The sequence below is a fragment of the Bos grunniens genome, chromosome 21 (genome assembly GCF_055505025.1).
Source record: "Bos grunniens cultivar Pamir isolate PY7600 chromosome 21, Bosgru_T2T1.0, whole genome shotgun sequence".
Classification (NCBI taxonomy): domain Eukaryota; kingdom Metazoa; phylum Chordata; class Mammalia; order Artiodactyla; family Bovidae; genus Bos; species Bos grunniens.
Window position 1 is genome coordinate 42618206 of NC_141185.1, and position 72089 is coordinate 42690294.

Consider the following 72089-nt stretch of genomic DNA (forward strand, 5'->3'; position numbering starts at 1 on the left):
AGTTTGGGCTTGGCCAGGGAACCCAGGCTGGCTGGACATCAGTGCCTCACACCATCCCACCCCCACCCCAACACCTCAGCATGGGGCCACAGCATGCAGTGACCACAGGCGACACAAGGTCTCAGGTCCACGTCAAAAGGCGGCTTCTCCCCAAAGCTTCCACAGCCTGGACCCTTCCCTCTGGAGCAACATTTCCTCTAAATCCCTTGGACCTCTCATCACCATGCAACCGCATCTCATGATAAACAGCTAGGGTTGTTTCCAGAGAGGCAGGGTACGGCTTCTGCTGATTTTCCTTGGGAGAACCCATCTGGTGCTCACGTCTTCATCTCACAGCTGGGGTGGGGGGCTTGACAGCAGGCGACACGGTGTCCAAAATGAGCATGGTTGGAGGCCCATGTGGATGTGGGGTCCTGGCATCTTAGAGGAAGATGCTATTCAACCCTTTGTGCCCTCCCCATGGCACAGCAGCCAGGCACACCTCCAAATAAAATGCCAGCCAGGGTTACCTCTGACTTTCACAGCCAACGCAGATAGCCAGGACACATCTCTCATTAAGTAACTCCGGTGAGGGGGTTTCAGTGCCAACCACTGGAATTCCTACCGTTCACCACTGGGTAGGGAGAGGCGAGTGAAATGTGTGAACTGAAATATGCTAATGTGGCAGGGACCCCCGAACCTGTCCTTCATGGAGCCCTGAGAGTAGAACACTATCTGGTAGCACAGGCTGGACACAAAACACCAGGAGCAGGGGCCGCTGTTGAGGGCAAAGGCAAATTACCTGTGCGAAAAATACACTCATTGAATAAATTGGTTCTAATAAATGGCCTTCCCAGGTGGTGTTAGAGGTAAAGAACCCACCTACCAAAGCAAGAGACATAAGAGATGAAAGTTCAGTCCTTGGGTGGGGAAGATCCCCTGGAGGAGGGCATGACAATCCACTCCAGTATTCTTGCTTAGAGAATCCCATGGACAAAGGAGCCTGGGGGGCTACAGTCCATGGGGTCCATGGTGTCGCAAAGTTGGACACAACTGAGCTGACAGACACACACACAGGAGGAAGAAGTAGATGCAGCAGCCAGAGAACCCCAGAAGCACCAGAGACCTGGCTCTGGTGGGGGTGGTCTGGGTCTGAGCCCTTCTGAGGAAGACACTGGGGTGGGTGAGTCTTCAACAGAGCATAACCATTCACAGTCAGAAACCTGAGGCTCCGGGAGTTAAGGGTGGGGATACAGGCCTCCCAGCTGGCACCAAGGGCTACTTTGAGGGAAGCATGAGACCCAAAGTCTAAGTGGGAGGGGTCAGGGGCAGGGCAGGGCAGGGCTGCACCAGAGGTCAAAATGGGCAATGGAGGCAGAACCTGAGGCCATCTGCAAGCGTTCAGGCTGATGGAGAGGAGGACTGACCAAGGAGGGTAAATAGGCAATGCCCCCAACAGCTGATTGTGAAGTCACTCAGTCATGTTCGACTCTTTGCAACTCTGTGGACTGTAGCCTACCAGGCTCCTCGGTCCATGGGATTTTTCAAGCAAAAGTACTGGAATGGGTTGCCATTTCCTTCTCCAGGGGATTTTCCCAACCCAGGGATCGAACCCAGGTCTTCCACATTGTAGGCAGATGCTTTACCATCTGAGCCACTAGGGGAGCCAACAGCAACATCCCCCCAAGCTGACCTGGTGCCCCAGTACTGTCCTGAGCCATAGCCCCTCATCCAAAGTTTAGATCAGGCTCCCTGACCTATCCAGCCTTGCTGCACCCAGCGCAGTGCAAGTGGCCAGCAGAGGGGCAGACTCTGTGGTGCATCAGCACCAAGGACAGCGCACGGCCAGCTCAGTCACCATTCCTGAAGAGGACCATCTGTTCGCTGCTGGAATGAACTGGAGGGACCCGGCAAGCCCAAATCCAAGCATCTGTTCACTCCAGCAGTCTGGGCCTGGGCTTGGTCTCTGGCGGAGAGACAAGCTTTTCTCCTGGGAAGGCTGACAGTGGTCCTGGCAGGGTCTGGAGTCCACCCTCATCTCCTGGGGCACCCTCCTGTGCCATACACCCTTCTCAGCCTTTCTAAACTGTCCGTGGCATGCTCTAATGCAGGGCTGGAAGCTATTCTTGGTTAGCTTCCTATCACCACATGGCTGTGCCTTTCTTAGTAACCAATTAGCACTGACCGTGATCTGAGTGCTTTGGGGTGCAAACCCCGTGACTGCCTCTGTCACGCTGTTCCATCTCCCAATCTCATGCTCAGCAATGTGGTCTTTCTCTCTGAACAGAAGCTGTTGCTACATATTCTCCTATGGAACCCAGAACTTCCTGGGGAATGTTATGTGAATAACCGATCCCCTGGGATGTGTCTCAAGTTCCTGGAATATGTAGGGGATGCTGACGGTGTTCAGGGATGGAAGATGCAGGGGGGCCAGCACCGTGCCCCAGTCCCCCACCCACCTCTCTGTTCCCTGTAATCTGCCCTGGAAACACACTGCTGACACATTGTGCTGTTTGAGTCAAAGCAGTGCAATTCCAGCTCCACACACAGCAGGCGCCCTCTTCCTTGGCACCTGTTCTCATAGACGCTGCCCACTCACCCCCTGGTGCTCCCACTCAGGAGCCTCTGCCCTGGCCATGCACCTGAGATGCTCAGGGCCTTCCCGATGTCCTGCCCCTCAGCCCTCTCAAGGCTCCCAGCCCCCTGATGGCCCAGCTCTGTCCCTCTCTCGTCACCATCCTCAAGCCAGGTCCTTCACTTCCACCTGTTCTCCTGGCCCTGTCACAACCCCAGATCCCGCTGCACACTGAGGACACCCACGACCTCTATGTTCAGCCCGCCTGATTGATGGATTCCCCAAAGCCCCCCTCAAAGTTCCAGGCCTCCCCGTTTATCACCCACAAGGGAACCTGTCCCCAGGAAGCCTGCCTGGGACTCATGGGCTGGGCAGGTGCCTCACTAAGCACCCAGCCCCACCCAGATGGATGGAGAGTCTCTCCCTCTAGAACGAGGTTCTCCATGCAAGCTCAAGTCACTTTCATCTCTGCACCCCAGGGCTTAGCACGTGACAAGGGCAACTTTCTTGGGCCACATGGAGGGCTTGCAGATGCAGCCAGGCCAGGAGATCGGGAGTGGTGTTGGTGGGAGAGTGAACTCTGAAGGAAGGCAAGTTAAGTTCAGAAACTCTGGAGCCACCACCCTCATAGGGAGGGGGGTTGCCCCACACCCGCTAATGCAACAGCAGTTTCTTTACAGCTCAAAGCCCCAGTGTACACAGAACTGCCTTGAATCACAGGAACACCCCGAAAGTGAAGTCAACTTATGCTTAACAATCTTTAAAAAAAAAACAAAAGACATCAAAGGGAACTTCCATAAATCTAACAGTGAGTCAATAGGACTTGCTGCCCAAACACAAGCTCTCACGATCTAAACTTCTCAAATTTATGAACTCTTCTGGGGAAAAAATAATGTTCATGAAGGCTTTAAAAAAGCACATATATGAAATGGAATATTACTCAGCCATAAAAAGTGATGAAATTGGGTCATTTGTAGAGATGTGGATGGACTTACAGTCTGTCATACAGAGTGAAGTCAGAAAGAGAAATAAATATTATGTATTAATGCATATGTATGGAACCTAGAACAATGGTACAGATGAACCTTTTTGCAGGGCAGGAATAGAGACACAGACGTAGAGAACAGACATGTGGGCACAGTGGGAAAGGGAAGGTGGGACAAATTGAGAGAGTAGCATTAAGGTACATATGCTACCCTGTGTAAAACAGATAGCTAGTGGGAAGGTGCTGTATAGCATAGGAAGCTCAGCTCTGTGCTCTGTGAAGACCTAGAGGGGTGGGCTGGAGGGATGGGAGGTTCAAGATTGAGGGGGATACATGTATACGTATAGCAGATTCACTTTGTTGTTCAGCAGAAACTAAGACAACATTGTAAAGCAACTATACCCCAATAAAAAAAATATTAAAGCAGTTCATTCTCATTTGTCCACAGAATTAGTCAAATAGAAGTTCCTTCATATGCATATAATAATCATATCTTCTTTTTATACACATGTAAGTTTTATTTTGAAAAGCAGCTTTTCAAAAGTGTTTTATTACAATACACACTTACTTTGCTATAATTAAGAAAAAAGTAGATTACGCTTAAATCTACTGGCCTTATTAGCATGCATTTCTTCTCCAAGACTGTCAAACTTCCAAATAATTATTTGCAAAATGGTTATTCACAGTGAACTGCCAATCACACCAAGGGCCCCAAGCTTTCAGAGAAGTGTCATCAGATTCAACCGCCCCTGTGAAATGCACTCAGTCGCTGCCCCTCACTGCTGGGCTGCCCCAACCACTGGCTGCTGCTGTCTGCACTTGCCAGCAGTACCAGATGCCTGTGACTGACTGAAACCACCTGGGGAGGGACAACAGTCTCAGGGACCACCCCTACCCGAGCAGATCCAGAGCAAGCAGGGAAAGGACCCAAGCTCTGCTGTGGAGCTGGGTGTCTGCTGGGAGCCCTGGCTGCCAATCAGCCTCAACAAGATTGCCTCAGCATTTACTACAAGCATCCAATGGGTGAACAGGAGTGGCAAGGAAGTCCACATATAACTGAACACGTGGAGAGCTGGCTCGAGTTCTGACCTGCGGGCTGCACAGACACCTTTGCTCTCACCCCCTCCCTCCACTTCCCCAGGGCCAGCCAGAATCTTACCTCCTCTTGGGGCCACTTAGGCCTCTCTTCCTGGGTCCTGGTCTTGAAGCTCCTCTGGGCATCGGCAGGGTGCTTGGCCTCGAGGGAGGTTCAGCAACTTGGGCCTGCCCTTGTGTCTGCTGGGGCCACGGCCAGACTTGGCAAGTGGGCAGACCTCTGGGGAGTCGCTGGCCCTGGCTCTGTCCACTCCTCCACCACCTCCTGGCACTCATCCATCTCCAGATGGCATCTCTAGGTGGGCTAAGTAGCCCTGCCTGTTGCAGTCCATCCCCTGCAGGTAGCTGTTGTCCTTGGGGCAGTAGCGGATGTAATAGGTGATGCCCTCCTCTTCAGGCAGCCCTCGTCATAGTCCTCCTCCTCCGAGGTGTTGTTTACTCTAGTTGGAGCCAAAGTACCCATCAGGGCCGCCCTTCTGGGCAGGCAACGGCCTCTCAGGCCACAGGGCCGCTAGCTCCAGTCCAGTGGGCATGTACTCTTCCAGGGCTAGTTCCTCCACGTCCTTGCTCTTGGGTTCCAGGCCCGGTCTCACCCTGTGGTCCAGCAGGCTGCTTACTGTGCTCTGACGCTTCCAGTGGGCCATGGTGGGGCTCATACGGCCATCGTCACCAGGCGGCAGCCACTGCAGGGAGGAAGGATGACAGGAGAGTCAGAACCTGGCCCGTTCAGATGACAGGACACCCCACCTCAGCTGACTCCAGTGTCAGGACCATTGCATGCCCTGCCAAAGAGACATGAGGGCACCAGGGCTGGAGGAGGAAAAGGGGACCCTGGTGACTCCCCAGGACACATGCTGCTTCCCCTCAACTCCCTGCTCATTCATGACTTCTCTTTTATTTAATTGGCATACAGTTAGCTAACCATGCTGTGTTAGTTTCTGGTATATAGAGAGTGATTCAGTTATATACATATAGGTATATATATATATATATATTCTTTTTCAGATCCTTTTCCATCATATATTATTACAAGATATTGAATATGTTTCCCCATCCTATACCACAGGTCTTTGTTGATTGTCTAGTTTATATATAGTAGTGTGTATCTGTTAATTCCAAACTCCCTATTTATTCCTCTCCCTACCCTTTCACCTTTGGTAATCATAGTTTATTTTCTATGTCTGTGAACCTGTTTCTGTTTTGTAAATATGTTCATTTATGTCATTTTTAGATATGATGATATTATATGATATTTGTCTTTATTTCATTTCATTTACTTAATATGGTCATCTCTAGGTCCATCCATATTGGTGCAAGTGGCATCCTTTCATTTTTTATGGTGGAGTAATATTCCATAGGATATATGTACCACATCATCTTTATTCATTCATCTGCGGATAAACATTGAGGTCATTTCTACATTTGGCTACTGTAAATAGTGCTGTACTGAACAACAGGGTACATGTGTCTTTTTTGGATATAAGCCCAGGAATGGGGTTGCTGGATCATATAATAGCTCTATTTTTAGTATTTTAAGGAATCTCTATACTGTTCTCCATAGTGGCTGCTGCTGCTGCTAAGTCACTTCAGTTGTGTCCGGCTCTGTGCGACCCCATAGACGGCAGCCCACCAGGCTCCCCCGTCCCCGGGATTCCCAAGGCAAGAACACTGGAGTGGGTTGCCATTTCCTTCTCCAATGCATGAAAGTGAAAAGTGAAAGTGAAGTCTCTGAGTCGTGTCCGACTCTTCTCGACCCCATGGACTGCAGCCTACCAGGCTCCTCCATCCATGGGATTTTCCAGGCAAGAGTACTGGAGTGGGGTGCCATTGCCTTCTCCAATAGTGGCTGCACCAATTGACATTCCCAGCATCAGTGTAAGAAGGTTTCCTTTTTGCCACACTCTCTCCAGCATTTATTATTTGTAGACTGTCTAACAATGGGCTCTCTGGCCAGTGTGAGATGGTACCCTACTGTAGTTTTGATTTTCATTTCCCTCATGATCAGTGATGCTGAGCATCTTTTCATGTGCTTGCTGGCCATCTCACTAATGACTTCATGAAGATGGTTCCTAGGTGGAAGAGCCCAGGTGACCGAGGCAATGGTCATAAGATCAGGTTATTTACTCTCAAAAAGAAAAAGAGAAGCCTTCATTCCAAAAACATGAAGCCAGGGAGGAGGTGTCCTGCCCTTCCAAGTCTAATCTGCTGCCCCTGAAGCCCATCTCCAGTCTCCCTACTGCTCCCCTCTGACTCCCAGCACACACAAGCCTCTGCTTCCTCTTTGCTCCAAACAACACCACTGACGGGATTTGCCAGGAACCGTCCAGGCTGAGTGCCACACAGACACTGGATGTGAGCCCCAGCCTCATAGGCTTGATGTGGCAGGGGTCCAGGATGAGGGGACACCAGAGAGAGGACGGCACTATGGGCCACCACAAGAGGGAACCCAGGAGGGTGCAAGGGATGTAGCTGCCACTTCAGGGGTACAGGTCATGGTACTGCAGGGCATTGCAAAGATCCCATGGGCCCAAACCAGGGAGGTCCTGAACCCCACCATCCAGAACCCTACATTTCATCCCACAAACCATAGAATCCCTGGGCAATTCTCAGCAGGCACAAGACTTACAGGATTTCTCTTTCAGCCCCTTGGAGAGACAGTGGAGGATGAGTGCCTGGGGGAAGGGAGGTCAGTGGAAACCCTCTTCCTGTCCTCTAGGGAATGTGAGCAGCTCATGTGTGGTCTTGTCTCTACAGCATCGCTAGATGCTGGCAGATCCACAGTGCTTCCCCAGAGCAGCTCACACACCAGACGCAGTCCCACAGCAGGAAAACTGTCACTGAGATGGACCCTGCAGGGTCTGAACATCCTCCTCAATCACCCCAGCCCCAAACCTGAAACTGATGGGAACATTTCAGAGACCTGCTCCCAGGGAGAGGCAAGGTGTCCAGTGTTTCCTAGAACACAGGTGACCATGAGGATGCACCAAGAGTACAGAGCATCACTTTACAGCAGACTTCCCATGTTCGCTTTGCCGCGCAGCAGAAACTAACACAACATCGTAAAGCAATTACAGTTCAATAAAGAGATGAGAGAGGAGAAAAATGAAAACGGTTATAATTTTTAAAAGGCGTAACCTTTCTGGAAAGTAATTTGCAAATGGAAATTTAAAGCCTTTCAAAAGATGTATGCCCTCTGGTCTGGCAATTCCAAATCTAGGAATGTACACTAGATAAACAATCGTGTATATGCACAAAGATATAGCCTAAAAAGGATGTCCATCTCACCATTACACTGTTTAAAATAAGGAGAAGCAAAATTATTTAATGTCCAATAACACACAATTTGTACATTACAATAAAATAGTTTGATGAGTATTACAGTCATTAAAAAGATTACAACCATTTCATGAAAAATACAATAAGTAAAATACACAGGTTGTAAAATACTATACTCATTTATGAAAATACATATCTATATTAAATAAATGAATTTGTGTAAAAAACAAAACGAATCAAGGTTACAGATGGTGGCCAGACCTACCCACTCCAAGGGTACATGTCCAGTCCCTCTCATGGGGAGTTTGTATTCCTGGAAACTGGGGCAGTGGCACAGCTCACAGGCCAGGAACTTCCGAGTGAACACTTCCTGCCCACCAAGCGGCGTGCAAACATGTCCCCTGAAACAAAGATGTGGCCTAGAACAGCCCACCTCTGTCCACATTTAAAAAATAGAAGCTCTTTCCTTCTTCAGCCTCAACAAAGAAATCCAAGTGGCCAAGTCACTGCAGCCAGTCTGCTGAAAAAATCATCTCACGCCCTACTCCATACTGTCCAACAGTGATGGCATTTTATACACATGACATCAGGTCTTTTCACTCAAGATATGTCTCCCTGTTTATTCAAGCCTTAAATGTCAACAGCACTGTGGATTTCTACATAGCTGTAGACACAGGAAGCTTATTCTAAGACATGTGTTTTTGTAGCCATGGGGAACAGATTTTTCTCTTATATATCTGTTCAGTTCAGTTCAGTTCAGTCACTAAGTCGTGTCCGACTCTTTTCGACCCCATGAATCGCAGCACACCAGGCCTCCCTGTCCATCAACAACTCCCGGAGTTCACTCAGACTCACATCCATCGAGTCAGTGATGCCATCCAGCCATCTCATCCTCTGTCGTCCCCTTCTCCTCCTGCCCCTAATCCCTCCAGCATCAGAGTCTTTTCCAATGAGTCAACTCTTCACATGAGGTGGCCAAAGTACTGCAGTTTCAGCTTTAGCATCATTCCTTCCAAAGAACACCCAGGGCTGATCTCCCTTAGTTACTGGTACATTAAAAAAAAAAAAAAAAACAAAGAAAAACTCTGATCTTGTATCAGTCTTTTTATTTATTTATTTTTGACTGTGCTGCATCTTACTGCGAGGGCTTTTCTCTAGTTACAACGAGTAGGGGCTACTCTCTAGTTGCAGTGCATGGGCTTCTCACTGCATCGCAGTGGCTTCATTTGTTGGGGAGCATGTGCTCTAGGGTTCATGGGCTTCACTAGTTGAGGCATGTGGGCTCATTAGTTTTGATTTCCAGGCTCTAGAGCACAGGCTCAATAATTGAAGAACATGGGCTTAGTTCCTCCACAGCATGTAGGATATTCCTCGATCAGGGAACAAACCCATGTCTCCTGCAATAGCAGGCAGATTCTTTACCACTGGATCACCAGGGAAGCCCTAAAAGCCCATTTTGAAATTCTAATACTTATAGTTGACCATTTCTCTTTTCCAGCATTCTGTCTGGCTGCCCTGGCCTTTCAGTTACATGATGGAGGTACTGAGGCATCCCTGACTTTTTCCCAGTTTTGGGAAAAACTTTTTCCCAGTAATGAAAATGCCTTTACTTTTTAAAAATTTTCATTGTAGTTGCTTCACAGTGTTGTTAGTATCTGCTGTACAGCAAAGTGAATCAGCTACACGTTTACATATACCCCCTCTTTTTGGATTTCCATTTAGGTCACCACAGAGAACAGGACTGTCATGCAGGCTTCCCAGATGGTGCTAGTGGTAAAGAACTAATCTCCCAGTGCAGGAGACATAAGAGATGGGGGTTCGATTCCTGGGTCAGGAAGATCCCTGGACGAAGGCATAGCAACACACTCCAGTATTCTTGCCTGGATAATCCCATGCACAGAAGAGCCTGGCTGGCTGCAGCCCACAGAGTCAGAGAGTCAGACATGATTGAAATGACTGAGCACTCACACAAAGTGAAGTGAGTCAGAAGGAAAAAACAAATATCTGTTAAGGAAAATGCCCTTATTTTTTAACCAGGGCTGGTCCATGGTAAGGTAGGCATGACCCTCACCTCAGGTGCAAGATTTAACAGGGTGTCAAAGGCTCCAGTCCATGGGGTCGCCGAGGGTCGGACACAACTGAGTGTGTCCGACTTTTCACTTTTCACTTTCATGCATTGGAGAAGGAAATGGCAACCCACTTCAGTGTTCTTGCCTGGAGAATCCCAGGGACGGGGGAGCCTGCTGGGCTGCCGTCTATAAGACTGAAGTGACTTAGCAGCAGTAGCAGCAGCAAAAAACTCAGGAATCAAAACAGATACAATTTTAATGCAAGACTTTTTTTAAAAAACTAAAAATTAATGCAAAATCATCCATGATGAACAAGATATTAAAATGTTCAAGACAAGATTGATTATTACTGATTTGTTTCTTTGGGCTTCAGGCTCCAATAGGGCTTGGCTGGCCCCTGTGAATGAAACTTTTTTTTTTTCCTAAGTTTTCCCCATTACAGACTTCCCTGGTGGTTCAGTGGTAAAGAATCCACCTGCACAATGCAGGAGACATAGGTTCGACCCCTGATCTGGGAAGATCCCACCTGCTGTGGAACAACTAAGCCCAGGAACTGCAACTACTGAAGCCTGAATGTCCTAGAGCCTGTGCTCCGCAACAGGAGAAGCACTTGCAAGAAGAAGCCCTCACACCATGCTGGAGAGTAGCTCCTCCTCACTACAACTAGAGAAAAGTCCATGCAGCAATGAAAACCCAACGCAGCCATAAATAAATAACTAAATAAATAAAATTATATACAAAAAAGAACCCACTTTCCAATGTAGGGGACTAAGGTTCAATTCCTGGTTGCTGCTGCTAAGTCGCGTCAGTCGTGTCCGACTCTGTGCGACCCCATAGACGGAAGCCCACCAGGCTCCTCTGTCCCTGGGATTCTCCAGGCAAGAACACTGGAGTAGGTTGCCATTTCCTTCTCCAATGCATGAAAGGGAAAAGTGAAAGTGAACTCACTCGGTCGTGCCCGACTCTTAGCGGCCCCATGGACTGTAGCCTAGCAGGCTCCTCTGCCCATGGGATTTTCCAGGCAAGAGTACTGGAGTGGGGTGCCATTGCCTTCTCCAAATTCCTGGTTGGGGAACTATTAATAAGATCCCATATGCCAAGAGGCAATTAAGCCCGTGCCCCACAACTAGAGAAAACCCACAAGCTGCAACAAAGAACTGTCACGGCCAAAATTAAAAGCAAAGTTTTCCCCCATTAAATACAGTGCTGTTGTCGGCTTTTCCAGTGCTTGATGGTGCAAACCATTCTCTCGTCCGTGAATGCAAATGGAAGGACCCAGGCTGGCTGCCCAGGACGGAGGTCTCATTGTTGAAGGTCTGCAGAATTAACCTATGGCACACTTGTGGTGTAAGAGAAAGTCTATTAAAGATGAAGCCAGGAGGTCCTTGTTTCAATTCAGACTTCCATTTACTGTCAGACCCTGAGCATTATATTTAATGAACAGATGGATGGCCTGCCCATCCTGGGAAACTGGAAATGATGGTCCTGACTGCTGGGCTTGAACAGGAGTGAACAGGAGAGCAACCCACACCGGCCTCAATCCTATGAACGCTTTTTTTCCCTACTATCTACAAGGAGTGGAGAAACATTTTTTTTTTACTCTCTCAGCCGCACCACACGGTATATGGGATCTTAATTCCTTGACCACAGATTGAACTCAGGCCCCCTGCATTGGCAGCGCTGTCTAAACCGCTGGACTGCCAGGGAAGTCCTGAGAAACATTTTAAGTGAAACATGAAGAGAAGGCAGTAGAAACCCTCTATTAAGTATTATTTAATGGCTATATAATGTTTCCTGTCCCAATAAATGTCGTCTGACTCTTCCCCTATTAAATACACGAACTGTGTCTTATTTTTGTGTAATAAATAGTGTCTTGGTGTTTCCGTAAGGATATGCTCCAGGCCTTTCTCTGCCCTCCAGGACTTTAACCAGGACCCTTAAAACACTTTTTTTTTTTTCCAATGCGAGGTCCGGTCCTCAGAAAAGGCCTAGGAGGTATGGGGCCAGCAAAGTGTTCACCACCTCTGTGATGGGGGCTGTAGGCAAACATGTTGAGGGTCTCTGCTTATATATATAATTGAAATATACTTGATTTACAATGTTGTATTAGTTTCTGCTGCACAGAAAAGTGATTTAAGGTCTATATATATATTTTTCATATTCTTTTCCATCATAGTTTATCACAGGATATTGAATACAGTTCCCTGGCCTACACTGTAGGACCTTGTTGTTTATCCATCCTAGATATCATAGTTTACATCTGCTAACCCCAAACTCCCAACCCTCCTCCCCTCACCCTCCTTGGCCCCACAACTCTGTTCTCTGGATCTGTGAGTCCATTTCTGTATTGTAGATAGGTTCATTTGTATCACATTTAAGATTTCACATATAAGTGATATCATATGGTATTTGTCTTTCTGTCTGACTTACTTCACTTAGTATGATAATCTCTAGGTCCATCCATATTGCTATATGCCCATGGGCCCTGCGTGGGCACATTGAGGCAGCTCTGCCTTCCTTATTGTTGTTTTCAGTCACTCAGTCATGTCCAACTCTTTGCAACCCTATGGACTGCAGCATGCCAGGCTTCCCTATCCTTCACTATCTCCCAGAGTTTGCTCAGACTCGTGTCCATTGAGTCAGTGATGCCATCCAACCATCTCAGCCTCTGCCTTCCTTGGGATGCAACTGACACCTCCTCCCTCCCCCTCCCTCCCTTCTGACACTCCCCCTCCCCAGTTTCCTTGCAGGGTGCTCCCTCAAAAACATCCACACATATTTAATCCTGTCTTGGGTCTGCTTCTCAGAGGACCTGACCTAACACAGTTCCTTACAGGAAACAAAACAGAATAAAAGTGACATACACAAAAAAACAAACTCCAATACCCTTTAGAAAGCACAGAACCAAAGACACAAGTATATTTATGGGTAAATTTACAATAAAAGTTCTAAGAAAATATGAGAGGCAGTGACTATTGTCGCAGGAAGGTGAGAAGCTTACATCAGCTGACTGCCCAACCTCAAGACTTTCTGAACATTTTTTTTTTTTGTCAAAATAATCCTCAAGCAAAAAAACAACAGCATAAGGCAAATAGTTTAGCCTACTATGCTACATCACTTCAGTTGTGTCCAACTCTTTTGCGACCCCATAGAACATAGCCCACCAGGCTCCTCTGTCCAGGGGATGGAGTGGGTTGCCATGCCCTTCTCCAAGGTATCTTCCCAACCCAAGGATTGAACTCATGTCTCTTTATGTCTCCTGCACTGGCAGGCAGGTTCTTTACCACTAGCACCACCTAGGTCCTGATACATGACTATTAAACACCCTGGCAACCCCAGCCAGGTAGATAGACCTTGCCAGCCGCCCGAGGCCTCCCTAATGCTGCTCAGACACCAAGACCTCACCCTGTGTGCCCTGACCACCTTGCCTGTGTGGTCATCACTGCCTCACTTCTCCTTAATCATTTTCCACTGAGCACCCAGCCCTCAACATTGATTACGTCACCTTCAACCCATCGGCTTCTATTTCTCTATTTACCCTTGCAATCTATTCACTGCAGACACTGAATCATTTGTCAGGAGGGCATTTCCCTTGATTGAGATTTTGATGACTGTCCCTACAGCTGAGAACATCCCCTGACCTCTGCACTCCAACAGACTGGTGGTGGGAAATGGAGGCTGAGTCGGGTTCAGATTAGAATCCGGAGGCAAACGACTTTCCTGGCAACGTGGTGCCCTTCCTCAAGAGGCAGGAGCTCTGGACACCACTCTCTGCTACATCTCTGGCATCAGCACCACCACCCAAGGTGTCCATTCATGCATCCACATGCTGGACCCCTTCTTAACACAGAAACCCCCTCACCTGCTGCAGGGCTGCCCAGTGCTGCAGCTCGTACAGGGAAGCAAGACAAACAATTCAGTCTTTTCTGTTATTTACCAAAGTTCAAAAAATCATTCTCCAAAGGTGACCAAATAGGTTTTTTTTTTTTCCTCAATATCATTCAGAAGTTACAGAAAACTCTAATTTGAAAAGATACATGCACCCCAGTGCTCACTGTAGCACTAGTTACAAAAGCCAGAACAAAGAAGCAACGTAAATGTCCATCAACAGAGAAATGGGTGAAAAAGATGTAGCACCTATACACAATGGAATATTACTCAGCCATAAAGAGAATGAACTAATGCTACTTGCAGCCACGTGGATGGACTTAGAGATGATCGTACTAAGTGAAGTTAAGTCAGAGAAAGACAAATACCGTATGATATCACTTATACAGGGCTTCCCAGGTAGCGCTAGCGGTAAATAACCTGCCTGCCAATGTAGGAGACATAAGAGACAAGGGTTTGATCCGAGTCAGGAAGATTCTCTGGACGAGGAAATAGCAGCCCACTCCAATCCATCTGTAATGCGGAAGACCTGGGTTCAATCCCTGGGTTGGGAAGATTCCCTGGAGAAGGGAACGGCTACCCACTCCAGTATTCTGGCCTGGAGAATTCCATGGACAGAGGAGCTTGGCAGGCTACAGTCTATGGGGATGCAAAGAGTCAAACACAACTGAGCAACTTTCACTTTTCACATTTTTCTAATATTCTTGCCTGGAGAATCTCATAAACACAGGAGCCTGGTGGGCAACTGTCCGTAGGATTACAGAGAGTCAGACACGACTGAAGCAACGTAGCATGCACGAACACATAACTTATATGTGGAATCTAAAAAAAGTTACAAATTTATTTACAAAACAGAAACAGACTCACATACATAGAAAACAAGCTTATGCTTACTAAAGGAGAAAGGGAAGAGGGATAAATTAGGAGTTTGGAATTACCATATACACACTACTATATATAAAATGGATAATCAGCAAGGGCCTCCTGTATAGCACAGGGAACTCTACTCAATATTGTTAATAACCTACAATGGAAAAGAATCTGAAACAAAATAGATAACATGTATAAGTGAAGCACAGTGCTGTACACCTGAAACTAACACAACATTGTAAATGATCTATACTTCAATTTTTAAAAAAAAATAACTCCAGATTTAAACTTCCTAGATGCATTTCAATCTGCTGCAGTTTTTCCTCTTGCTGATGTCCAAAGTGTCCCATCTTTGGTCTCTTCAAGTCCCAGATCCTTTTAATACCATTCCAGTGGGTCTGAAGGTTCCTCTGCTCTGACAAAATATTCCAGGTACAACTTGTACAGTTCCTATTCTTGACCCAGAATCTGCCATTTTTCCGAGGAGTCCTAGTTTCCTTTAGCAGAAAACTGAATTTCAAACCCACCATCAAGGGGCCTGGGTATCTTTCTGCTGTTGGTGAGGCCACCATTTCCAGGCCTCTCTGGGTAATAGAGCTGATCAGAGGAGATAATATTTAATGGGGAGAAAGTCTCAGTTTCACAAGATTAAAGAGTTCTGAACATGGATGGTGGTGATGGCTGCAAACAACATGAATGTACTTAATGCCACAGAACTGAACGCTTAAAAACAGTGAAAAGAGTCAATTTCATGTTGTATTTTACCACAGTTTTTTAAAAAAAAGCACTGAATACATGTGATTTATACAGTTTTCACACAAACAGTAGGATACAAATTTTATTCCAGTTCTCACAGGCTATAAACTAGGAACACTGGAACATATCCAGGGACATATGACAAAGTGCAAAAAAAATTATATGTTGAATTGGTTCATAGTGCTTTTCAGGTATATTATATACTTCTGCTCTGTATGTTTATTCTATTAATTATTGAGAGTTTGATATTGAAACTCCAGCCAAAAATCTTAATTTAGCTACTTAAAAATTGTAATATACAGTGGAACTATATATAACTTTGTTCTGTATTTTCCAAGTCTCCTGTAAATGTGTTATCATACTTTCAAAATTTTTTAAATAAAAGAGAAATATATAAATACAAAGCATTGAAAATTTTTTCCAATAAGCGAGTCCCACACAAAAGTTAACACTGACCAGGAAATGAGGGTGGTACCCAAACACTTCTAACAAGACTCTCCTTCACTAGTGAGCAACTGTGGGTGAGGATGAACTAAATTTGTTTCAATGTTACTTTGCAATCAGCTTCAAAGTTTTTAGGACAAATACTAAATCATTCAGCCTAACTATTTAATAAGCAGAGCTGTTAGGTATTTCTTTTGTCCTGGAGACTATGTGAAATTAAGGCAAAATGATGGGTGCTGTGATCTGAGAAAGTTTAGGATCCTAAGGAAGGTTCTGGTTTCACCTTAACTAACTCCATTGCCATATGATCCAGCAACCCCACTCCTGGACATATACCTGGTTATAATAGCACTATTCTCAATAACCAAGACCTGTATAGCACAGGGAACTACATTCAACATCCTGTGATAAACCATAATGGAAAAGAACATGAAGAGAATGTATACATGTGTATAATTGAGTTACTCTGCTGTATAGCAGAAATTAACACAGCATTTGTAAGTCAATTACACATCAATAAAATGGAAAAAAAAAATCAATTCCATATCCTATGTGGCTTCAGAAGAGCAGCTCAGTTCTACTGAGATTTATGTGCAGGACCCAAGACGGTGTAGCTCCAGGACTTAGTGCAGTGCCCTCTGGGAAGCAGCCCTCCCAGGGCCCCCACACTCCATCCAGCCAGCCAGCAGTGGGCAGAGCCAGGCAACAAACCCACTGTGTGATGTGTGAGTCCAGCCATGGCGGTCACCTGGAGGGGCTGCCATCCTGCGGAGGCCAGTGCACCTGGGCTTGACCCTCTGGACGCAGCCTCAGGCCCCAGCCCACGCAGCTGGGGAAGGAGACAGAATGTGCCAGCAGACAGATCCCAGCCCAGGTCCCCCGCATTGACCACACCACTTCTGACACCCCTGCAGGCAGGACCCAGCTGTCCCCTTGGCTGGGCACACTGGGCACAGGCTCAGATGGCCTCGAGGCCAGTGCCCGGCACACACAGGTGTGTCCTGTGTGCACCGGAGCCTGCTCTCCTGCAGGCACAGCCAGGAGGAGCTGAACAGCACTTGACCATTGATCAACTTCTTCCTCTTTCTGCATAAATATCCCTGTCTGTCAGATGCACACTGCCATCATGCCCATTTCAGACAGGAAGGAGGTGAGACTGAGGCTCAGAAAGGTGGGGGCTTCCATGGGGCGCCAGAATGAGCGGGAAGACAAGTCAGGATCTGTCTCTGCCTCGGGCCCCCCTTGTCCTTGCTCTGTCACCAGCCCTCAACCCTTGCTGCTACCTGCCCTTGCTCATCATCACCAGATCCCCAACCTGCCCCCGTCCAGGTCCTTCTCTGCTTCCCTTTCACTCCCCTTGGCATCCACCAGCCCACCTGCCCAAGGGCTCTGTGAACACTGACCACTCCCACCCTCTCTTTGCGTCCTGACTCTCATCCCCGGGGGCTGAGCTGTGAAGAGGAACTCACGGGTACCTGACGTGCTGGGCCATGGGCGTGATTACCTTGTGCCAGGAGCTGCCTGGGACACCAAGGGATGAGGTGGCCTGTGTGCTAACCCGGCCACCGACCACGTCCACAGTCTCAGGACCAGCCAGGGTGCTCTGCTCCATGCATGTGTGCATGCAAAGACACTTCAGTCAGGTACTACTCTTTGTGACCCCATGGACTGTAGCCTACCAGGTCCCTCTGTCTGCAGGTTTCTCCAGGCAAGAATACTGAAGTGGGTTGCCACTCCCTCCTCCAAGAGATCCTCCTGATCCAAGGATCAAACCTGAGTCTCTTGCATCTCCTGCATTGGCAGGCGGATTCTTAACCTAAACAAGTCATCTAGAAACCATTCACTTAAATATGGACGTATATGTGGTTTTTTCAGGTTCTTTTCACATTTAGTTTATTACAGAGGGCTGCACAAGATCCCTTGTGCTGTACAGTGGGTGCTTTTTTATTATGTTTTTATAAATAGTAGAGTGTATATGTTAATCAGAACCAGCTAATTTCTCCCTGCTCCCCCATCGTTTTTCCTGTTAGGAAAGCCTGTTTCTGTTTCTGTGAGCATGTTTCTATTTAGTAAAGTTCATTTATATCTATTTTTAGATTCTGTCTAGAGGTGACATCACGATACTTGCCTCTGCCTCTCTTACTTCAACTTAGTATCATCTCTTTAATACTTTCCTGTGGCTGGAAATGGCATTCTTTCATCTTATTCATGGCTGAGTAATACTGTATCGTGTATAGGTACCCATTTTCTTTATCCACTCATCAGTCCTTCTTCTCTTAGGCTGCTTCCGTATCTTAGCTAGTGTACACAGTGCTGCCATGATCATTGGGGTGCAGGTGTTTTAAAATTTTGGTTTTCTCTGAATCTATGCCCAGATGTGAGATTGCTGGGTCACATGGTACTTCATGTTTAGTTTTTCAAAGAACCTTGGCTGGCATTGTTCTCCCTAGTGGATGTAAATTCCCAACAACAGTGTAGGATTCACTTCTCTTCACACCATTTCCAGCATTCATTGCTGTAGATTTTTTGAGATGTATGCTGTAGATTTTTTGAGATGGCCATTCTGACAGGTGTGAGGTGACACTTCATTGTACTTTGACTTATCTCTCTTAAGAATTAGTGTTGCTGAGTATCTTTTCATGTTTTATGGCCTTTTATGCCTTCTTCGGAGAAATCTGACTCATTTTTTAAACTGGGTTATTTAAAGAAAAAAATATATTGACCTGCACTAGCTGTTCGTGTGTTCTGGAGATGAATTCCCTGTGGGTATCTTTGTTTGCAAATGTTTTTTTCCCATTAGGAGGGTTGTCTTTCTCTTTCATTTATGATCTTTCTGTGCCAACGGTTTTAAGGTTAATTGGGTCCCAAGTTTATTGCATTCAGAATTTGCTATTTTTATCAAAGCATGTTCTGCTTGTTTTCAAGTTTCATGGCATCCATTTTTCCATTTAGATCTTTAATCTATTTGGAGTATATTTTTGTGTATGGTGTTATGAAGTATTCTAATTTTATTCTCATTTTCCTCCTAGAACCTGCACACTATCCTCCACAGTGAGTTGAAAGTCACTCAGTCGTGTCCAACTCTTTGCAACCCTATGGATTATAGTCCATGGAATTCTCCAGGCAGAATACTAGAGTGTGTAGCCTTTCCCTTCTCCAGAGGATCGTCCCAACCCAGGGATCGAACCCAGGTCTCCCACATTGCAGGCAGATTCTTTACCAACTGAGTTATCAGGTAAGTCCTCCACAGTGGCTGTTCCCAATTTCTATTCCCAGCATCAGTGTAGGAGGGTTCCCTTTTCTTCTTCTCTTCTCCAACATTTGTTTGTAGTTTTTCAGTGGCCATTCTGACCCATGTGAAGTGATACCTTGTTGCAATCTTGAGTTGCATTTCTCTAATATTTAATAACATTGACATCTTTTCATGTGATGTTTTTTAAAATGTGAGCTAAATCTACCGCTTGACATTGACTCCTTGACCATCTGCCTTGTTTTGAACTCTCTTCCGCTGACCCCCGCTAGGATATTTCCGGCGCAGGTGTTTTTTTACCACAGCCCCAAAGGCCTTGTAAGTATTAAGTGCCCATCAGCACAGGCTTAAGTTGTTTTGCAAAGTGCCCACAAGGTGGCAGCATTTCTTCATGCCCCTTTTTTCTTCTTGTCATTTGTTATTTTATACTGGAGTCGAGTCGATTTCTGATGTTGTGTCAGTTTTAGGTGTACAGAAACTTGATTCAGTAATCTATAAACATCTATTCTTGTTCGGGTTTTTTCCCCCCATATAGGTGATTTCAGTGTGTTCAGTAGAATTCACAGGGCTATTCTTTAGGCCCTTTTTGATCATCTATTTGATATGAATTAGTGTGTATATATGTCAATTTCAAACTCTAAATTGATGCCTCCCCACTAACATTTTCTTATAAATTGGTTTCCTACATTTGAGCCTATTTTGTAAGTTAGTTCATCCGTATGAATATACAGCTTCCACCTGTAAGTAATACAATATTTGTCTTTTTCTGACTGACCTCCTTCCGTTGCTGGCCAACATCTTGGCCTTCTCTGCCCACCGAAGCCGAATGAAAACCAGAGAGGCAGAATTTGGAAGAAACAGAATAGTGGCTTTTATTCTCAGGTAGTGGAGAGGGGAACACAGCATGCTCCTGCCTCAACAACTGTGTCCCTAAGGCAGGTGCTCACAGTCAGGAGGAGTCAGGAGCCGGTGATGAGGAAACAAAGGTGACAGGACCATGATTTCTTCCTCTTGCATCATTTCAAAGGCAGTCATAAACTGGCATCAGTAACCCGTAACTGCATTGGGCAGTCTGGTGGCTCTGAGGCCTTCTTTCTGACATGTAACTACAAGGGGAAGGCTGTTGTAAACATCAGATAGAGGATGTATTTAGCACAGAGTCAAGTGAAGTGTGGCTCCTGCAGAGTTAGGGTGCAGAAAAGCAAACTTAGTTACAGACATTCAGAACCAGGAGCAGTTAAAGTAAAACAAACTAGGAATGTTCAGGCCTGCTCACTGTTCTTTATCTTCTTTGCTCTCAGAGCAGTGAAAAACAAAAACTCATTCCTCTTTTTTCCTTTTCACTGCACAATTCCCCCATCAGTTTATTCCCTCCTAACAATGGAGGAAGGGAAATACGTCATTCTTGTCTGGCTGAGGACAAACTTCAGTTTTGCTCCGTTTGAAAATCACCAGCTGTTCAGCCCAGGAACCATCTATCTCCTACTTCAAATCTTCCTTGAGACGTGAACCCCAAGAAACCTTTATTGGGGTGATAAGGGACAGACGGCAGTCTTCTCTAACTTCTTTAATGCTGACATGGGACTCATAGACCCTACCTAGTTGGGGTCATGGAGCTCTCACCCTGTTCTATTAAGTGGCCCCAAGGTGACTTTTGTGGTTATTCCTGCTGGATCTGTCTGGAGGAGTGGCTGTAATCTCTTTGGGGGCATGGGTTTTCTTTGCACATCATCTTTATCTTGATGTGAATCTGTGTCATCTGGAGAGACAAAATGAAACAGATATTTAGAAAAAAAAAAACAGAGGCATAGATGAGTAAAACTGTTACTGCAGCTAGGGATCAAAGCCAAGAGTAAGAACCAAGTCTTGTTTGATGACAATTTTGATTGTGTTCCAGACATAGTCAGTGCTTGGGTCATCCTGTCCAAAGGGATGGAGCCATTTGGACTCAGTAGTAGTTGGAGGAATGACAATCTCAACATTAACAGACAAAATAGAAAAAATTAAGCTTGAATCCTAATTTAGATTTAACACTTCAAGGAGACTTGTAGCCAGGTAGCCAGTTGTCTAGGTTTATTTAAGTAGGTCTTAACCTTTAAAGTGGCTATTGATCATTACACATGCATTTTTTTTCTGTGCAACATACAGTCCAGAGCAATTTCTCTTTCTACACATGTAAGAGTTATAAGAAGAGACCTTTAAAAAGTGGAGTGCTTTCCTGGTGGCTCAGACGGTAAAAGCGTCTGCCTGCAATGCAGGAGACTCGGGTTCAATACCTGGGTCAGGAAGCTCCCCTGGAGAAGGAAATGGCAATCCACTCCAGTACTCTTGCCTGGAAAATTCCATGGACGGAGGAGCCTGGTGGGCTGCAGCCCATGGGGTCACAAAGAGTCGGACATGACTGAGCGACTTCACTTTCTTTTTCTTTCTTTAAAAAGTAAGGCTGTAGTTATCTGCTGCTTTTATTTTTCGAATGGCTGACAGTATCCTAAGTCTAACACAGGTCAGAAAACTCAAGTTGTTAACAATACAAGGACTTGTCTGAAATCACACCATAGTGTCACCTAATCAGTTTTTTAACTACTCTATGTTGATTTTAACCATAATTTTTCCTTAAATAGCCAAAGCGACTGTCACTGTCAATGATGTTAATGTTTCTCTAGGTACAAGAGAAGATGCAAGACTCAGGGCTTACAAAAAATCTCCTCCTGAAAGTGTTTAACTATCTGAAGGCGTCTTCTGCCAATTTTTCCAGAGCATAGAGTGCCTCATTCCTAATTTCCACCCTGAATTCCTTTCAGGGGTTATTGAAGGTCAGCAGCTTCAGTGGCCATGATTTAATTTCTGTAGAGATAGATGGCAAGTGCCAATTGGCTGAGCCCCTTCAGGTTCATGAAGCTGACTATGGTTTGAGGGCATGACATGACCATTTTGTCCCATGGTGCTAAGAATGCTCATTCCCAAGTCTTATGAAGATTTTGTTGATAGGCCACTAAATGTGCTGTCACTGGACAAGGCCATAAAACAGTATTCAAAATTCTCTGGACTACCTGTGCTTCTGAATCTCTTGTGGTCCAGGAAAATATTTATTCCCTTTTGTTCTTTTTTCCCATATCTAGAGTTACACTGTTGCAATTACTGACCTTATATGGGACTGTATACTATCATTTTATCAGTGACTCGGTCAAATAGTTGGTAACGTAAGGGACCACACTATGAAACAGGCAATATACAAAACAATATGAAACAAAATAGCTAGCAGTTAATAGTAAGGCCATAAATAAGAACTTAAGAACTTCCATTAGGTGTAGCCCAGTATATACCAAAGTCATCTGACTTAGCTTGTTCTGTACCAATCCTTATTTCTTAGGGAAACTATATATATTGACATTGTCCATAAGGCACCCAGCCTGTTTTCTAGTATTACTAGACTGATTATCCTTAGTATGATTTAACTGTTCCAAGCATAGAGGAGGCTTTAAAATGTAAATTACCACAGCCTAATGTTAATAGCCTCATGGCTTCATTTAAATGCTTAGTTATGAACCAGGTATTTATATTACAATATGTACTTGCTAGTTTATAAGCAGTTGGTATGCATCAAGGTTTCTTGTTCAGATGACCAAGGCCTGCTATGTGTAAGTCTGGCTGACAAACCTTTACAGCATTTAGATTTAAGAGCCTCATACAGCCTTCTGTGTCCAAGCTAGCTATGCTCACTGCATGACAGGCCAATGGATTTGAGAGATGAGGTGTTGAGGCAAGGAAGAGAATTAAATTGGGGAGCCAGCTAAGAAGATAACAGGCTAGCACCTCAAAATAACCACCTTCTCAGAGCCTGGTTGCTAGGTTTTTTTATTGGGTGGGGGGAGGTAAGGAAACATAGTAAAGTAAAAAAGACTATTCAATGCTTGCAACTGTCCCCTAGAATGGGAAGGCAGGGGAATGAGTTAAGTTTTACTTCTTTACAGTCCTTCACAGGTGGGTGGCTCAGGCTGCAGGCCATACGTAATGCTTACAATAACAAAAAGGGTTAAAGTCACAGAAGCAGACCCAGTATAAATTTAAAACTAACCCTTCCAGGTTACAACTCCCCCTCTCAATGTCCATCTCACCATCTTGTGAGAGAAGGGGGTCCATTTTGCCTGTCTTCCTGGGAGTGCCTGCCATTAGTGCTGGTGTTTTTAAATGTCAAGACTAGTCTTCCTCTGTTCCTCTTGGAAGAGAAGTTTACCCCTGCAAATTTAGAAATACTGAACTTCAAACATAAAAGGCAGCATCTCAAGCTAAGAAATTTAGCATCTTTCTACGCATGGGAAGATGCAAGATTCTGGGCTCATTAAATCATAGGTAACTGGGGCCTGTAATCCTGCATTCTCAGTTTCATCTAGGTTCACCATAGGGAGTAGTTGGAGTGGCTGTAGTTGAATGAAGGCCAGGGGGCAGGCATTCCCCTTTCTCAGGGCCCGCTGACTCACACTGAAAGGCTGCAATCGCTCATTCCATGCCTCAGGTCTTTCCTTCTTGGTCATGAATAACCATTATCTGGAAAACATTTCATGATTAACTTTAGTCCCAAGGCGCTGGAAAGTTCATCCCAATAGAGTCAAAAAATTTTTGATGTCACACCAGGTGTTAAGTTTTGGACCAGGCCCAATCAATAACTAAAAATTTCTGGATTCTAACTGTAATCCAGGAGACATTATCCCTTGTTGTTTCTTCCCATACCTAGAACCACACTATTACAATTATTTTCTCAAAATGTTTAGTCATATTAGTTTTGTTGGAGGCCTGATTTACACACTGGTTACTGTTAAGAGATAACAATCTAAATTAAACAGGATATAAGTCATACAGACAATGACATAGTACAGCATAGACACACAAAGCACAATCTGAAAACAAAGAGCAAATTCACTAATGATTGGTGTAACTAGTTATAATCCAGTTATAATTGTTGAGTGACCAAAGGAGCCATAACTGATTTAATGAGCTATCTGCAATTTCACTGTACTGGCCATGCACACTTATGCACGACTTAATCTCTGAGACAAGCATATGTTACTAGCACGATCAACCAGGTACAGAGAAAAAGACAGATGTTCCAAAAGGTATAATCTACCAAACTACTGCAAGTCATAATTAATTGAAGGAGTTTTACATACACCTGGAAAACACAGATTTAAATCAATAATTCTTTAAGATAGAAACCATATTCAACCGTATTTAGCAGTTTACTCAGTTCTATGTAACTAATCCTTTTTGTTAACAGCTTTAGGAAATCATCAGTTTTCTCAATAGAATTCTTCAATTATTTTTACTCAGTTCATTAGAATGTTCTAAAAGTCAGAAACTTGTAAAGTCCTGTTTATATGAAGAGGAAACATTTTGCAAAGACATTAGAGTAAAACCATAACTGTGTATATTAACAAAAGACTTAAGGAAGCAAGTTTATATCTGATTACTGCTGTGCCATACAACACCTTCATAACAAAAATTATGACTAATAATATTTTATCAGGACATATCAGATTCTTAGGAACTCCAAACAATCTCTAGAATATCTGTACCATTTACTATAAAACTTATTTATTGGAAAACACTTCCTTTATAGTTTAACACACCAAATGAACTTGATTAGTTTAGTATCTCCCTTTGGGGTCCCTCAGGGGCCCTTTGAAGCACTCCAAATTTAGTTAGAGGTCAAAGGAACTTTATTATAATTTGATCTTGGAAGCCCTGTCAAAGGAACACCCAAACATTTTAAAATACAGCAGGGGCATAGGTCACTGTGAAACTTAGCCAAAGTGACAATAACAGAGGCAAATACAGATTATTTAAAAGGTAAATAAATTTGAAATCTGTTATGAAAGACAGTTTAGCATCTTCAGAAAACTTGTCTGTTTTAACAGAGAAAAACCGAATTTCCGTTTTACACCAGCTTAAAGGTTCATTTACTGAATTAATAACTTATTTTAGGCTTAGTCAATCCTGACTGATCACCTACAAAACCCTTACTGGGGTCCATTTTCTACAAACCTTTCATCACTTATTTCAGCACAACTTTAAGTTTTAAGTTTTAGAATATCTGGAAGGATCCTAAAATATATTTCTAAGAGTTTTTTTTACATTTAAATTGGGCCTCCACCCACTTGTGGGTGTATCACTTAGCTTGCTGATGTGTTACAAAGAGTGTATTGAGGCTCAAGGTCTATTGGAAACTGTCTAGTCCACCATCCTGAACCTATTCGATTATATTCAGCCTGTGTAATGCCCTTGGATTATGTCATTCTTTAAAAGATTGTGCCCTGCCCCTTTTCTTCTGTTTCATTTCCCCCCTCAGATTTTATTCTCATATTCTCATGGGAAGCAGAGGGCTGAAGGGCTACCTTCTGTAATTGCTTTAAAGCTGACTGACCCTCAGAACTCTTCTCTAATAGGGGGCCCGCCCTCGTGTCCATGGCAACGGCCTGTAAGACCTGTTGCTGCTGCTGCTGCTGCTGCTAAATTGCTTCAGTCGTGTCCGACTCTGTGCGACCCCATAGACGGCAGCCCACCAGGCTCCCCTGTCCCTGGGATTCTCCAGGCAAGAACACTGGAGTGGGTTGCCATTTCCTTCTCCAATGCAAGAAAGTGAAAAGTGAAAGTGAAGTCGCTCAGTAAGACCTGTTAAGACCAGTGAATCAGAGGAAGAGGATGGTGAAGAGGCTTCCCAGGAGGAATGTATTGAAGGGGAAGGTACCATCCCTTCCAACCCTTCTAAGGAGGCACTCTCAAAGGCTGGCTATAATGCATTTAGGAATGGAGTTCCTTTATCCATCGTACCCAAGAAAATCCCAAAGAAAATCATAACCCCAGCTGAGCCAGATGATTCAGAAGGTGGGAGAAAAAAGAGAGGGCCAAAACACAGGTAAACGTCCCCTTGACCCCCTCACTTGCCCATCTCCAGAGGGTAACCCTCTGCCCTTCTGCAGCTGGGCTGGGATTCGAAGTCTTCCCTTTAGCCGGGGAAAGAGGACAGGAAACAGAGATCGTTTGGGCTGGCTTGGTTTAGTATTTCAGCACATTTATATTATCCTGGTCTTTCCCAGGTGGTGCCAGTGGTAAAGAACCAGCCTGCCAATGCACGAAACACAGGTTAGATCCCTAGGTCGGGAAGATCCAGCGGAGGAGAGCATGGCAACCCACTCTAGTATTCTTGCCTGCAGAATCCCATGGACAGAGATGAGCATGGCAGTCTATAGGGTTGCAAAGAAACAACTGAAGCCACTTAGCACGCAAGGTCTTTCCTTTCAGTGGCTTCCAGAGAACATAAATTGCACTGTTCATCTGTGCATGATCTCTTCATCTGGGTGCCTGGCACCCCAGGGTCCTTTTCTCCCTCTGCCTGATTTCTGTTCTTTCTCCATTCCACATAGCTGGCCATGAACCTGAATAACTGCAAGTATGAAAGTGGTAAGCATCTAGCTCATCACTCACACCACTGGGCATCAGAGGATATTTTGGGCTGCAGCTTTCACTCAGAAGATGTCCCCACAATTTGCACCCAGCCCCTAGATCTCGTTAGGCTGACTTATGACCTGGACTGAGCCTCCTGGCCCAGCTACCAACAGCTGAAACATCACTGTTTCAATTACTCTCAGCACTAGAGTGGGAACCTCCAGTTAGCTGACAAGGAAAAATAACAAAATCACCATCACTCCCACCCCCTTCATAGAATTTATCAGCGATGCCAACGAGACCAGGTTAAAACCGTGTTTTCAAGGCAGGTTTTGTGGGGGCTTCAGCAATTAAAAAAAAGAAGAAAAATCACCAGCTAGTTTAGTCATGTCCTCCTCTGTTTATCTCCAATGGCATCTGCGCAAGGAGTCCCCAAAGTACTAGGCTGCCAGTGTGACTCCTTCCAAATGTCAGCTCCCCAGGCCAGAAACCCTCCTACTTGAGAGAACTAACAGAATAGAGAGCCAGGCTCTAGTTTTCAGAACAGATTTTGGAAGGGCCCCAACAGCCTCACGAACTTGGAATTGTCACAGTGGTAACTAAACTGCAGAAATGAGGTAAGAACTGCCTGCCCTGTTCATCCTGCTCTCCAGTCAGGTCTGTTCCTTCCCTAAGCCAGCTACAGTCCCATGGCTTGCTGTCAGGCTGGCTCCACTCTTCATAGTTTGTTGGGCAGTCCAAATGTGCGGTCTCAAGGAGGTGGGGAAGGATGAAGGGTGGCCTGTGTACTAAATAGACTGCTCTGTCTCAGTGGAATGATTCAGGGACATGAGGAGGTTTCAGGTACAACCTCCCTAATCAGTACTTTGAATCTGACCTTTTGGAGCAGGAGATGTGAAAGTAGACAGCAAAGGGAACCTACCACAAAGGTCAGGGACAGGACAGAGGCAGAGAGGGCAAGATCCTTGTGGATGACAGGGGACTCATCTGTGGAGATCCGGCATCATCTTTTATGTACCTTGTAGCTGCTACCAGTACACCTGGATCCTATGGAGTTGAAAGAAACTGAGGAAGAGGAGGAGCTGGAGCACAGGAAGGCCCTGCTTCAAAGGGAAACTCTCATCTGAAGTCTGGGGAATGTAGAGCAGCTAGCCTGCATGCTGCACCTCAGGCAACAGGGCCAGAAAAAACCACCGACTGTCAGGTGAGGGTCCCTGCGCAGGGTCTCACAGGACAAGGGAACAAGGGCTGTAGCGGAACATGGTGGTGGCCACAGCCGAGGAAGCTAATGGGATGGTCTGGCTGCGGAGTCCGGGAAAAGCCGTGTATCCTGGACCTTGGGAAAGGGTCTCTTGGCTCTTTTTGCATCTGTTCCAAAGCACGCTTGTTTCTAGTAATGACATCCAGCTACTAAGGGCTGTCTCACTTACAAGACACGAGCTCTCTATATTCCTATCTTGCAACAACCCCAAACTCATGACTGACAACTAGTATGTTCAAACTACCGCACAATTGCACTACTTCACACACTAGCAATGTAATGCTCAAAATTCCACATCACTCCAGGTGCCATCTGCAGAATGTCAGCTGGCTAAGAGATCCAGCAGCCATCGACCCCTGCTCACTGTCAGTGAAGACATCTGGACATCTGAAAGCCAAAGTCAGGCTCTGAGCCTTATATGCCAAACTAGCCTTGGTCACTCTGACCTGGGTTAAGTCCCACTAGTTAACATTACAGCTGGGGTGCTCCCCAAATACTCTATGATACTGCCAACAGCATGGGAACAGGGGAGGGAGTGGAACCATTTATTTACCTCCTTCTATGTACTAGACCTGGAGAAGGCAATGGCACCCCACTCCAGTACTCTTGCCTGGAGAATCCCAGGGACGGGGGAGCCTGGTAGGCTGCCGTCCATGGGGTCACACAGGGTCGACACAACTGAAGTGACTTAGCAGCAGCAGCAGCATGTACTAGACCGGAGAAGGCAATGGCACCCCACTCCAGTACTCTTGCCTGGAGAATCCCAGGGACGGGGGAGCCTGGTAGGCTGCAGTCCATGGGGTTGCTGAGGGTCGGACACGACTGAGTGACTTCACTTTCACTTTTCACTTTCATGCATTGGAGAAGGAAATGGCAACCCACTCCAGTGTTCTTGCCTGGAGAATCCCAGGGACGGCGGAGCCTGGTGGGCTGCCGTCTATAGGGTTGCACAGAGTCGGACACGACTGAAGCGACTTAGCATGCATGCAATGCTGTTTATGTCTTCCCATAATTCCATCTGTTATAATTAGATGTAGAATATTCATGAGCCCTTAATGCTTAAGGTTACTTGGAGAGTCCCACTTCTATCCACTATGTGCTTAGGGAGCCTGTGCAAGAGTTGAAAAGACCCTGTGGTTATTTTGCAGCATATCTGTGAGCTCTCCTGGGTGTGTCTGGGATGGAGTTTAGAGATGGGTTTGCATCCCTTTCAGCCAGGCCTCTCCTTGATGCTTCTACCTAACTTCCTACCTAAGAGTTCTCTCCCCAGTGCCCTGAAACAACAGAAAAAAGCCATCCAGTTCCAGAAAATTCAGAGACAAATGGAGGTGCCAGGTGCCCTGTGCAGGACCCAGTCGTGGGAAGCCATGGAGCAGCTCCAAGACAGACTAAGTTTTTTGTTTTGAATACATAATACATTACATATGGCTCAAAATTGAAACAGTATAACAGGGCATATGCTTTGAGAAGTGTTAACCCTCCTCAGATCAGATCAGTTGCTCAGTCGTGTCCGACTCTTTGCGACCCCATGAATTGCAGCACACCAGGCCTCCCTGTCCGTCAACTCCTGGAGTTCACTCAGACTCACATCCATTGAGTCAGTGATGCCATCCAGCCATCTCATCCTCTGTCGTCCCCTTCTCCTCTTGCCCCCAATCCCTCCCAGCATCAGAGTCTTTTCCAATGAGTCAACTCTTCGCATGAGGTGGCCAAAGTACTGCAGTTTCAGCTTTAGCATCATTCCTTCCAAAGAAATCCCAGGGCTGATCTCCTTCAGAATGGACTGGTTGGATCTCCTTGCAGTCCAAGGGACTCTCAAGAGTTTTCTCCAATACCACAGTTCAAAAGCATCAATTCTTCGGTGCTCAGCCTTCTTCACAGTCCAACTCTCACATCCATACATGACCACAGGAAAAACCATAGCCTTGACTAGACGAACCTTTGTTGGCAAAGTAATGTCTCTGCTTTTGAATATGCTATCTAGGTTGGTCATAACTTTCCTTCCAAGGAGTAAGCGTCTTTTAATTTCATGGCTGCAGTCACCATCTGTAGTGATTTTGGAGCCCAGAAAAATAAAGTCTGACACTGTTTCCATTGTTAACCCTCCTAGTGTCCTATGGATCCTCTTTTTAATAATTTTTTGTGTGTGTCACTTTCTAGGTTTCCTTCTGCAAATACAAGCAAGCTCATAATATAGAATGTTTCCACTTTCATAGTGAAAACAGAATCTATAAATACTTTTCTATACTGTGCTTTATTCACTCAATACATACCATTCCACTTCTCAAAAGAGCACTCCTCATTCTGTTTTGTAGATGCTTAACAAACTGTAGTTTATTTTACTGGTCTTTTATGGTGGGCACTTGAATTGTTTCCACTCACTCGCTATAACAAATAGTGCTCTAGTACATAAATTTGTGTGCACATCAATCTACGTATCTGCCAGAAGTATCTGTTATTCACATTCCCAGAAGTAGGGTTGCTGAAGCCAAAGCTAAATGGATTTGCATTTTGATAAATATTGCTAAATAGTCCTCTTTAGGTCATGTTCCACTTTTCATTCTCATCAGAGTAACTTTGGGGTTGAGATTTAGAATGAAGGGTGTTTTATGATTTTATGAGCCTATAACACCTCTCTTCTGTCAGCTTCCTCTTGTGTATTGAATACCAGCCTTTTCAACTCTTCCAAATTCTTACCTGTCAACTCCCCTTTGGGGATCAGTAAATAACTTTTTCTTTCAGAGAAAAGTCAGGCCATTAAGTAAAGAGCTATTAAAGCCTCTTGGCCTCCTCCTTACCTTCCACACTCTCAATCTTGTACTCTATTCACATCACTGGGGAAGTGGCCGTCCTTCACTTATCTAGGACCTGTCCTCTGGGTGCTCTAGGTCAAATTACTACCTCACAGACCTCCATCTGTCAACTTAATGTTGTCGGTGTTGTGGGTCGGGCTCAGTCTATCAATAACCAGTGCTGTGGCTGGACCAGCCCTTGTGGGTCTTAAGATTACAAGATTCCCTTCAATAATCATCAACAAACTATGGCAGTGGGAAGGGGAAGTTTAACACTTACTGGACCTGGAAATTACATGGCAAACCTGAGGCCACACCACACGGTCATGGGTAGAGAGAACAAGGGCCTGGATTTCTATTTTTATTGGGGTCAATCGCTGGGGCCTAGAGGTTTTTATTTTCGGGGGTTGCAAAGAGTTGGACACGACTGAGCGACTGACCTGAACTGAACTGAAACACCCAGTACTGGAGAAGGCAATGGCACCCCACTCCAGTACTCTTTCCTGGAAAATCCCATGGATGGAGGAGCCTGGTCGGGTGCAGTCCATGGGGTCGCTAAGAGTCGGACATGACTGAGCGACTTCACTTTCATGCACTGAAGAAGGAAATGGCAACCCACTCCAGTGTTCTTGCCTGGAGAATCCCAGGGACGGTGGAGCCTGGTGGGCTGCCATCTATGGGGTGGCACAGGGTTGGACACGACTAAAGTGACTTAGCAGCAGCAAACACCCAGTATAAAGCTGATCCTCTTTTAATTGCTGGGGCTCTGAAAAAGATTAGGGTGTGGGGGTCTGTCCAAACACAAAAAATACAGGGCATGCACAGGCTTTACAGGCTCTCAGCATAATCTCCTGCCACTTCCAAAAGCTTAAGCAGAATCTTATTTTACAGTTTTTTATCAGATTTTTACAAGGCTCTTGTGATCTAGGCAGAAGAGATAATAGATTACTTTTACAAATTCAGTCTCAAGGGTTTTTGGATATACCCACGGCCATGCAACTGTGAGTACATGACAGCACTGAGACTTGAACCCAGGTCTTACTTTTTTTTAAGGCTTCTAAAATTCCAGGAATCCTGGCATAATTTCTGTTAATTACACTGTTTCTTTTAGAAATATTTAATGAATATAATCACCAGAAAGTGACTTATCAAAAGACAAATAGAGACATATTCAGGCAACATAAGAGTCCAATGACAGTTCTCAACAATGTCTCATTTTAACAATTTACCAGCAAAATGGGATAGTCAGAATTTAATATATATGCATTAAATATATACAAAATGCTTTTCTAGTGAAAACACTGGTATCCCAACCCTGTCATTGATAGTCTGTTCATGTATCTTGTTGCTACTTCAAATGTCATTAATAGCAATTATAGTATCACTGACTGTTGTTAACTGGAGCATTTGCTCAGTATAAGTGGGCAAGGCCCTGTAACATGCCAGTCAAAGGAATTCAGATTCTGGTAACAGAGCAGAGCAGTAGCCACACATGGCCTTTGTTCTCACCACTCTGTCACTTTCATGTAACTTACAATAAAAACAATGGTATTTTTATGATGTTAGAACCTAATCTGCCATTAGAACCTTAGAGCAGCAAGATGCTATTCGACTGCTTAAATAGGCATTTCTAATTCCTGCACATGATTTGACTTGCCCTTTCCTGCTGCTGCTACTGCTGCTAAGTCGCTTCAGTCGTGTCCGACTCTGTGCGACCCCATAAAGGGCAGCCCACCAGGCTTCCCATCCCTGGGATTCTCCAGGCAATAACACGGGAGTGGGTTGCCATTTCCTTCTCCAATGCATGAAAGTGAAAAGTGAAAGTGAAGTCGCTCAGTCGTGTCCGACTCTAGCGACCCCATGGACTGCAGCCTACCAGGCTCCTCCGTCCATGGGATTTTCTAGGCAAAAGTACTGGAGTGGGGTGCCATTGCCTTCTCCGTGCCCTTTCCTAGGGGACTACAAAAAAACAGAAGCATTTACTACTACCTTGGATGTTTTCCATTTACCTCATCCCCTACCATCCTAACGCTCACTAGCTTAAATCTTTTGTTCTCCAGCTTCCCTGGTGGCTTAGAGGGTAAAGCGTCCGCCTGCAATGTGGGAGGATCCAGGTTCAATCCCTGAGTCGGGAAGATCCCCTGGAGAAGGAAATGGCAACCCACTCCAGTACTCTTGCCTGGAAAATCCCATGGACAGAGGAGCCTGGGAGCCTGCAGTCCATGGGGTCACAAAGAGTCGGACACGACTGATCGACTTCACTTTCACTTTGTTATAAATGCTAATCTCAGGCTTTTGCACTTACTAGTTTGTTGTCCCCAAATTTTCACTTGGCTGGGTCCTTACCACTCAGGTCTCAGATCAAATGTTCATAGGCCTTCCTTAATCACCCTAGTCTAAGCTCCCTTCATGGTCTTAACTATAACCACACCCAGATTAGTTTTTCCCAGTGTTTGAAATATATTAGTAATGCATAATTCATTATCACCTTCCCATTAGAAAGTAGATCCCAAAAGGGCAGGAGACCTGTTTCATTGCTGTAGTTCCAACCCCAACATAGTTGTGTTTGTTTTTTTATCCCCCGCATCTTTAAGAAATTTTTTTTTTTTTTTTTTTTGGTGAGTGGCAAGTGGGATCTTACTTCCCTGACCAGGGATTGAACCCATGTCCCCTGCAATGGAAGCATGGAGTCCTAACCACTGGACCTCCAGGGAATTCCCCCAACATAGATTTCAATATTGGTTGAGTGAATGAAAAAATGGCTGGGAAACCTGATGTGTGTGCTCGGTCACTTCAGTCGTGTCCTATTCTTTGCGACACTATGGACTGTAGCCCACCAGGCTCCTCTGTCCATGACGATTCTCCAAGCAAGAATACTGGAGTGAGTTGCAATACCCTCCTCCAGCGATCTTTCCAATGCAGGGATCCATCCCATGTCTCTTATGTCTCCTGCACTGGCAGGCGGGTTCTTTTCCACTAACTATACCTGGGAAGACCAACCCACCAGCCAATCCACAATGGCAGAAAGCCCTGCCTTTTACCTTTGCCAGTTAAGGTGGTCTACACTTCCTGCAGGTTGACCCATCCCTACTCTATACGGTCAGAGTCTCAGATCCTAATCTACTGGCACTGAGGTGTTGGGGATACTGTCATTCTCTCCTCCCTGGTCCCCCACTGCCCCAGCCCAAGCTGGGAGGCTGGACAGGGGAATAGAGATTCATTGGGCAGGGGTCAGAGGACTCCATGGTGCCCTATCTCCAGTCAGTCCTAGTTCCTAACACCATGAAGGACTTTCACATCATACTGGATGAGGGTGAGCTGCATTAGAGGGCACAGGTGTGGCATCTGCTGGAGGAGGCAACAGGTGACAAGATCACCGAAGCTGGAGTGAAAGTTACTCTGGACGGAATGGGCAACTCACAGCAACCTTGGGGCCAGACTCAAGAGGCTAGCAAACTTAGTACAGAAGGCACTCAAGTCCCTGTGATCTGGTGGATGTATGTGTCACTCATCTGCAAATCGCAGCTTCTTCCTTTCTGTGCAGCTGAGATTTGATCTAACTAAAGGGGAGGGAGTGAGGGAAAGCTCAGTAAAAAATACTCGGTGAGCAAAGAAGGTTTGTTGTTTTGTTTTTGGTTAACCTATTATAGAAGTTTTCAAACAATCAAAAGCAGACTATTGGAATGCAATGAATCCCTGTGTAGCCATCACCCAGCTTCAATATTTAACAAACGGCCAATCTTTCTTTGTTAACATGAATCCCAATCAACTCCCATATTTCCCAAAGGTGACTCAGGGCTTTCTGGAGACATACCATAGACTCCTTGGCCAGGACCTCACTAAAAAGCAAAAGAGAAGCCAGCTACAGAAGCCACTGTCTCCAGTCTAAAAGCAGTATTTACAGAAACCAAAACTAGTTTCTCAGTGGGGTCAAGCCTAAAGAAATTGGTAACAGCATTCAATTTAACTCATCTTTAACACTCCCCTATCCTTCCCCCTCCAACAAAACAACCCTGGCAAAGCAAAGTATCATGTTATATTGTGGAAATTCAATATTTTGAATAACACTCAGAATCTGGACTTCAGTGATTCTACCTATAGCAGTATAATATGGAATTTCAAATGCTTTTATTAAAGAAAACACTGACAAAAATGTCAGCACCTATAAAACAGCTGGGAGTTTATTATGAATTTGTTATTCATTTTTTTCCCTTCCAGTTTTATTACACTATAATTGATATACAGCACTGTGTAAGTTTAAGGTATACAGCACAATGATTTGATTTACACACATCATGAAGTGTATCACATGTTTAGTAAACATCCATCATCTCATATAGGTGAAAAAATATTAAAGAAATAAAAAATTACTTTTCTTATGAGAACTCACAATCTCTTAACAACTTTCATAAATAACATACAGTCATGCTATGTTTATCATGTTGTATGTTATATTCTTATTACTTATTTATCTTAAAACTAATTAATCTGGACTTCCCTGGTGGTCCAGTGGTTAAGAATCTGACTGCCAATACAGAGGACATGGGGTCAGTCCCTGCTCTGGGAGGACTGCACATGCCATGGGGCAACCAAGTCTGTGCACCACAACTACTGAGCCCACGCACCCCAGAGTCCGTGCTTTGCCAGAGCCCATGCTTTTCAAGAGAAGCCACTGCAGTGAGAAGTCCGTACCCTGCAACTAGAGAGTAGCTCCCACCCACTGCAACTAGACAAAGCCCACAAAGCAACGAAGACCCAGGGCAGCCAAAAATAAATTAAGAATTAAATTTAAAAACTTTCAAAACTGACTTAAAACCTTTTGACTGCCCTCATCCAATTCTCCTTTCTCCCCACCCCCAGACTCTGGTAAGCTAAAACCCTAATCTGTTTTTCTATGAGTTTGTTTTTGAAATATAATTGACTCATAACACTATGTCAATTCTTGCTAGAGAACATAGTGAATATTAGTGAACATATTTCTATACATTTCAAACTGATCACCAGAATAAGTCTAGCTACAATATGTCACCATACAAAGATATTAAATAATTACTGACATTGTACAGACTGTCCATTTCATACCTGCAACTCATTTATTTTGTAACTGGAAGTTTGTATTTTTCTTTTTAATTTGGCTGCACTGGGTCTTAGCTGCTGTGGGATCTTCACTGCAGCATGCAGGATCTTTCAGTTGTGGCATATGGGATCTCAGTTTCCCGACCAGGGATCAAACCCACATCCCCTGAATTTCAAGGCAGATTCTTAACCACTGGAAGACCAGGGAAGTCCTTCATAGTTCTATTTTTAACCCTTCTGAGGGATCCTCAGCTTTTCCATGGTGGTTATTCCAATTTACATCCCCACCAACAATGCACAAGATTTCCCTTTTCCCAGTATCCTCACCAATACCTGTTATCTGTTGTCTTTAACAACAGCCATTCTGACAGTTGTGAGGTGATTATCTCATTGTGGTTTTGATTTTCATTTCCCATTTGATTGTGATGTTAAACAAGCATCTTTTCATGTGCCTGTTGACAATCTGTATGTCTTCCTCGGAAAAGTGTCTATCAGGTCCTCTGTCCATTTTTCAGTCAGGTTGTTTTCTTAATATTGAGTTTGTGTAAGTTTTTTGTATATTTTGGATATTAACCCCTGATCAGTGTTGGTGATATAGAAAAGCCAGGACCATCATATACTACTGGTTGGAGTGAATTAGTACACCACCTTGAGACTGTTGGCAATATCTGCTAAAGTTAAAGTCTGAATGTCTTTTGCTACCAGTCATCCAGGAGGCCTAGAACAAGTTACTGAAGCTCTTTGTGTGCAATAGATGAGGCTAGAGGATCTCACTGGCCCCCTCTCTATTGCAGCATTTTCAGGGGTTCTGAATCACCAGCCTAGATCTACAGGATCATCGGTTTCTGCATAGTTTTAATATATTCATTTCCAAGACATTTTTTCCTAGCTAAGAAATCCCAATGTAAGGGCTGCCTGTCCTAGTTGAAGAAAAGCTTTTACACAAATACTAGTTGCCTATACCAGATGGCAATATCAATGTCCACATAATCAAGAGTGTTTAAAAGAATTTACTGAGACTTCCCTGATGGCTCAGTGGCTAAGAATGTGCCTGCTGACGCAGAGGACATGGGTTCAATCCCTGCTCTGGGAAGATTTCACATACTGTGGGGCAACTAGGCCCGTGCACCATGACCACTGAGCCCATGCTCTAGAGTCTGTGCTCCACAGCAAGAGAAATCATTGCAATGAGAAGCCCATGCACCACAACAAAGAGTAGCCCCCACTCAGCACAAGAGAAAGTCTGTGCAAAGGAATAAGACCCAGTGCAGCCAAAAATAAATAAATAAAGCTGTATGGTTCTCATGATGCCTAAGTGCAATCATTATGCCAGAGAGTTAATTAAGCAAGAGGCATTAACTCTCCCAGACTTCAGACAATACTGCAAAGCTACAGTAATCAAAACAGCATGGTACTGGCACAAAATTAGACATTTGGATAAATGAAACAGAATAGAGGGACCCAAAATAAACCCCTACATCTATGGACAATTAATCTTCAACAAAGGAGGAAAAGTTAGTCTTCTTCAGTAAGTGGTGTTGAGAAACATTTCCTAGATATGTCACTGGACAGTGTGTGTCACCCCACCTGTTCTGCCCCCAACCACACCAAGACGCCCCCATATCTCCAAGGACACTCAAGCCCCTGACAGTCAGGACCCACCACCTCTGGCTCTGGCCTGCCCAAACCACATTATCCCACCACCAGACATTTGGCCCCCACCCCCATATCAGGTACCACCGCTTCAGCCTGGCCCCTCTGCCTGGAGGCTCTTCTGGCCCGAGCTCTAGATGGGCAAATCCACCTGCTCTTCCAAAGGGGTACCAAGTCCCCTGCCCCATGCTAGGTACTCACACCTTCCAGCCTGGGCTCCTCTGGGGCCAGAGTCACACTCAGGGTCTGATTCCCCCCACACTCCCCATCAGCCCCCCTCCACTCCTCTCCTGACTCCACCCAGCTCTAGACAGGGATCAGAATGATGGAACAGAGCAGGCACTTGGGAAATACCTGTTGGATGCACTGCTGGATGGATGGATGGTTGAGTGGATGGACAGGTGCTGGATTGATGGATGGATGGATGGAAGGGTGGATAGATGGTTGGATGGATGTGTGGATGGTTGGATGGATGAGTGGATGGCTGGACGGATGAACGGCTGGATGAGATGGGTGGATTGATGGATGGAGATGGATGGATGGATGGATGGTTGGATGGACAGACAGCTGGATGGATGGATGAATGGATGGGTGGATGGAGAGATGGATGGATGAGAGAATAGGTAGGTAGGTGGATGGATGGATGGATGAGTGGATGGATAGATGAATGGATGGATGGTTGGATGGAGCCCCTGGCAAAGGGGTTCCGAGGTAACTAAAGAGAAGGCACCCACCCCAGCACTAGCACTGCAGAGACCTCACAGATGAGAGGGCTGGGAGGGAATGCTAGGGGCTGCCATTAAAGTGCCTGGCACCTCTTTTTTTATTATCAGACAAGTCATCTCATAATGGATGAAAGAAGCAACACACGCAGAGTTAAGGCAGAGTCCCCAAAGCTGGGAGTGGGGAGAACACTGCCATATCCAGGAGCCCCCAGGGAAGCTCCCTCATTAAGTCAACCCAAGCGAGAGATGTCTGCCTCTGGCGGGTGTGGGGGCAGGAGGGGGTGGGTGACACAGCCATTAAAGCTGCACCTTTCTCACTGCTGATTAAGCACTGACCAGCTTGTGATCAAGAAGAAAACTATTCCTTGAGGAAATGCAATTAACTGAAAAGCCAAAAACTGTGAAAGTCCAAAGGAGACACACAATCAAGAGCTCTCAATCTGGAGGGGCTCCTGCTCTGAAGAGTTGCAGCGCAGGAACATTCCCCCAAGAGCAGATGGCACCGTCCACCCTGCCACACACCAGCTCCCTCCTATCTGCCCCATGAAGAGCAAGGAAAGGTCACGAGTAGAATCTTTGCTGCACACGGACACAGAATAAGGCACGTCCAGGCGGGGCTGAGGTCAGGTCTGCCTGAGGGACTCACAATCGAGCAGTCAGGCCAGGTGGGCAGCACCAGGACTTGCTCTCTAGCTTGGATCTAGAGATCCAAGGTAGCTCCTGGTGGGTAGGCCTGGCAGGCAAGCTGGGACACACACCAAAAACACACGACTGACACTTAGCAGGCACTCTACTGTAACAGATGTTCATGCACATATTTCTGGTCTTGCTCCATCCTCGCCATAGCGGCTGGCTGGCAAGAAGAAAAGAGCAGGCCTCAATGTGCCCCTCTCAGGAGGAGGCCCTGGCTGGCTGGCAGCTGCTGGGGGCTTCCTGGATCTCCTAATTCCCCACCCCATAGCTGTCACCGGCTCTGGGTGACACGCACAGATATCAGAACACATGGGCCATCATCACACTGGAAGACCCAAGAACACAAACCACGTTTCACTGGAGCAATGTGCACCCTTGCTGCCCAGTGGGGGTGGGGTGGGTTGAGAAATCCATCACTGCTAAACACAGGCATTGGCTCAGCGAACAGGTCTCCTAGTTTCCAAATAATGGATTTTTCCAAGACTTTGACAGACCAACCCAGGAAAACTACACAACATTTCTTTTTCCAACTTTAAACTTTTCTTTTGTATTGGGGTATAGCCAATTAACAATGCTGTGATAGTTTCAGGTGAACAGCAGAGGACTCAGCCATACATGTACATAAAAATCTCTCATAGTAAATGTTACAGGCTATTCAATCACAAACACCAAAAATGAATAAATAATCAGATGTGGTATTTGTGGGCCCCAAGAAGAAAGACCCATCACGAACAAAGAGCTCCACAAGCTGAATATTGTAGAATATGTCCAGTCTACAACCACTGTCGATGCCCAGCAACATTGATACACCACTGCTTTATTTTAAAAATAGCTCTTTGGAGTAGAAAACTAGGTCTGGAATTAAATTTCTGTACCTGTGTTAAACCATATGCTAAGAGTGAACCATGTGAATTCACTTTGTTAGTATTTAATTATGCTTCCAGAGTTCAAAACCTGAGTTGGTCAACGCATCTGTCAAACAAATTAGGCAATTTCTAAATCTTTCCCCCTTTCTTGGTAGAAAAACCCATTGAGGTTTGAGTATAAACTGCTTGAAATACCATTTTTAGTCGGTAAAGTCTGTGTTAAGGCAAAAAAACTCAAGGTGTTATAAAATGTATCAAAACCAGAAAATAGCTGGGCTAACGACTTATTAGTCATGAGTTTGAGCAAGCTCCAGAAGTTGGTGATGGACAGGGAAGACTGGCATGCTGCAGTCCATGGGGTCGCAAAGAGTCGGACACGACTGAGCAACTGAACTGAATAACTATTACATATTATACCAGAACACAAGAAATATGCCAAAGAATGTAAAACAAAACAGCTGTATACCCTAGTTTCTATATTTTCATCATACTACAAATGGTTCAGCTTTGTTCTAATATATATTTACATTATAACTGTGCAAGAACTAAGAAGCATATGCTTCTATCATTTTATGACACAAAGCCTCCTTGTAAATTATAAATAAAAATTGCTTTAAAAAATCTAGTACTTTTTATTCCAACCACTGAAATGTAAAAAGTATTTCACTTGTTTATCCTTCATGGCAACTTACAAACTGAAATAAAAAAGAAAAAATTAACTTAGAAATACTGAAGGAAAAAAAAAAAAAAGACTACCTGAGTACAGTTATCTTTCAAAGACAAGCTCTACACGGAAACTCTTTAGTGGCCAAAATGAGCCTAATGAGCCTCTTGAAAAGAACATTATTTAAGCCTTTAGACCACTTAAGTATTCAAAGTTATACTGCTGAACAGTCATAAAGTCACTTGTTGGGAGTTAGTCCAACAAATCTGAAGAACCATAAGCACAGAAGCTCACCCTAAACCTTAAATCAATGGGCTAGATAAGCTATCCAAGAATAGCTAACAAAAGTTGTAGTTGTGCTTTCTCAAAGTCTAACTAGTCAAAAAGCTAAAATGCAAAAACAAATTCAGTTAAAGAAAAATACTTACACCACATTATTTTAAAAGTTCATTAGTTTACACAAGTCAATAAGTTATTCTGCTGCAGATTATCAGCAACCAGCAAAGTAACAGATGAAAAAAATCTTGTGTTCTTCTTGTGGGCTAAGTCGTTTCAGTCGTGTCCGACTCTTTGTGACCCCATGGACTGCAGTACACCAGGCTTCCTAGTCCATCTCAAACTTATGTCCATCGAGTCTGTAAGGCCATCCAAGCATCTCATCCTCTGTAGTCCCCTTCTCTTCCTGCCTTCAATCTTTCCCAGCATCAGGGTCTTTTTCAATGAGTCAGTTTTTCGCATCAGGTGGCCAAAGTATTGGCACTTCAGCATCAGTCTTTCCAATGAATATTCAGTACTGATTTCCTTTAGGACTGACTGGTTGGATCTTCTTGCAGTCCAAGGGAGTCTTCTGCAACACCACAGTTTGAAAGCATCAATTATTTGGCGCTCAGTTTTCTTTATAGTCCAACTCTTACATCCATACATGACTACTAGAAAAAACCATAGCTTGGACTAGATGGACCTTTGTTGACAAAGTAATGTCTCTGCTTTTGAACATGCTGTCTAGATTGGTCATAGCTCTTCTTCCAAGGAGCAAGCATCTTTTAATTTCATGGCTGCAGTCACCATCTGCAGTGATTTTTCAGCCCCCCAAAATAAAGTCTGTCACTGTTTCCATTGTTTCCCCATCTATTTGCCATGAAGTGATGGGCCTGGATGCCATGATCTTAGTTTTTTGAATGCTGAGTTTTAAGCCAACTTTTTCACTCTCCTCTTTCACTTTCATCAAGAGGCTCTTTAGTTCTTCGCTTTCTGCCGTAAGGCTGGTGTCATCTGCGTATCTGAGGTTATTGATATTTCTCCCAGCAATCTTGATTCCATGCTTATATATGCTGTACCATTGTTTAACAAGAGAAACTTTCAAGTTTAAAAAAGAATCATGATAAAAGCTTTACCATCATTCATATTTTCACCATTACAGAAGCTCAATTCTTCTTCAATGTTTTAATAAAGGTGTTAGTTCCAAAAGAATATTCCTTTTTCCTTACAAGAAAGGAACTAACTAACTAACCCATGGGGTCACAGCACTGCCAGGCTTCCCTGTTTTTCACTGTCTCCTAGAATTTGCTCAAATTCATGTCCACTGAAGTCTGTGATGCTATCTAACCATCTCATCCTCTGCAGCCCTCTTCTCTAATTCACTGCTTGCAGCAGCACATGGATACACCTTTACTCTATCTCCTCTCCCACTATCATTCTGCCAGTTTAGAAGTAAAGCACTTCCTCCAGAAAGCCATCCTTAACTATCCCAAATCTGCGTCATTTTCCTTCGATGTCCTACATCGAGGATTAATTTTTTGTGCCATGGATCCTTCACAGTCCGGTTGTCTTTGGGCCAGAATTTTTCTACAAACATGTAAAACAGTACTACAAAAGAAACCAACTGTATTGAAAGAGTTATAAAAACATTTAGAATATCATGTGCTGTGGTATTCTATGAGCTCCTTCATTGCTACAACAAACATTTAGCTGCTGATCCACGAGCTACCACAATTCTGAAATAAGGAACAGCATACATTACACCTGAATGTATCTCCCACAACTTTATGCTGGGATGTGAAAACATACAGCTAATACTACTGTGGGAGGGTTGTTTTGCTTTTTTGTGGGGGAGGAAACCTAGTCATAACTGAACTACAAATTTTAGTTAGAAAATAGAAAAAGCTTTCTCCCGTCAAAGTTCAAGGGGTGTTCTGAATTATAAACACCCTACATCAAGAATCCTTGCTCTGAAACATCTGGTTTAAAAAAAGCAATCCACAGAAGTAGTCACATAGCTTCTCCGAGTGGGAGAAAGCAAGTATTAAGAGTCAGTTATGGGGAAAACAACCTCGGCAACCTCTTAAATATTCCATAGTTACAATACACTTGGGTTTTGTGTATATGACTAAAAGTAATTCTAACACACATCAAAGTTTGAAAATTCCTACAATTTTTTGCAGACATCTTGACATCCATGGTAACTAACACGTACAGCCATAATGCTGCTGCTGCTGCTGCTGCTGCTGCTAAGTCGCTTCAGTCGTGTCCGACTCTGTGATAATGAAGGATAATTTTAAAGTTGCTAGCCTTACAAAACTTCACTTCCACTTTAGTTTACTGTTAAGTCTCCAACGTAAATTAATAGATAAAGTAATTGTGAAAATTACAGAGCTGTCTTCCCCTGGAAATCAAGCTCTCTACAATCAGATGGCATCCCACTCCAGTACTCTTGCCTGGAAAATCCCATGGACGGAGGAGCCTGGTGGGCTGCAGTCCATGGGGTCGTGAAGAGTCCTACACGACTGAGCGACTTCTCTTTCATTTTTCACTTTCATGCAATGGAGAAGGAAATGACAACCCACTCCAGTGTTCTTGCCTGGAGAATCCCAGGGACGGGGGAGCCTGGTGGGCTTCCGTCCATGGGGTCACATAGAGTCGGACACGACTGAAGTGACTTAGCAGCAGCAGCAACAGTCAGCCTACACGTTGATGGGAGACAGTAAAAACTCAACTTTCAAATCACTGTTAATCAAATATTACCGCAATTAGCCAAACCACTGCCGTACTTAAAAGGCTGACATCAAGGTAACGGGACTTCTAAATGAAAACATATTAAGGCAGTTTTCAGTTATTGTTTTACTAATCCACAGCGCGCCGAGAGCGCGCTCACGTTCCCATAGGACCTTGGCACTCGGCTTTTCGGACGGCAAAAGGATACCTTCGGGAGACACAAAGCCGACTCGGATGCTCGCGCTTTTTCTCCTGTCCCCACCCACCTCCACGCCGGCCACTGCAGAAGAACGGGTTCCCGCTCCGAGGCGGGGGAAGAAGGAGACACTCCTCTGCCCTAAAGCCGCGTGTGCAGCCGCAAGCCGGGAACCTAGGCGCCGGCGCCTGTGATGGGGCGGCCATCTTAACACGCAGTTCTCCCAGCCGGAGGCGCAAAGCTCACGCTCTCCGCGAAGTACCCCACCTCCCGGCTCCGGCTGCCCCGGAGCGACAACCCTCGAACGCCCAAGCGGACGGGGGAGCCCGGCACGGCGCCCGAAACAGCCGCCGCCGCCACCCTACAACAGATTACCTTCTCCGCGCCCTCTTCCTCTCAACGACAATCACGGTACCAAGGCTGTGCCACGTGGCAAGGGCTCCCTCTCCCACTCTAACGCCTGCCTAACGCTTCCGCCTCCCAAAATATTTTTAGCCTCACGACGCACAGAAATACCCCGCCGCGATGCGCTTCCCCCGCACAAAGCCGTGCCCACCGGGTCCCCAGGTCGCGACCCCCGCCGTCTCCGGCCCCGTCTCTCTCCGGCGCCGTTAGGGGCCTTTCCCCTGGGGTTCAGACTCACCCTCCTGGAATTTAGTCTCCAGGTCCTGCTTCGGAGTCATTTATAAGTGATTCACCGCCGCCTCCCTCCTTCTCCCACCTGCCGCAACTACCACCCTCTACTCTACCCCACCCAGCTTCGTGTCAGAGGCGCCATCAGGCACCGCCAACTTCACATACTAGGCCGGATTTGCCACCGCCCGCAGAGCCCATCTCCTCAACCCAGGCAACCGCTGGTCCAGCCAACGGCTACCCACCGCGCACGGGCCCCTGCGCCCGCGCCGACCGGGGCACGCCGGGATTGGTAGTTCCCACGCCCTTGAGGCGTCCCGGGGGGCGCGGCAGGGTCCGAGGCCTACCCTCTTCCTCCACCCTTTATGCCCAACCCCCAACCCCGCCCCCGAGTCGCCTGCGTTTTTCAGTTCAGTTCCCTTCAGTCGCTCAGTCCTGTCCGACACTTTGTGACCCCCATGGACTGCAGCACACGAGGCCTCCCAGTCCATCACCAACTCCGAGAGCTTGCTCAGACTCATGTCCATGGAGTCAGTAATGCCATCCAATCATCTCATCCTCTGTAGTCCCCTTCTCCGCCTGTCTTCAATGTTTCCCAGCATCAGGGTCTTTTCCAATGAATCAGTTCTTTGCATCAGGTGGCCAAAGTATTGGAGTTTCAGCTTCAACATCAGTCCTTCCATTGAATATTCAGGACTGATTTCCTTTAGGATGGACTGGTTGGATCTCCTTGCAGTCCAAGGGACTCTCAAGAGTCTTCTCCAGCACCACAGTTCAAAAGCATCAGTTCTTTGTTGCTCAGCTTTCTTTATAGTCCAACTCTCACATCCATACATGACTACTGGACAAACCATAGCTTTGACTAGAAGGACCATTGTTGACAAAATAACATCTCTGCTTTTTAATGTGCTGTCTGCTGCTGCTGCTGCTAAGTCGCTTCAGTCGTGTCCGACTCTGTGCCACCCCATGGACGGAAGCCCACCAGGCTCCCCCGTCCCTGGGATTCTCCTGGCAAGAACACTGGAGTGGGTTGCCATTTCCTTCTCCAATGCATGAAAGTGAAAAGTGAAAGTGAAGTCGCTCAGTCGTGTCCGACTCCTAGCAACCCCATGGACTGCAGCCTACCAGGCTCCTCCGTCCATGGGATTTTCCAGGCAAGAGTACTGGAGTGGGGTGCCATTGCCTTCTCCGAATATGCTATCTAGGTTGGTCACAACTTTTCTTCCAAGGAGCAAGCGTCTTTTAATTTCATCTGCAGTGATTTTGGAGCCCAAGAAAAGAAAGTCTGTCACTGTTTCCATTGTCTCCCCATCTATTTGCCATGAAGTGATGGGACTGAATGCCATGATCTTCCTTTTTTGAATGTTGAGTTTTAAGCCAGCTTTTCCACTCTCCTCTTTCACTTTTATTAGAGGCTCTTTAGTTCCTCTTCACTTTCTGCCAAAAGGGTGGTATCAGCTGTGTATCTGAGGTTATAGATATTTCTCCCAGCAATATCAATAACCTCAGATACGTGCAGATGACACCACCCTTATGGCAGAAAGTGAAGAGGAGCTAAAAAGCCTCTTGATGAAAAGTGAAAAAGGAGAGTGAAAAAGTTGGCTTAAAGCTCAACATTCAGAAAACTAAGATCATGGCATCTTGTCCCATCACTTCATGGCAAATAGATGGGGAAACAGTGTCAGACTTTTTTTTTGGCTCCAAAATCACTGCAGTTTGCAGCCATGAAATTAAAAGATATTTACTCCTTGGAAGGAAAGTTATGACCAACCTAGATAGCATATTCAAAAGCAGAGACATTACTTTGCCAACAAAGCTCTGTCTAGTCAAGGCTATGGTTTTTCCAGTGGTCACATATGGATGTGAGAGTTGGACTGTGAAGAAAGCTGAGCACCAAAGAATTGATGCTTTTGAACTGTGGTATTGGAGAAGACTCTTGAGAGTCCCTTGGACTGCAAGGAGATCTAACCAGTCCATCCTAAAGGAGACCAGTCCTGGGTGTTCATTGAAAGGACTGATGCTGAGGCTGAAACTCCACCTCATGTGAAGAGTTGACTCATTGGAAAAGACCCTGATGCTGGGAGGGATTGGTGGCAGGAGGAGAAGGGGACGACAGAGGATGAGATGGCTTGATGGCATCACTGACTCAATGGACATGAGTTTGAGTGAACTCCAGGAGTTGGTGATGGACAGGGAGGCCTGGTGTGCTGTGATTCATGGGGTTGCAAAGAGTCGGACACGACTGAGCGACTAAACTGAACTGAATCTTGATTCCAGCTTGTGCTTCATCCAGCCCGGCATTTCACATGATGTATTCTGCATATGAGCCAAATAAGCAGGGTGACAATATACAGCCTTGACATACTCCTTTCCCAATTTGGAACCAGTCCATTGTTGCATGTCTGGTTCTAACTGTTGCTTCTTGACCTGCATACAGATCTCAGGAAGCAGGTAAGGTGGTCTGGTATTCCCATCTCTTTCAGAATTTTCCATAGTATGTTGTGATGTACACAGTCAAAGGCTTTGGCGTAATCAGTAAAGCAGAAGTAGATGTTTTTCTGGAATTATCTTGCTTTTTCGATGATCCAAAGGATGTTGGCAATTTGATCTCTGGTTCCTCTGCCTTTCCTAAATCCAGCTTGAACATCTGGAAATTCACGGTTCATGCACTGTTGAAGCCTAGCTTAGAGAATTTTGAGCATTACTTTGCTAGCTGTGAGATGAGTGCAATTGTGCAGTAGTTTGAACATTCTTTGGCATTGCCCTTCTTTGAGATTGGAATGAAAACTGACCTTTTCCAGTCCTGTGGCCACTGCTGAGTTTTCCAAGTTTGCTGGCATATTGAGTGCAGCATTTTCATAGCGTCATCTTTTAGGATTTGAAATAGCTCAACTGGAATTCCATCACCTCCACTAACTTTGTTCATAATGATGCTTCCTAAGGCCCATTGACTTCACATTCCAGGATATCTGGCTCTAGGTAAGTTATCACACCATTGTGGTTATCTGTGTCATAAAGATCTTTTTTATGTAGTTCTTCTGTGTATTCTTGCCACTTTTTCTTAATATTGTTTGCTTCTGTTAGGTGCATACCATTTCTGTCCTTTATTGTGCCCATCTTTGCATGAAATGTTCCCTTGGTATCTCTAATTACAGCCTAGATTTGATTTTACATTATTGTCAGGGCGAGGGAAAGCGAGGCTTTGCCTAACCCAAACAAAAGAAGGGGAAAGGCCCAGTTGCAGAAGTCTATAGGCAATATAGAACTGCAACGATGTGGGCTTGGGAATGGCCAGAGAGAAATAGCAGCTTCTGAAGCCCCTTGTCAATAGCATTTTGAGCAGCTTCTGCACAGGGAAGCTTCAGGAGCAGCAATCTGGCCAGAAAGGGGGTAGGTCATGGAATCTGCCTTTGGATGTTTCATCATTCAGCAAGCTCACTGCCATTTTATTTGATGGGACTGATGGCCATCTGTGGAGTCCTGCACCTCCCCTTCTCCACCAGAGTCCTGCGGAAATGGGATGAAGTGGGCGATACTGGGCAGGCTGAGAGGTTGACCTCTGGCTTTTTGAGATGATGGAGCTCTGCCTGCCGCTGAAAGAGGCGACCATGAATAACACTACATGATACCAACGTCGGGGTTATGTACCTGTCTTACTTGTGCAATTTTTTGTCACTTAATTGTTATTAGGTGACAGTTAGGTGCTGTTATTGAATATACATGAGTCCGCCTGCAATGCAGGACAAGCGCGACCCGTAGGTTCACTCCTTGGGTGGGGAATATCCCCTGGAGAAGGAAATGGCAACCCACCCCAGTATCCTTGCCTGGAAAATTCCATGGACAGAGGAGCCTGATGGGCTGCAGACCATGGGGTCACAAAGAGTCGGACACGACTGAGAGACTGAGCACAGAGTTTAAAGGAATTTTCTCCTGTCATTCACCTGTTCAAAAAATCCTTAGTTTGCTTAGCTGCAAAATGGGGAGAATAAGACTACCTTCCCATCGGTTTCCTGTAAGAATTGCAGAGACAGGCTGAATGATGAACTGGTGCTCAACAAACGGTTAAGCATTATTAATGTTAATAATAATAAATGTTAAGCACATCCTAAAGTCCTTACCTTGATGTTTGAAGTCCAAACAGCCCCCAACTGTCCCTCCAGGCTTTATTCTTGTCCTCACAGCTTTCTAAACCCTGATGTGAACAGGCTGTGCACCCCATGAATTCCAGACCCCTCTTCATTTATCTGACTACAGTTTCTCCTTCAACTTTCCCTTAATACAACCCCTTCTCTGACCACAGAAACCCAAAAAGAACCCTTTTTCTGTATAGCATCTGCTCTGCACTACTCCTGAGAATATCAAAGAAAGAGGCAGGGGCCTCCTTGCGACCCCACCACCACACTAAAACTCTGAGGTACATGTCTTGTTTTAACATTTTGAACACAAAATATTTTAAAATCATTGAAAAAGTGAAAGTTGCTCAGTCATGTCCGGTTCTTTGCAAACCCATGGATTATACATTCCATGGACTTCTCCAGGCCAGAATATTGGAGTGGGTAGCTGTTCCCTTCTCCAGGCCATCTTCCCAACCCAGGGATTGAACCCAGGTCTCCCACATTTCAGGTGTTCTTAAACATTAAACACCTCCCTATTCCCCCTCTGCCCCTGGTAACCACAATTCTACTTTTTAAATATTTATTTAATATTTATTTATTTGGCTGCACCCAGGGCTTCCCTGGTGGTTCAACAGTAAAGAACCCGCCTGCAATGCAGGAGACCTGGATTCAATCCCTGGGTTGGGAAGAGCCCCTGGAGAAGTAAATGGCAACGCACTCCAGGATTCTTGCCTGGAGAATTCCATGGATAGAGGAGTCTGGCCGGCTACAGTCCATAGGGTCACAAAGAGTTGGACATGACTGAGCGACTAAAATCACTCAGTCATGTCCATCACAACCTGTCTGGCTGTGCCAGATCTTAGTCGAGGAACTCAAGATCTTCCATCTTTGTTTCAGCATGTCAGATCTAGTTCCCTGACCAGGGGTTGAACCCAGGGCCCCTGCATTGTTAGCGTGTAGTCTTAGCCACTGGACCACCAGGGAAGTCCTCCTGCTTCCATCTTTTGACTCCTGTGGATCATGCTACTCTGAATGTGGTGTACAGATATCCAGTCGATTCTCTGCTTTCAGTTCCTTTGGGTATCTATGCAGAAACGGAATTGCTGGATCACATGGTAATTCTATGTGTAATCTTTGGAGGAAGTTCCTTTGGAACTTTACCCTCTATTGTAAGTCACCTCCTAGTGCTGGCCTCTGTTTCTTCTTCTACAAAATATGAGATGGAAGGGAAAGATGAAATGAGAGCGGAGGCTGAGATAAGGCAGGGCTTAAGGAGGTCTACAGAGAAGGCAATGGCACCCCACTCCAGTACTCTTGCCTGGAAGATCCCATGGACAGAGGAGCCTGGTGGGCTGCAGTCCATGGGGTCGCTAAGAGTCGGGCTCGACTGAATGAATTCACTTTCACTTTTCACTTTTATGCATTGGAGAAGGAAATGGCAACCCACTCCAGTGTTCTTGCCTGGAGAATCCCAGGGACAGAGGAGCCTGGTGGGCTGCCGTCTATGGGGTTGCACAGAGTCGGACACGACTGAAGCGACTCAGCAGCAGCAGCAGCAAGGAGGTCTAAGAAGCTCAGGAATTCATGAACACCTGGGAAAGTGAAGTGAAAGTGCTAGTCGTTCAGTCATGTCCGATTCTTTGTGACTCCATGGATTGTAGCCCACCAGGCTCCTCTGTCCATGGGATTTTCCAGACAAGAATAATGGAATGGGTTGCTATTTCCTCCTCCAGTGGATCTTACTGATCCAGGGATTGAATCCAGGTTTCCTGTATTGCAGGCAGATTCTTTACCGTCTGAGCTACCACAAACATGCTGGTTGCCCTTCCTTGAGTCTCACTGAGTGTTAGGAGGAAAGCTTTCCTTATTACAAAAAGGAAACACACAACTTGATTTCCACTGGATATTGGGCCTGGAGACCCCTAGAGTTGGAGGGTGGAGGATGGGTGGCCAAGGTTGCACCAGTTGGCCTGGCGGCATGGCTGGGACCCCTCTGCTTCACTGCATCCCAGTCCAGCATTTCCTCCTCTTCTCCCTCCAGTTCTCAGTTTGCCTGTCTGTATTCAGAAGAAGAAGGTGAAGCCAGGGTTGAAGCATGTCTGCAATCCAAACACTCTTGAAATTGTAATAAGGAAATTGCCTTGAGAGGAACTGTAGCATCTTCCAGTGTCAACCATGGACATGGCTGAGATGAGCACTCTGAAGACCCTGGTACTCCTGTCTTCTCCTCCCTCTGGGTGTACTAGCCGAAGCTAAACCCCACTCCTTAGTGGTCTGGTGAGATCTTTGTAGCCAATACCACCTTTCTGCTATTTCCCTTAAAACTCTCCAAGGTCGTGCACTGCCTCAGGATCAAGCCCCAGGTGCAAACACCTTAACAAGACCTGTCTGATCCTGGCCTGATCTTGCTTCAGTCTACCTCTCTGGTCTTGATTACCCATCCCCTCCTGCACTAGATGCTCCAGCCACATTGGGCTAGAAAGAGCAAAGCCCAGTGGACTTTCAGGCTTCCAGGATGCCACATGTACTTTTTGTTTTTCTTCCTTTTCTCTTGGCCATACTGCTTAGCATGCAGGATCTTAGTTCTCCAACCAGGGATCAAACCCACAGCCCCTGAAGTGGGAGTGCAGAATCTTAACCACTGGACTGCCTGGGAAGTCCCTCACAGTTAACATTTAAAGACACTGTGAGAGATGGGAGGTCCAGAGATGATGGCCCAGCATTGTCCTCAGTCTTGGTTGGCTGAAAAGGAATTAAGTATCATTGGAAGGGCTTGGTGCTCCAGGACCAGGCAGACATGTGAAGGGACCAGGGCTGCCTGAGAGACTAGAGGTCTGACCTCAGGGGAGCCACTGCCAGGCAGGCAGGCCCAGCACCACCAGCTCTTCTGACTTTATGTAAAAAGGAACCAGAAATCTGGATTTCAAGCATAAAGCCCTGATTTACAAATGTTGACAACTCTTTTAAAATGCCAGTATGTGTCGACTGAACAAAACCCACCTGCAGGTCACCTGTAACCTGCAGACTGCCAGTCTTCACCTCTGGAGTGGACTGAGTCAGTCCTTGAACCTTGCAGGATGGGTTCAGTGGGTGGGTACAGGCCTCCATGCCCTCCTGCTGTCTCAGATCTGGTGGAAAGAGTCCTGCCACCAAGGGTGAGAGCAGGTGCCCCGTGCCTATCACCAAAGACACCCCTCCCTGGAAGCCAGCACCTCCCACCCTGAGTCCCCCAGTCCTCAAGGAATTAGCACCTGATCTGGTGGGTCAGACCAGGATGCCAGGCTAGGACATAATGGGGGTGGTGGCTCAGGCAGTGATGGGAGGGGAGCAGGTGGCAATAGTGAGTGCAGAGTCAAGTCTAGAGTCCAGCCTCGTGTCCGTGTCCCTGGGGGTTATTCTGAACCCCTCACCCTTTGTCTCTGTGGCCAATGTTTCTCATAATAGTGTCAATTTGATCTCTTGTGTCTGAAATTTGTAGTGTATGTGTTATTGACACTTTTATCTTTTTGTTTTCTTTTTTACAGTATGAAAGTGAATGTGTTAGTCACTCAGTTGTGTCTGACTCTTTGAGACCCCATGGACCCACCAGGCTCCTCTGTCCATGGGATTCTCCAGGCAAGAACATTGGAGTGAATAGCCATTCCCTTTAGGGGATCTTCCCGACCCAGGAATTGAACCTGGGTCTTCTCATTGTAGGCAGATTCTTTACCATTTGAGCCACTGGGGAAGTATCTTTTACCGTATAGAGCTTCTCATTTAGTTTTCCAAGTGAACATTAAAATCAGCTTGTCTGACTGCAAGAAGGAAAAAAAGTGCTTCTATTTCTTTTGGGATCATATTAAATCTACAAATGAGCTTAGGAATAAACAATGAGTACAAAGTCTTCCACATTTAGGACATAGTGTGTGAGGTTCTACTTGTGTGCCTTTTGACGATAGTATCATTTTCCCATATATGTGTTTCACACATCTCAAGTTCACTTCTCAATACTTTTGCTTTAATTAACATTATAAATTAAATATGCTCTTTCATTATGTCTTCTAACTTCCTTTTGTTTCTTGTCGTTGTTCAGTCATGAAGTCGTGTCCTACTCTTTGTGACCCCGTGAACTGCAGCATGCCCATATACTTCATGTTCTTCACCATCTCCTAGAGTTTGCAAACTATGTCCATTGAGTTGGTGATGCCATCCAACCATCTCATCCTCTGTCATCCCCTTCTCCTCCTGCCCTCAATCTTTCCCAGCATCAGGGTCTTTTCCAGTGAGTCTACTCTTTGCATCAGGTGGCCATTGGCCAATGAGTTCTTTAGATCAGTCCTTCCAAAGAATATTCAGGGTTGATTTCCTTTAGGATTCACCGGTTTGATCTCCTTGCCAGTTCAAGGGACTCTCAAAAGTGTTCTCCAGCACCACAATTTGAAAACATCCAGCTTTCTGCATGAAGGCTATTTTTCATGTATGTCAATTTTACATCCTTTTTGTTCATGCTGTTCACAGACTATGCCTGGCCGTGTGCCTCCCTCTTGTGGGGACATGGGTGCATTGCCCATTCTGGCCCCTGTGATTGGATGCACCCTTTGCCTCAACTGCCTTTTACCAAAACTCCATTTGTTCTTGACCCACTGGAACTCGTCTTCTAGTAATCTTCTCATGAAAGATCCATCCATTTGACTAGTATTTCCAGAACTCATACATGTTTTTAAAGGATGTGTCCATAGCCTTTATCCATGAAGAAATAGCCTCAGTTCAGTTCAGTTCAGTCACTCAGTTGTGTCCAACTCTTTGCGACCCCATGAACTGCAGCACGCCAGGCCTCCCTGTTCATCACCAACTCCCAGAGTTCACTCAAATTCGTGTCCATCGAGTCAGTGATGCCATCCAGCCATCTCATCCTCTGTCGTCCCCTTCTCCTCCTGCCCCCAATCCCTCCCAGCATCAGAGTCTTTTCCAGTGAGTCAACTGTTCGCATGAGGTGGCCAAAGTACTGGAGTTTCAGCTTCAGCATCATTCCTTCCAAAGAACACCCAGGACTGATTTCCTTTAGAATGGACCGGTTGGATCTCCTTGCAGTCTAGCCTAGATGGGTGTAAACATTTCTCAGCTCACACCTCTTTATTTCTTTCAGTATCTTGTAAATGTGGCCCCCTGTGTCTTCAAGCATTGAATTTGGCTTCCAAGAAGTATGTTACCAGCCTGACTTTCTTTGTAGCTAACATATTCAAATAATTCTCTTTGCCTTTAAAACTTAATAATATTATGAGGCTATATCGTGGTGTCAATTATGTTAGGACAGTTTCCTTATATACAGTGTGCCCTTTCAGTGTGTAGATCGAGTGTTTACGTCAGAAGTTCTCTCTTTTGAAAGGCTAAATCTGTGAGTGCTGGTCTTAGGTTTCTCTTTTAAAACTGCCATCTCTGCTGCTCTTGATTCTCCTCCACTTTTCCCTAATTGAATATCCAAGATCACTCTATGATGGCTAACCATTTTTGTCTCTTCTTTTCCAACACAGACATCATATATTTTTATTTTATTCTTTTAATTATTTTAAAAAATTTTACTGTTGGAGTATACTTGCTTCACAATATTGTGTTAGCTTCTGCTATACAACAACGTATATCAGCTATCTTTATACATATATCCCTCATTTTGTTTCTTCTTAATTAATGAAAGGATATTAAGGGGATTGTACATTTTAAATTCTTTTAATATTTACATTTGTGTGCAAGCATTTTTTTCTGAAATGATGAGATAAAGCCGAATATATGTGCATGGTGATTGTTGTCGTTTAGTCGTTAAGTTGTGTTCGACTCTTTGCGACCCCATGGACCATAGCCCACCAGGCTTCTGTGTCCATGGGATTTCCCAGGCAAGAATACTGGAGTGGGTTACCACTTCCTCCTCCAGGGGAACTTCCTGATCTGGGGATTGAACCCATATCTCCGTGTCTCTTGCATCTCCTGCACTCATAGGCAGCCACCTAGGAAGCCCTTCTTTACCTCTAGTCTCTTCTGTGCCATTTGCCTTTAGCCTTTAGTTCATTCCCGTGTGGCTCAGCTGGTAAAGAATCCGCCTGTAATGTGGAAGACCTGGGTTTGATCCCTGGGTTGGGAAGATCCCCTGGAGAAAGGAAAGGCTACCCTCTCCAGTATTCTGGCCTGGAGAACTCCATGGATCTTGTAGTCCATGAGGTCACAAAGAGTCGGACACAACTGAGCGCCTTTCACTTTTACTTTAGTTTATTACTCTTCTATTTTGTTCACTTTACTAATTTTCATTTTTTACAGTCCTTACTATGCTGGCTGTCCCTGTTCTCTCTCTGCTCTCTTGTAACTGGATTTCATCTCTGAAATTATTTTAACCTTTTTTTTGTTTGCTTTTCCCCTGAGTTTAGTCAACTCTTGTTTCACATCTCCCTGTGGGCTCATACATCTCTGCTTCTAGGTTTTCCTTCACGGATGGGATGCTTTAGTGCTAAATTAAAGCATAATATACCCCTTTGAGAGACAAAGCAAAATACCCTGTTTAATTTGAGGTTGAACCCCACTTGATGTTCCTTTAAAGACAATACGAAATAAAATAAAATGAATTAGAAGTTTAAAACACATTATTAGCAAACTGTGCTAGAGAGTGAAACCTGTACCTGGATCACCTGCCATGCATGACAGTCACAAACCCATGTGGAACCCACAGAAACTGCTCCTAACAGACGACTGTTCTAGAACAACGTTTCCCAGATTGGCTTGATTTGAAGGTCCATGGAGGATGCTTATTTAGAGTACTTGGCATGGAACTCTGCTCAATGTTATGTGGCAGGGATGGGAAGGGAGTTTGAATGAGAATGGATACATGTATATGTAAGGCTGAGTCCCTTCGCTGTTCACCTGAAACTGTCACAACATTGTTAATCAGCTAGACCCCAATACAAAATAAAAAGTTCAAAAGAAAAAAATAGAGTCCTTGGGTCCGTTTCCTAGACACTCTGGTTGGGTTGTCTGCGGCGTGGGGGCCTGCAGTGGGCGCCTTTACCAAGCGCTACAGGGAGCCATGCGCCCCATCTACAGAGGGAGCCTCTACCCCCTGCCCCCACCCATGGGTGGGATGCTGCGCCAACCCTCTCTGTTGTCGTGGTGACTCTTGGAACTTTGGGAGTGGCTCCTGGGAGTGGTCTAAGGGCGGTTGTTTGGGAGCCAGCCCGCAGTCTCCCTGGGCGTTGACTCGCCGTAGTTCAGCCCTGGGAGGGGCGGCCTGTGTGTCACACCACACCAAGGCAGGACCTAGCCAGTCTGCGGCAGAGGCAGGGCAAGCCGCCCTTTATCTCCCAAACCTGAGCACAGTGCCGCCCAGCTCCATCCACCTGGAAAGGAAAATCCGGGGGCAAACCTGTTTTTCCTTTATGGGGGGAAGGGCGTGGGGTGGGGATGAGTTGAAGAGGATTATCTGTGTAACTTTGTCAACACTAGAGGGCAGCACTGAGCCACTGTTTCCGATTTACAGGAAAATCCGCTATTCATGGTATTCGATCTTGGATTTTTATGTATTTATTATTTATTGATTTGCCTTTCTTTTTATGCTATGACACCCTTGTCATGAATCTTCTGGAAATGACACCAGACTCAAGGCCAGCACCTGGGGGTGGGGAAGGGGAGGAGAAGTAAGGAAGAGAACGTCAGGTATACCTCAGCAGGAGACTGGTCCCGCTTCCTGGAGTGGTGCCGGGGGGCTCAATGTCAGAGATGGGGTTCTTGGTGCCAAAGGAAGAAGCATGCAGGAGACCCCAGGTGCTCAGTCAGGATGGGAGAGAGGTGCTCCAGGGCAGGAACAGGTGAGGGTGAGCCCAAAACAGGGAGGCCCCCCCACCTCACCACCTGTCAGCTCCTCATCCACTTCCCCAATGATGAATGGGCCAGCCACACCTGCTGCCTGAGCCAGTGGGACAGCAGAGGTGAGACCTCCTCGTGGAGGTCCTGGCAGGGCCTGTGTGAGGCTGCAACAAGACCCTGCACCCACGTGTTACCATCCCCAGCAGAATTTCACACCCAGTTCTCCCTCCACTAGCAACTGGCACAGAGCCGGGAAGCCCACCTCCAGCAAACCAAGCAGTGGCCTGGCCAGGCCCTGGGCTGTGCTGCTCTGCTGGGCCTGCCGTGCAGGGGGTCTGCAGGCATCTTAGTGCAGCCTCCCCCACACCCCCCAGCAAGGCTGCCACTCTGTTCAAGGGCAGAAATGGGGTGACTCCCACTCTCTCTTCCCATTCTCTCTGCCCCTGACAACAGGGGTTAGCACATCACTAGGGTGCTGATCTCACCAGGCCCAGAAGCGCCCCGCAGATCCCAGACAAACCTGCAAACACAAGCCTCCACCCCAGCCTTTCTGATGTGGGCCCAGGTTCCTCCCCCCAGCCTAAATCAATCCATCGGGGCAGAGTGGGGCCCATCTCTCGTCATCACTGCCTTGTCTACCTACACACTCTCTCATGGGAAGGCTTGCTGGCCGGCCTGCCCTAGAAAGGCTTGCCAAAGCTCCCTAGGTCTGCAGTTCACCACCTGACAGCTGAGCAGTGTGCCACCTGTCTATCCTGTCCTGGGTACAGGATGTGAGTTCCTCTGGCCAGGGTCCCTGGATCCCTGGGTCCTGCACTGACACACATTTGCTGAATGAATGAATGTAGGAGCAGGTGGGCCTCCAGCCCTCTCTCCCCAGGCCTGGCCACAAGCCCCCTCCTGGGTGACCGTGTGTGGTGCTCCATCTGACCCAGGTCCTTCCTCAGAAACTGCAGCAGCAGTAACAGCTTTTTTGGTCTGCTGCCCAAGGAAGGCACTTGCTTTTCAGCCCATGTCTCAGCCAGGTGATGTCTCCAACTGTTCTTTAGTGTCCACAGTAAAGAGGAAATACTTAAAACGGCTAGTGGTGGTTTTGAAAGCTCCAGCCACAATGCCCATTCGGGTGCAGACGTTCTGTGTACATCTCCATTTGGTTTCCTTCTTATTCTTTTTATTGGCTGTACTGGGTCTTGTTGTACAGGTGTTTTCTCTAGTTGTGGCGAGCGGGGGCTAATCTCTACTTGGGGTGGAAGGGCCTGTCATTGTGGTCGCTTTTCTTGTTGCGGAATACCGTCTAGAGCACACACTCAGTAGCTGTGGTTTGGGCTTAGTTGCTCCACTGCATGTGGGATTTTCCCAGATCAGGAATCGAACCTGTGTTTCCTGCATTGGCAGACAGATTCTTTACCACTGAGCCAACACGGAGGCCCTTTCTGGACATTCTTATCTTCTGAAATTAAGCAATCATTCAATTGGAAACCTAGCATCACTTAATGAAATTTCCCTTTAAATCAGTGTGTGTGTGTCGCGCGCGCGTGCGCGTGCTCAGTCATGTCTGACTCTTTAGGAATCCCTGGACTGTGGCCCACCTTACTCCTCTGTCCATGGGATTTCCCAGGCAAGAATACTGGAGTGGGTTGCCATTTCCTCCTCCAGGGGATCTTCCCCACCCAGGGACTGAACCTGTGGCTCCTGCATTGGAGCTTCCTCCGGGAAGCCCTCCATACAGTTTCTTTAATCACGGAGACATCTGGTCTCTGTGGCCCTTTCCTGTCCTTAGTGAGGGTTGCAGGGGCTCTGAGCCTCCGTCTCCTCCTGGGCCACCTGGCACAGGTCTCTCTCTTTTGCGTTCCAGCCGGGATCCCTTTGAGGGACTCTGCACTTTGCAGTGGACACTGGGCTGGACTAGGGGTGGGATAACGCCCGCGGGGCGGGCCTAATAAGATCCTACCCTATGCCGCCTCCCCGAGCGCCATAACAGGGCGGCAGGCTGTCTCTGATTTCTGTGGAGAGGCTGGGGGCGGTGCCTGGGCTTGGCCGGCCTGTGGGCGGGCGGGGAACACGCTGGAGAGCTGGGCTCCGTCTCACTCGGTGTGCCTCTCTACAAACACCGATCCTGATCCTCTCGCTAGAAGCTAAGCTGGACCTTCTTCGCAGCTGCATGAATGTGACGCGGTTATGGATCCCTTCCGAGACCCGGGGAAGCCTGGCGTGCGCCGGGACAGACCGGCGGGCGGGGCGCATCCTTCACGCGGGGCCTCCCAGGCCTGCCCTCGGCCACCGCCGCCCGGGCCCCGTCTGGAACGCGTGCCTGTGCGCCTTTGTGCCTGCGGGTCTGGACGTAGGCGCGCGCTCCGGCTAGGGGAGTTTTTGTCCCCTTAGTTTCTCCAGAAGGAGAGGCATAAACACGCCTATGCAGAAAACAAACCGTAGGCAAGTCACAACCAAAACTCTCTCTGCCGAGATCGGAACACGATATGCTGCCACAGAGGGGAATTAATTATAACACTGTGTGGGTCCTTGGAAAAAGCTGGGAACCGAGGGAGTAATTTTGGGGCACACCTCCTTCTCTTCTCCTCCTCCTGGGCAGGGAGGGCAGTGAGAAAGGTGCCTCCCACCCCCTGCACCTCCACCCCACTACTCTCAGGGAGGACCCATGTTCGATCTGCCTCCGGTTGCTCTAAGTGTGTGTGTGTGTGTGTGTGTGTGTGTGTGCGCGCGCGCGCGCGCGCGCGCGGGCGCAATCTCAATAGTAAAGTCCCAGGAAAAGGGATTTGCTTTAAAAAGAAGAAGAAGAAGAAGAAGAAGCTTACAAATGGTCTCCTACCCAATGTTTTTAAAAAATATTTATTTATATTTGGCTGCACCGTGTCAAATATAAATGAGACGATGAGATGGTTGGATGGCATCACCGACTCTATGGACATGAGTGTGAGCAAGATCCGGGAGTCTGTGATGGACAGGGAAGCCTGACGGTGCTTCCGTCCACGGGGTCGCAAAGACACGACTGAGCGACTGAACTGACTGACTGCACCGAATCTTAGTTGCAGCAGGCGAGATCTAGTTCCCTGTCCAGGGATTCAACCTGGGACCCCTGCACTGGAAGCTCGGAGTTTTAGCCACTGGACCACCAGGGAAGTCCCGTAACCAGTACTTTTTAAGTTTCAAGAGGAAAGCAAGTGAGGGGCATGGCTGGCACACATTCAGGACCCAGAACAGGTTGGCACTTCCTCGGGGCCCTTTCCTCCTTCAGCATTTTCGTGTATCTCGTCTTCACAGGCTCCCAAGGCAGGTCCCCGTGTTACTGATGGCACAAGTGTCAGTCGGTGGCAGTGTGGCTCCAGAGTCCAGATCCTGGGCTATATCGTGACGTGGTCGTGGGTGTCCTTAGAGAAGACCGCGCCGTCGCCCACGTACAAGGCGGCAGCCCCAGGCGACAGCTGGAAGTACAGCATGGACGTGAAGCTGAGCTCAACATCCTGCGCGCCGCCGTGCAGGACGAGCAAAGGTTCATCTTCGCCGGCCTGCTGCTCACCAGCCACCGGCACCAATTCCAGGAAGAGGTGATCGGCTACTACCTGATTCGCGCGCAGGAGTGCTTCAGGAGCAGCGGCGCCGCGAAGCCTCCCCCGCTGCCTCCAAGATCAAGCGGCCGCCGGGTAGGCCAGAGGCTGAGGGCTCGCGGGGCCCGCGGGGCCGGCTGCCCACCGAGCCGGTGCTCAAGCTCAAGGAGCGCGCGAGCCTCGTACCGGCGGCGGGCATTCAGGCGGCAACGTCCAGGCCTCCATTGCAGCCTCCGGGCGCCGGGGAGACAGAGCGTCCCTCAGGTGCAGGAGGTGGGCGCGCTGTGGCCGTGCGCCATGTATCGGCAGCAGAACCGCTTGCCGCCAGGCACCCGGGCGGGGACGGCGGAGACGGAAGAACCCAAGTCGCAGAGCTACACCAAGGACTTTGGCCCGGCGCAGGCCGGCCTGGAGTTCACCGATGCCAACGCGCGGGCCGCTCACTTGAACGGTTAGGGCAGCTGGGGTGCGGGGCCGGCGCAGCTGCGCTGCCAGGGCGAGAACTACTGGCGCCCGAGATCCAGCGCTGCTGCTCATACTGCTACCGCGGGGAGCGGCGGCGGCGGCGTGAGGAGCCTGCGGCCTGGATCCTGAGCGCGCGCCGCGGCCCCGCCTGCCCGGCTGTCCTTTCCACGCGGTCAGTGTCTCCTTTGCAATCTGGTCCACCCGGAGGCCAGCGATCCTCCGTCCGTGCTGTGTATGCGTTTGGTCACAGGTTTCTAGTGGTGCCGGAACCTGCATTGATGCCAGCCACCCAGGTAGTAATAAGTACACAGATAGGACACAAGTCATGCTGCGGAAAGTGGTGTGCTAGCTGGCTTCTGCCTCGTGCCTGTGGGAACTCAACAGCCATTGAATGGGGAGAGAAATAAAGACATTTATAGCCCTTTGCTTTTTGATGGGTATGTTTTACATGCTTTTGGGGAGGGGCTTTCCCCGCCCTAACCTTGGCAACTGGCCTCTTCCATGGAGCGGTCATCTGCGTGCCATCCGGCCCACTCAGGGTTTTGAAGCGAACTTGCCTCCCTGGGATGCGGGTGGCGGCTCTGCCCTGGCCTCCCACCTGTGCCCCCATCCCTCTCCCCCCGCCCCTTGAGGAGAGGGCGCTTGGATGTCCACTAGCGCCCTGGTGGGCCCGGTGGCCCTTTTAGGAGCACTGGGTTCCATCTCATAAGCAAAACCTCCTCCCACACCCTTAACTCAACAGCGACATTCACACATCATCAGAACTGCCAGCGACTGCAGAATGGGCACCTCCCGACAGCCTATCTCTCAGGTTGAAGGCCTCTCGAACTGTAAGATGCACACAAGTCCCCTGGAATCTTTAAAGCAGATTCTGACTTAGGTGTGGGGCAGCCTGAGATCTCTGCATTTCTTTCTTTAAAAAAAGAAAAGAAATTGGCCACCTGGGCTTGTGGAATCTTAGTTCCCTGACCAGGAATGGAGCCTGAGCTCCCTGAACTGTAAGTCTGGAGTCTTAACCACTGGACCACCAGGGAAGTCCCTGAATGAGGTATTTGTAATGAGCATAAACATGGGACATGATATCTCCATACATTAAGAGAGCTGTCTACAGACGTCTTCCTTTGTCACCACATCTCCTGGTCGCAGATCTTTGAATTCTGTTCTTTTCAAGTTCCTGACCATCCAGTAAACTGTTTGCCCCTGCCCATAAATCAGTGTGGATTGGGATTTCTTTTCTCTCTCTCTCTTTTTAAATCTTATTTTTTTTAACACCAAAAACATTTTGTATTGGGGTATAGCCAATTAACAATGTTGAGTCAGTTTTAGGTGAACAGTGAAGGGACTCAGCCATACATATATGTGTTGGATCGGGATTTCTCTACAGTGGCGTTAATCACATTTGGGGTTAGACCATCCTTTTCTTTAGGGGAAAGTCCTGTGTGCATTATAAGAAGTGCAGCAACATCCCTGGATGACCTCTACCACCTAGAGGCCAGTAGCTCCCTCCACCTAAATATGACCAACAAAAATGTTGCCAGACACTGCCAAAGGTCCCCAAAGTGGTAGGGGAAGGGGAAGAATCACTTGTGTAGGTGAATTCTTCTGGCCATCTTTCAATCCAAAAAAGCAATAATCAGTCATTCTGCTCAAGTGCCATCCATGGGGATGGTTTCCCTTCCCCTCTGTCTTCCAGGGATACTTGACATTAGAGCTGTCATGCCTTCATAGCCCGCTCTCAGCAGAGCCAGTGCATCACGGAGAACAATCTGAAATCAGGCTGCCTTGACCATCCGGTCCCTGGGAACGTCCCAGGAGGTGTCAACTGAGGGAAAGAAGTTCACAAGCAAGAGGACATGTTGCAGGGTTTGAGCTACCTGTTCACTCAACTGACATGCGCCTTCTGGGTTTTCTCAGGCTCCCACGCAACACCTCTGTGAGATGACAGAATGCCGCCACGTAGACCCTACTTCATGGAAGGGTGGGCCAGCTCACACTCAGTCCATCATGCACTGGGCTCAGGACTGCATTTCGCTGACATTCCAGCCACCCTTTCAGCCCCCACCAAGACCCAGTAGTAGCCAGGAGCTGTTTCTTGGAAAGAGGAATTGTCATGTGCAGAGAGGAGGGTTTGGCTTTGTCCAGAACCCTGGCTCTCTGCTTTGTCATCTGCCCCCTGGGCTCTCTGCAGCCTTACTATTGGCTTCAAACACTGACTGCCATTGGGTCAGTTAGGAGATGAAGTCAGGGGCCCCCACCCATACCTGGTGGCCTTACAGGTTCCTTGGTAAAGGCTTTGGGAGGGCATAGCCAAATGGCCCACATGCATGTGTATGTGCTAAATTGCTTCAGTTGTGTCCAATTCTTTACAACCTCATGGACTGTAGCTCGCCAGGCTCCTCTGTCCATGGGATTCTCCAAGCAAGAATACTGGAGTGAGTTGCCTTGCCCTCCTTCAGGGGAACTTCCCGACCCAAGGATCGAACCTGCTGCATTGGCAGGCAGATTCTTTACTACTAGCACCACCTGGGAAGCCCAAATGGCTCATAGGCTGCCTTCAAAATCCCCAAAATGGGGACTTCCCTGGTGGTCCAGGAGTTGAGACTTCACCTTCCAGTACAGGAGGTGCAGGTTAGATCCTTGGCCAGGGAGTTAAGATCCCACATGCCTGGGGCCAAAAAAAAAAAAAAACAGAAGCAATATTGTAACAAATTCAACTACAGTTGGGCATGTTTTGACAAATGTCTACTCCCTGGACAATACCTGGATAAGCTCTTATCCAGGCTGTTCTAGATTTGCTTTGTCCTTACAAACACACAAAGGGAATCCAAATATGTCCTGTTTGGGGCCAGTTCTCATTTGTTGCACAGGTTTTGGGGATTCACCCAGATTGATGTGGGCCTTGGTCATTTGTAGCTGTTTTATTGCTGGACAATGTGACTGTACCACAATTTGTGTATCCAGTTTTCTGTTAGTGAACAGGTTGCTTCCAGTTTGGGATATTATGAATAAAGCCACCATGAGCCTTTGTGAATGTTTTGTGGACACTAGGTTTCATTTCTTCTGGAAAATACAAACGAAGCAAAATTCCTGGCCCATAGAATAAGTATATTTTTCACTTTACTAGAAATTTCCAGGGACTTACCTGGTAATCCAGTGATTAAGACACCACACCTCCAACACAGGATGTGTGGGTTCAATCCCTGGTTGGAAAACTAAGATCCCACATCTTGCAAGGCTAAAAAAAGAAAAAAATTTCAAACAGTGTTTCTAAATATGTTTATTGGATTTCCAGTCCCACCAGCAATGGTTTTGGTTACTTGAGACATGAGCATACCCGGTCCATCTTTCTGGATCCCTGTGCAATAGCCCTCTTGACCTTCCAACCAACCCTGTCCCTGGAGCAGCCTGGGTGGACGTGGACTCCTGGCATATACAGACTTTTACACACCTGAGTGGGCATGTGTGTAGAAGCACAGGGCTGGGCAGGCCCCGTGGTGTGTTTGCACAGAGCTGTGCCATCTGTCTTTCCTGCCTCTGCCCTCTCCCCATGGGTCCCTTTCTCCTGGAAGCTGAGCTCCGTCTGTTCTCTTCCCTGGCCACAGTCACACAAGCGCATCTCCTTGCTTGCATGTTTGGCTCTGGAACATCAGGTCGTCTGTCTGAATTCACCCAATGCCCAGGGGGCACAACCCATGGGTGTGATGGTACCTTTCCCCTCCATGTGGAAGAGGAGCTCTCCCCTGTGTGCCAGGTGAGCCCAGCAGGCAGCTGCCCAGGGAATGGGGCTGAGGACCCTCTCTGCATTTCCCAGAGCCCGGCTGGGCTCCAAGCAGGAATCTCTGGATAAGGAGTGGAGAGTTGCATCAGATGGAGAAGGGGTTAAGGGTATTCCGGCAGGTGGAGTGAGCATTCCTTACAGAAACACTGACCTGACCTGACCAGGAGACTGCTCTGTCTGGGCACGCCCACGCTGGGGACCCGCCTGGGAAGAAGACAGATCAGCTTCCTGCCCCTGGGGTCAGGAAAGGGGCAGTGACCGATTACTGTAGAAGCTCCTGGCAAGAGGATGGACAATGACAATTGCCTTATGGCAGTGGCCACTTCCACCCTGGGTCCCAGGACCAGGGGAGGCTTCAGGGAGCCCCTGCAGGAGGTTTGGGGATGTCCTGGCATGGCCTGGCCACTCTTACACCACCACAGAGGATCATCATGGCAGCTTGTGGACCAAGAAACCGTGGCCCAGTGAGAGTAACAACATCCACCTTGGGCTGCACACAGAGCCATCCACTGGCCCTGAGTTCTACATTTGTCCCAGACATGCCCGCCGGGAGAGGGGAAGCTGGGGGTCTCAGGAAGCCCATGTGTCCAGCAGCTAGCGGTGCTGGCCTGTACTGGAGGTGGGGGGCCAAGAGGAGCATCCTCTCTGGGTTGATGGATCTCCACCTGTTGATGACACACCTGCTTGGGGGCCCCAAAGGCAAGTCCTTGCCCCAGCCCAGGCTGCCCCCAGGAAGACAGCATGGCCCACCCTGCACTGCAGTCCGCTGTCTCTGCCCCAAGCCTGTTCGAGCGGAACACACATGACTATGCATAGCGCTGTCTGCACTCTCTACCAAGGGCTGGCACATGATCCCATTCTGGCAGGAGAGGTGTCTTAGAACAAGCCCCAGGGAAGTGGTCAAGGCCCCCTGGCAAAGTAATGGGGATAGTCCTGCCTTCCTGGGGCCCCCTCCGCCCTGGCAGAGCCCTGATATCCAGTAGGTCCAAATGTGTGGTCCGAACGCTTGGACTTGCAGATCTCAGTAAAAGCAGCACAGCTGGTGGAATGACCGCTCAGTGTGGAAACAGGGTCAGGAGTGTGTGGGACTCAGGAATGTACGGGATTTGTGTGTGTCCTTTGCCTCTAGAAGCCTGGCCACCTGAGGAGGGGGGTTGGGAGGAGAGGACGGAGAGCCCAAAGGACAAGCAAGCAACTCAGAGAAGGTGATGGGTCCTATGTGTGCTGTGCTAAATCACTTCAGCTGTATCAGACTCTTCACGACCCCATGGACTGTAGCCCATGAGGCTCCTCTGTCCATGGGATTCTCCAGGCAAGAATAGTGGAGTAGGTTGCCATTTCCTCTCCTCCAGGGGATCTTCCTGACCCAGGGATTGAACCTTCATCTCTTATGTCTCCTGAATTGGCAAGCAGATTCTTTATCACCAGTGCCACCTGGAAAGAGTCCTGGGAAGTGTAAATGACACTGCCCCAACAGGAGGCTAAGGTGTCCTTTGGATTGGTGACTAATTCTAAATCTGTTGATTAATCATTTTAAACATCTACAGTAGTAAACGTATTCATTCTGCCCTTCACAGGTGACCCAGCTGGAGATTACATGTGAGTTTTGTATTTGCTTCTAGAAAAGAGGGAAGGTAACCTGCCAGCCTCCCTGGAGACAGACTAGGTGGCCACGTAGGCACCACAGCGTGCCCAGTTCTGCCCCCTGGTGGTCAGGACCTGAGGCTCCCAGGAGGCTGTGAAGGAGGGTCCCTCAGGCAAAGTCCCCTTTCCTGAGACATCAGGCCGGCCAGAAGATCCACAGCAGGGTTTTCATCCTTTTGTTTCCTATACACAGAGGGGGACAAAAACCTCTGCAAGGTGTCTTTAGCAAACCAACCATGCACATCTTTCAAACCTAATATTCTGGCTGGTTAATTCTGTAGGTCTAGATTCTGCTGCTGTTTGTGCTCTGTGATCTGAAATATGTAACGGATTGTGGTGCACCCAACAGTAATTAAATCAGAAGTTTGGACTCAACACACAATTTTTTTAAAGATTTTTTTTTTGATGTGGATTGTTTTTAAAGTCTTTATCAAATTTGTTACAATTGTTGTTCAGTCTGTAAGTCACGCCAGACTCTGCGACCCCAGGGACTATTGCGTGCCAGGGTTCCCTGTCCTCCACTATCTCCCCAAGTGAGCTATCTCCTGGAGTGGTCAAATTCAGGTCCATTGAGTCAGTGATGCTATCTAGCTATCTCATCCTCTGCCATCCCCTTCTCCTCCTGCCTTCAGTCTTTCCCAGCATCAGGGTCTTTTCCAATGAGTTGTCTCTTTTTGCTTCTGTTTTATGTTTTGGTTTTTTAGTTGCAAAACATATGAGATCTTAGCTGCCTGACCAGGGATCAAACCCCTACTCTCTGCAATAGAAGGTGAAGTCTTAACCACTGGACCACCAGTCCTCAACGCTTTGTTTATGATAAAAAAAGACCAATCTCTTTGTCACCAACAAGAGGGTTGGGGATATGTCAGATCCATTCATTTCCCTGCTGAGAAACAAAATGAATAATCAAGCAAGCAATCCACTTCAAAAACAAGTTTTTATTTAAAAATGATCAATGACATCAGTTAGATTTTTTGATACCATGTGTTAAAAAGTTCTTCTCTGGGTGCCTGAAAGAGATATGCAATAGATATAATCACAAATCACTGCCTCTAAAGGAAAAATGTTTTAAAAGTAGCTTTAACCTTTGAATATTTTTTGAAGGCTCCTCTCCACCACGTCCACCCTCCAAAAAAACCCCTAGGGCCCTTTCCTACTTGGTCAATGTTTGTGCTTATTTCCTGCTTCAGGTATTGTGATTCTGGCAGCCATATGGCAGGTGCTTTGTGACCATGGATGAAACCCATTGGGTTTCATCTCCTGTGGATGCTCTGGACTCCCAGATGCCCAAGGGTGGATGGTGAAAATCGTGCCTCAGGAGAGGGCAGCGAGTCCCTGGGGAGAATCTGGCTGTGAAGAACGCTTGCTGGGGATCCCTGTCTGCTGAAAGTGGTAGGGTAATAGTTGCGATGCTCCTTTGTCTTTGCTTTCTGTTACAGACGGTGATGAACAGAATATTTGGGTGCCCATCAAAATTCATATATGGAAATTCTATGCCCCAATATGATGGGATTTGGAGGTGGGACCTCTGGGGTGATTAGGTCATGGGGTTGGGGAGCTTGTGATGGGATTAATGTCCTTATAAGACGAGGCCAGAGCTGCTTCTCTCTCTCTCTCCTTCCACCTCCCTCCACCTCCCCACTCCCCCCATGTGAGAACACAGCAAGGAGAAGGCCCTCTGCAAACCCTGTAGATGGTCTGGGCCCTGGAGTCCTGCTTCCCCCGACTGCTCCCCGCTCCACCTGGCCTGGAGCTGAGAAAGTACTCGGTGAACCTCTGCTGGAGGAGAGGCCCAGAGAGGGTGGAGGAGCTGGAGGCAAGGCCAGGGGACAGCAGGGACAGAGGGACGGCTAGGGGGCACACCTTTCAGGAGCACTGGAGGCCAGTCCCCGGAGGCTCAGGGCCAGATGGGGTGGGAAGGGCCAACTGGGCAGAATGAAGAACAGCAGGGCTGGGAGGACTGACGAAGGGGAAGGACCCACCAGGAGCGTCCCCTGGCAGGGTAGAAGGCCTGTGGGAAGAAGACCCTACGCATCCCCCAGTCAGCTGCTTCTTGGAGGAGAAACGAGCCTCAGACAGAAGGTATGGGTAGGGTGGCCAGATTAGAAAGAAAAAATAAAATGTAGGATACCCAGTTGAATCTGAATTTCTGATCAATGATGAAGACAATATTTAGAACATATTTATACTAACAACAGCTTTCCGTTGACTTTCCACTCAAATTTAACTGGTGTAGTAATCTGTTGGGGCTGCTAGAACAGAATTCCAGAGCCTGAGTAGCTTATAAACAGCAGAGATTTGTTTCTCATGATTCTGGAGACTGGGAAGTCCCACAATCAAGGTGCTAGCAGGTTCATGTGTGGTGAGAGCCCACTTCCTAGTATTTTATTTATTTATTTATTCTTGGCCACACCGCACGACATGTGTCATGTTGGATCAAACCCACAGTCTCTGCACTGGGAGCCAGACTCTTAGCCACTGGACCACCAAGGAAGTTCCTCTGGGCTGTCCTTAAAGGACACCAATCCCATTCTTGAAGACCCCACCCTCATGACCTCCCAAAGGCCCCCTCTTCATCCCATAACCTAGAAGATTAGGGCTTAAGGTAGGAATTGTGGGTGCAGGGTTGTCACATAGAAACTGAGTCCACAGCACATAGGCATCAGGATTTTCTCTGGCAAGCCCAGCTTAGTGACCTGAGGGACAGGTGTCCCCTTCAACTACCCACGCACAGAGGTGGGAGAAGGACCATCTCCACTTATGTTGAAGTTAAACCATCATGAAAACTCCGTTCCTAGAATTCATCTCTCTTCCTGTCTGAATCCTCTGAATCTTGGGACTTCTCTTGAGATGGAAATCAACCTGGGAGAAAGGAAAGAATTGAAGAGAACCCGCCACTGCTGATCACCCGTCACTGGACTGCTCCGCCAGCCACAGGCCTGTGGGCGGGGTGAGCTTGGTGGGGCTGGGGGCATGGGGGACCCAGGACACGCTGGCTGAGGGCCCTGTGGCTTCCTGCTCCGAGGGACCATCTACCTCCTGGCCTCCGCAGCCCTGGACCATGGAGGCTGCTCCCTCCTGACTGTGGAATTACCTACTGAAGTCTGAGAAATAGTAGAGCAGAGCAGCAGGGGCTCAAAATGGGCTCGGAGGCCATAGGCAACGGGAGGGGCAGCAGCGGGGAAGGGACCAACCCTCCCTGCAACCCTCTCCCTGCCCCCAGGGTGGATGTAGGGGTGAGGCTGGCCTGTCTGATGGTCTTGCCTGCAAGCCTCCGAGAGAAAAGACTCCCAGTGTCAGGCCTGGCAGGGCAGCCACAAGCCTGGCTGTGATGTGGCCTTCACGGAAGGAAGAGGAAGTGAGTATACAGGAGGCCTTGGCTGAGGGGAATGAGTGCCTCTGTGTGCGTGCGTGCGCATGTGCGTGCGCATGTCCATGCCTGGTAGCATGTCTGCCCAGGGAGGTGTCTCTGGTCTCTCTGGGGATCTCCTGTGTACACATTATGCCCATCTCAGGGGCACGTTTCTCTTTTTTTTTCTTCTTTTTTAAATTATGAAAGTATGACAACATTTACAGGAAACTTGGAAAATACAGAACAAAGTCACTACATATTACAATTATTTTTTAAGTAAATAAATAAAGATTTTTAACTGGAGTTTCAATATCAGACTCACAAAAAATTAATAGAAAGACTAGACAGAGAAGTAGAAGTATATAGTTAGATCTGAAAAGCACCATGAACCAATTCAATATAATAAAGATCTATACAATTTTCACACAACAGCAGGATACAAATTCTATTCAAGTTCCCATAGACTATAAATCAGGAGACACTGGAACATATCCAGGGGCGTAAAACAAGGTGCAAAAATGTCCTGGTCTAAAGGTGATGAAATCATACAGAGTCTGTTCTCTTATCACAGTGGAATTATATTAGAAATTAATATCAAAAGATATTTGAAAATAACCCACATATTTTCAAGTGCAATGTGACTGTTACCAAGAGAGACCTCTGACTTAGCCATTGAAAGGGGGGCACAGTCCTTCCTCCACAGCCACTCCCAATTCTGCTGCAGGGAGAATAGAGGGGCGACAGGCCTGCTCTGTTCCAGGCTGAGATCTGGTTGTCTCCTCTCTCTTGCTGGAAGGTGTCCTGTGGGGGTTTCCCTCTGGTCCCAGGTGCCCGGAGCCTCCATCTGCTGCAGCCCACGGTGGGCAGGGGCCGCTGGGGTGGGAAGGTTTGAGGTGAGTCACTCTTAGCTCCCCAGCCGGGCCAGACATCTCCTTGTGCCAAGTTGACTGCCGTGGGAGGAGGCGGGGCCGGAGTCCCGGTTTGTCTGGAAGCCCGGGTAAATAAACAGGAAATTCCCAAGCAGCTCGTGAAAATGACTCTGCTTCCAGTGGGGGTGCAGATGGAGAGTCTTTTGGAAAAACAGGACTCAACGTTCACACTTTCTTCCCAAGCTCACTTTTTCCCAAAGAGATGTTTTGATAAAGTTGTGAATAGATTTTACACATGCATGACAGAAGGACGTGGAAAGCAATCTGAAAAGGGCTGGAAATCAGATTTAGGTAAAGGGAACAGTGAGGCAGGGAACTGGGGTCTGGTCACCCACACTCCAAGGCAGCATCCGCCCGCCTGCAGAGTGTGTGTGTTGTTTGGGTGTCCTGGCTGGTGTGAGCCTGGATGAAGATGCCCAGTGAGAACTTCTGCACCCATGCGAGCGGACTGTGTGCATATCAAATACAACATCAAAAGCGGAATTCTGGGAACTCCCTGGGGGTTCATTGGTTAAGACTGCCTTCTGGGTGTCCCTGGTGGCTCAGTGGTAAAGAATTAGCCTGCCATTTGGGGAATATGGGTTGAATCCCTGGTACAGGAAGATCCCATATGCAGCAGAGCAACTAAACCTGTGTGCCACAACTACTGAGCCTGTGCTCTAGAGCCTGTGCTCCGCAACAAGAGAAGCCCAGGCACCACAACTAGAGAGTAGCCCCTCCTTGCTGCAACTAGAGAAAAGCCCGAATGGCAATGAAGACTGACCGCAGCCAAAAACAAATAATAAATAAATAAAATTTAAAAAGACTTCACCTTTCAATGCATGCAGTGCAGGTTCGATCCCTGATCAGGGAACTAAAGTCCCACATGCAGAAGCAATATTGCAACAAGTTCAACAAAAACTTCTAAAATGGTCCACATCAAAAAAAAATATCATTAAGAAAATGAAGCAGAATCCTGCTTTCTAGCAGCAGCACTGCCCACTGTGTGAGTGGACAGCCCTAGCCTGAAATTGTGCTTCTTGATGAGCAGTAGGTGTTTCTTTGGTCACAAGCCCTCCTTCTTCACTTGCCTTCACTGTTTTGAGTCCCTTTGCAGGATCACATGGAGAAGGCAATGGCAACCCACTCCAGTACTCTTGCCTGGAAAATCCTATGGATGGAGGAGCCTGGTGGGCTGCAGTCCATGGGGTTGCTAGGAGTCGGACATGACTGAGCGGCTTCACTTATACTTTTCACTTTCATGCATTGGAGAAGGAAATGGCAACCCACTCCAGTGTTCTTTCCTGGAGAATCCCAGGGATGGGGGAGCCTGGTGGGCTGTCGTCTCTGGGGTCTCACAGAGTTGGACAAGACTGAAGTGACTTAGCAGCAGCAGCAGCAGTAGCAGCAGGATCACATCCTCAGAAAAGAAGCATTGCATCAGGTGTGCGCAAACAGCTGTTGAGTGATGCTGCTGGTGCCACAGGACGTGGAGGTGGGCAGAGCCAAGAGTGGCTGGACACCAGGCACACAGCCGCTGACCTCAAACGCATGCCCCAGTGGGGACCAGAGGAGAAGGGCCAGTGTGCCCTGAGAAGTGACAAGTGTCCCCATACCTCCGGAGGCCAAGGGGTGGGGGCTGGAGAGGCACTCGGCATCTGGATGAGGTCATGTTGATGCCCACTGGGCTCTGCTCAGCTGGAACTAGGCTAAGAGGACTGAAAATGACCTGGGTCTCATCTCCCTGCTGACCTCCCGGCCCGAGGAGGATGCAGCTGCTTAGCTGCTAAGAGCAGCGTTTCCCTGCACTTAGAAGCTGATCAGAGTCAACGTGGGGCCCAGTTCAAGTGTGATTCTTCAGCCTCTATCTTTTCTCCCCTTGAGCTCTGCTTCATATCTCCCAAAGTGGGCCCCAAACCGACCCTGTCTCATGTTCCATACCTCTGCCTGGGCCAAGACACCCAGGACAGGGGTGGCCATGAGTGGGGGTCCTAGGCCATCAGGGTGTGGGACCCACCTGCAGACCTAGAAGGTTGTGGAGGCCTCCAGCCAGGACCAGAGTGCCTTCTGCTGCCGTGGGGCCTATGGGTGGGCTCCTCCCAACTACCAACCAGGGTTCTTGGCCTCCTTAATCAATAGAAATTGATCAGAGGCCAGACAAGAGATTTAGGCAAGGCTTTATTGGGGTGGGGGTGGGGGATCTCTGCTACAGCAGCGGGGAAGGTGGAGCAGTGAGAATAAACAATAGGTTCCCTTACTTGCTCCC

General features: G+C 47.1%; 1 long non-coding RNA gene across 5 annotated transcripts; it reads right to left on the reverse strand.

The window, feature by feature from the left end:
* Positions 1 to 4036: 4036 nt before the first annotated feature.
* Positions 4037 to 44420, reverse strand: LOC147349510 (uncharacterized). Of its 5 annotated transcripts, XR_015149903.1 has the most exons (4): positions 44188 to 44420; positions 23666 to 23732; positions 20811 to 20946; positions 20035 to 20365 (listed from the first exon to the last, which is right to left on the reverse strand). It is a non-coding gene; the product is annotated as an uncharacterized LOC147349510 (long non-coding RNA). The 5 variants fall into 5 exon arrangements; XR_015149904.1 differs by lacking the exons at positions 20035 to 20365; positions 23666 to 23732 and adding an exon at positions 4037 to 5317; XR_015149901.1 differs by lacking the exon at positions 23666 to 23732.
* Positions 44421 to 72089: the final 27669 nt, after the last annotated feature.